This window comes from Macrosteles quadrilineatus, unplaced genomic scaffold, assembly GCF_028750875.1.
Source record: "Macrosteles quadrilineatus isolate MER2022 unplaced genomic scaffold, UCM_ALF_1.0 Scaffold_3__2_contigs__length_128488019, whole genome shotgun sequence".
Taxonomy (NCBI): domain Eukaryota; kingdom Metazoa; phylum Arthropoda; class Insecta; order Hemiptera; family Cicadellidae; genus Macrosteles; species Macrosteles quadrilineatus.
Genome location: NW_026542596.1, coordinates 121,041,963 through 121,114,051, shown reverse-complemented (window position 1 = coordinate 121,114,051; position 72,089 = coordinate 121,041,963). Strand labels below are relative to the sequence as shown.

Here is a 72,089-nt window from a genome sequence, read left to right as displayed (position 1 = left end):
GCAACACAATTGCCGACGCAGATCAGATATAGATGAGTTACCGGGTAGTCACCTCTCTGATCATTTCACCGTCTGGCCACTGTAGATAGTATAGACACACGATTTATAAGTCTGTCATAAGTAAAAAAAAAAACTCACATGACCAATCATTAGGTGTAGAAAGTCTTCAAGGGGGCAAAAAGTTGACATTTGGCAAATTTGTATGCAAGGTCAAATGTCTGGTAGATTACGTGATAAACGAATATTAGGTGTTGATAACGAAAGTATTGAATTTTCTTACAGATTTACATTAATTATTGTCGGACAGCCTCATTTAATTAAGATAACTAAATACTATATGATAATATTACCTGATATTGTAAGAGGATACGACGATCTTTTGAGACACTGGATTTGCCCTTCATTCTACTTTCTACCATAGAACATGTGCAAATGTAATCTATGATTGTGTATAGGCCTATTGGAAGATGCAGCTTGCTGCGAAGTTAATAAATTACAGGATAAAGAGAAGGTTTATCTCTGTACTAGCTGTACCCACGGGCTTTGCCCCGTTTAACTTCATAAGTATTCGCATGGCTCAATCACGTCCCGGTTGAAGTTCGTTCGCTACGCTCACTCACCTTTAGGTTGGAGCTCGTTCGCTGCGCTCACTTGTTTTCAGGTTAGCTCGTTCGCTACGCTAACTCACCTCCAGGTTGATGTTCGTTCGCTACGCTCACTCACCTTTTGATTGCAAATTAGCTGTTGTCATAAATTTTAAAAAGTCATCCCTTTTATTGTTTATGATACTTTGATAAAGGTTTTTATGTTTTAATATTTAACATTGGAGAATTTAAACGTTGTTAAGTGCACAGGTGTGCTGCGATTGGGGTTTAATACATTTGGACTTATTCAAAAGTAAAATAGTTTTCTGTGCTGCACTCTGTAGAAACACTGTGGCACTATTTCAAATCATGACTAATGCTAATACAGAATGTTGTAATTATTCAAACCTACAAAACAGTTGGTAAAAGTAAACATCTGCTTTTAAATTATATTTATTTGTAAACATTGTAGATCAAAAAGTCTGACATTGGCCCACTTAAAACCCTCTGGGGAAGAGCCCTTTTGATAGATCTGCACCAAACTTCACTCGAACCATCCTTGAAAGATGCTTAATAATGCCTGAAAGTTTCATTACAATCTGTCGAGCGGTTTCGAAGTCCATAACGTATATACATACACACACACATACATAGTTCCTCTTTTATAGATATAGATTGAGCAAGTATGGATAGTGGATGAGTGAATGTGAATGTGGATGTGAAGTGCTAAAGCAAACATCTGATGAGTAAACCTAGAGTCTTAGACTTTTACATAAGGAAAAAACGGTATAGGGCCTACCTTAAACAAAATATTCCTGTTGCAGGAAACCTGCACATTAATGGAATCCCCTAATTGTGAATTGAATTTCATTCATAGAGGGTAGAAAAATGGAAAGATACCATCTATTTTGAGATGTCTCTAGAAAAGACTTACGTCAATAACATCATTTGGCATTTTAGCTCATCACAAATCATCCTAATGTGAAATCGACGTTTTGCGACGAGCCGAGTGAACCTCTCTACGGAAATTTCGCACGATCGTTCATCCTCCAATATTATTGAAGCTATTGATTAGCCCGACTCCGTTATCCACAGCGCGGCGCGGGGTTCAAATTACGTCTAGATGTGTGCATCTACATCCGACACCGACGCTTTCGTTGAACAGACCAAAGATGAATCACGCCCTCGGGCTGGAGCCGACCTATCCGATACTGGCTATACATGCATGGGCATCGGACAAGCTTTAGTAGCGTTTTGGGAACAATGTGTGGTTTTCTCAGAACTGTGTATCATAATCACTAGGAGCAAGCTTACTGTTTGTTGTACGTCAGTCACATGGGTTGTTCTCACTCTAGAATGAAAAAAACTCTTGAAAACGCCTCTAGAATCTTAACCTAATATCTGCAATGCCGATGGACTTGCAGATCCCCTTGATGAAAGCGCCCCAAGGAATCGTCTGTACCTTTTGTCAACTTACCAGCAAACAACTGTATCTCTAGTTGATGATAGGCTAAAGTGTAAGGCTAAAATGTAAATTTGAATATAAGTCGACAGAAATAAATTTGTCTTATGAACAAATTCCACAAAATCTCATATTTTATTTGCTTTTTTTATCTAGTTAGTCATTAGTTTACACTTAAACAACCTAACCTAGCCTAACCATTGCACATGGTAAAAGATTGGTGACCCTCTTCTTAAAAATATGCTAGTGAATTTCCATGTTAGTAATTTTGTTAATACTTTGTTAGCTATTATCTTACTTAACTAAACTAACATTATCCTAACTCAACCTAACCACTACAGCACAATGAACGATTTTCTGTCCTCTTCCTTAAAAGGTGCTAGTGGATTTCAATCTTAGTGACCTCTATATTGATGAGAAATGTCTGCCAATTCAGTTTCTCCGTATTTTGCCAGTACACTCCTTACCCATGTGGTCAGAGAGACGCCATACAGCTAATATGGCAGTGACAGAATAAACGTTTGCTGACTGTAGATTTACTGTTGTCGGTGCCTTTGTTTGGTGGTTTATTAAATCATCGAGGGGCAGAGGAGACCAGAAGACCCCGTTATTGCTCGTGAAGCCTCTGGGGAAGCGGTGCCCACGCCGCGTCTAGAACCATTTACAACCGTTCTGTTCTGATCAGTAGTATGTCTTCGGCAACTACAGCCAGTACAGCTATAGAAGACCGATACTCACGCTATGCAGTTACAGAGGCGGACTCAGGATGAGACAAGGGGGGCTAAGGGGGTCTGGGGGGCTGATTCACCTCCCAGCAACAAGGGGTTGGAGACCGAAAAAGGAGGATATTATCCCCCGGATAAGCAGTTGCAAAGTATTTCCTCTTATTTGTTTTAGCCATCACTAAGTTCCGTTATCGTGCAATGTTGAAAGAAAAAACGCGAGTGGTTGTGTGGTTTGGAAAGCCTTTCTACAACCCCCGAACTTTGGGAACTAATTTTCCCTATGATACTGCAAATTGTCACTCGTACCAGGCTTATTGTCGATTTCTATTCATATTCCTTTGTAATTTTAAACACCATTACAAGTAACCTCTTTAAAAGACCTTTATATTTTGATACGACAAATAATGGATGATAATCCAAGCTAGATTACTGGGATAGATTAGTATACATGCGCATAATTTTTTAACAAATATCTTTAGCTGGTCCTAACCACTCGGATCATTACTGGGGTATTATATGTTTTGCTTTTTCACCCACAGTTACTACATCAAGGATTTTGTGATACGTCAGTGACATTTTAGGTCAACGTGAGAATAATGTTTTGTAGATGTGCCGGGAATTGAATTCGTCACTCCCGCGCCGAAATCCGAGACGCCAACCACTATGCTATACAAACATCCAGTTACTATTTACGCGGATTACGCGTATTCAGCTATATTTAAGCTCTCTGGTGCAAAGAATTCCGTTTATAGATTTTTGTCTCCCCGTCATCCACACCGTTTGTTTGACCGCATTATTTGTGGTTTGCTGCGCGTCAAACGTGAAAATATGAGGACTGATAGCTCTTCATTAGCGGTTGGTGGCTCCTCGCTCGACCGGTTACAACTAAACGGTTACGTAAGGAAATTACATTCTGTACAATTGTACGAGGAAAACCAACTCTTGTGTCCTTTCATTTATCACATGATTCCATACGTTGGTCCCTGATAAAACCGCATTTAGATAAAAATGAACAACAAACCACACCGTGTGATAGAAGAAGCTGTATACATCGGGTGTTCATAAAGTCTGGCAACACCTTAATATTTTACACTCTAGGTTTACGACATCAATGTAGTTACAGACGTGTTGGTAATTTAAACCGTATTTTTCCGATTTGGGGGACGTCCTGTGTAGGAAATCTAAAACATCTTAAATGTAAGCTCATGCCGAATTATACCTCATTTTAATAGTATTTATTAGAGAAACACGTTGCTGGAAACCCGACTGAAAAAGGGCAATTTGTTTGAAAATATCAGTTTCTCAAAGATTGTAAACTTTTAACGTAGCGCAGATTAGAGACAAAAGTGAATAGTCAACCGTGTTGGTTATGGTAGTGGAGCTGGAGTGTAAAGGGAGGGAAATATCACCAATAGTAGGTTTAATTGTTGAAAAAACGCGATAATAATTTTTTTATACTAAGGCGCCTGACTTTTTGAACAGCCTGTATACTTATACATACTTTTTTCTCGCCGGGGCCTTGTATTAGAGGCCATCCTGCGTACCTCTGTTTATCACTTGCACGTGTAGTGTTGACCATTGTCACTTCGCCACCGTTATCTTTTGTCATCGGATCACTCATTATTTCAATGAATACTTAACAGTGTCAATGCTAAACGGTTGCGACGCGACGGCGCTCATTGTACATGCACGGTTGTTGTATTGTACGATTGGACACAGAAGGTATGCCAGAGATCACCTTTGATTGATTCAGATAGTTTATGTATCACAATTAAACATGCAATGTTTGAAAACTAAAGTGTAACGCGATGAAAGGTTATATTTACAGAATATGTATATTGCTTCCTTATTCTTCCCAAAGTTAAGTAAGACAAAATTCCTTGGTAATTTTACCAATGCAACCAGTGAAGATTTAAATTACACACAGGTAATTTGTCCTTTTTTTGTATGTTGTCCTTTCGAATATTTTGCATTTATATGTAAAAAAAAGATTTAGTCGGTGTGGCAATGTAAAACTGTTGATTTAAAAAGATACTTCGTGAGATAAAGTTTTTATCAAAATGTTGAAATACTTACGTGTTTTAACCTGTAATGACGATTTATACAGGTTTTTTTACACAAAGCTGAGATAGACATATAAAACTTTACTTTGAGTATTTGGCGATTAAATGATTGTCATTGCAAAATTAATTTAGGATTTGATAGTACTACTGCTGGAGTGCATTTGAATCCCTATGAAGAATTTTTATTTTTAAGTTAATTTTATTTTTAAGCTTATTTTCAAGCTAATCTCAACATTATTTGTAAAGAATTTACTTTTGCTTTAGGATAGGCGTATTTGATAAAAATTTAGTTTATTCCTCATGATTATATTTTTTCCCCATTTATTATTTACCAAAAAAAAAATTGTTTTGGTTTGTACGTAGTGTGTAAAATAACTTAAATACTTTATATTACAAGACAACAGTTTCACAACTCCTCTGTCCCTCTTCAAATCTACACAAGGTCCACTAAATAAAGAAACTACTCTAGAAAAAAGAGGGTTAAAATTAAATTTTTATTTTTATTTTTATTTTTAAATATTTATTTTTAAATTATTTTTACGGGTCATTTTCAGGACCCTAGGGAGGGTTGAAAGGTAAGTAGGCCGTGGATAACGGAGCAGGAAGTACCTCTGCTAAACGTGCCAAGGTCATTACGATAAGATAGAGATAAAGTGCACGACACCTCCACCTGCGTGCCATTCCATGCTGAACAATCATTGTGATGCGTCTGTATTTGAATAGGCCTTTGACTATGGATACGGCCGTGTAGGCATCCATTTCCATGTGTAACATTACTTCAAGACATCCTGTAACACATATAGGCTGTTTTGATCCGGGTTTGATGTTCGGTAATTTTTTTGCAAAATTTAGATAGGAAGTAGTTTGGTTGATACTATAGAGAATCCACGCGCGCCATAAGTGGCTCATCCCAACTTTATCAACACGGCCAACTACTGTTTTCTATCACGCAAACTTTTTAAGCAAGCCAAACTTTAAAACTCTTTCATGTAACATAAATCGAAAATAAAGAGAGAAAATTGAATTTCGACAGTAACACAGTCTGTGTGAGTGGCTCATTTAACTCGGTTCTAATTTGAATACAAAACATTCTACCGCTGTGGGATGTCAACTACAGTTTTTACAAGTCAATAGTAACTTAGAGAGCGATGATTTACAGTGATGTTTCTCTACGTGTGTGTCTATCGAACACCGGGTGTACGACTAAATTTAGAAATTGTTAATGATTGAAATCAGGTGAGTCTTGCCATTTTTTGGTGGAAAAACTCGGTACAGAGAAGATTCGGTGAATCATTAACATGTTAGAACTTATACACTATAAAAACATATATAGGTAAAATATGTCTAGTAGTCGCCTGTATTAAAACATTCATTTTAAAGTCTATAAGTTTCAGCGTTTAAATGTGCCCAACCCAAGTAATCGCAATACTACCATAAAATATGTCTTTTTTTATTATTCCTTAGATTTTCAAACTCCTGCTGAAGTTGAATTACAGCCTGAGCAATGGGAGTGAGGCTTGTCCGTTACTGGTTTTTGTTATCCAAAGCGCTATTTCAAGAATAGTTTTGTAAACACGCAAAATGCTCAACGCGTTTATGTATAATTATAATCTGCAATACTTCTCACAGCCAACAATTCATTTGGTGCAGTCTCGAACCCCGACTTTGCCGCATTCCCAGGTATCGCACGGCTCATTATTATGCTTCTTCGTGTACCCGTTTGTTTCTGCCATAACGATCAGGTTGCAATTGGAATGGGTCGTTTCTAACACGCTCGACTAGGTGGTATTTCAATTTACCGGTCTGCTTTGAGAAGTGGCACTATCGTGTTGCTGCGCTGGCCGAGTTAATGTCTCTAGGTATATATACTTCCAATGCATATCCTTAGTTTAGCAGCGACTTTAATTGCTTCCTGGTGCAACGGTTTGATCTATTTTAAAGTAGGTATTGTATCTTAAAATGTAATTAGATTTCATTCATTCATACTAACTATTAACACATTTTTTTACTAATAATGTTGTAAAGTAAAATTTTGTCTGTAGACCAGAAACCAGAAAATATTGGCTCAGTAGTAATATTTTTTTTACGAAACTTGTTTAACTGTGTTTGATTCTGCGGGTTTTGATAATAAACGAACAATTAATCAAATAATACATATTGTTATGACACCATTACCATAAGATGTACTATTAATTAAACTGTGTGACTGTAGAAAACCTTGTTTTGGCCAGTATGTAGTGCATTCTTATTACCGTACTGAATTTGGTAGTGTTATGTTAACAATTACAATCAAGCAAAGGGGAGACGGTTTGAGGATTCCAGGCTCAAAATTTACCTAAAAGTCCTTTGTTTCCTTTGGTTTAGCGTATTCAGAGGGACCCTGGATTAATGAGGGGTCGGCCTGGGACCCTCTGGCCACAGTCGCTCAAATATTTTATGACCTACCCTAGTTTGGATTTCCTTGGGATCCTCTGACCTACAACACAAGCAAAGTACCTGTGTACTCGGTTAATCATTATCCTTAAAAGGAATGTAGGATTTAAGCGCAATCTTTGTCGGTGGTCATGTACTGTCAGATATTATGACAAATACTTTCTAAAAAAAAGTTATCGTACTTAAATCGAGTCACCTTTTGGTTTTATTATTTTACAACCTCACTTGTTCTCCCGAAGCCATTTTTCGATTTACATTATCAACTGCTTATATTTTTAACATAACATGCTTAGGTTTTAGCCCGGGACAGCTTTACATATGACCCAGTGGGTGGTGGCAAAAAAAAACATAGCAAAGTCAACAAAGTAATTTATGATTGGCAGGATTCGACTCTAGGACCTCAGGGACCAAACCTAGCTCTCTGCCAACTACAAGCAAATATATACACTGTACAACAATGAGTGGCTAACCTCAATCTGGTTAGTTTAGGAGGTGTAATGAGGTTTTCGCGCGGTTTTGTGAGAACCGGCGAGGCGATTCGCGGTTATCTGCAGATCGCTCTCAAGGCGGAGGTGACAGCGGTTGGTTGTTAGACCGACTCGCCGACAATTAAAAGCGGAAAGTGCAGCAAACCGAGACTCTGTTTAGTTTCCGGCGTCCGAGGTGTCATCCTCGAGGAATTTAAGGATTTTTTAAGCAAATTCTGCCCGGGGGCGATGAACTAGTGTAGAGTAGTATTCACTATGTTCAGTTTTGACTGAGTTTTCGTATAATTATTTTGGAAAATGCATTAGCAATATGTCAATGGTCGTTCGTTCTTCCATCTCGTTTTCACAACTGTTGAAAGCGATCTTTGTTTTGCCATAGGTCTAGTTTCCTGAAGATCAACATGGATTAGGATCCACAGAAACCAAATTCACCGTTCGTTAAAATTGAAATGTCAGTACCGGTATAAATAGTGTCGTCCGTTGTACTGTATCTCTCGAATAAAAATCGTCCAATTCCTAAGTAATTTAGATCGAACGTTTTAAGCAATTCCTTCTGAAATGGTTTTGCGAAACAACTTGATCCGGCTGAGGAAATGGGGGTTTACATCTGGGCTTTCCCCAAAACATTTTTCTGTTTCCGAAAACAGATTTTAGCCTGAAAATTATCGTAAAAAAGAAGAGATGTTGTACTATCGATATATTAAAGGTGATAAACATGTAGATTCCTTTTTGCACCTATAATGTACATTTTTTAATTTACCTTCATAATTAGTATTCGGGAAAATTCATTATTTTCTGAAATGCTTTAACTATCTAACAAAAGTCCACCTTCTTCCGAAGGTTGCTACAGTAGTTCAAGCTCAAGAAGACTCAATTCTGGACCCCGCTCCCATATTTCGTTTGCTCATCGATTATGCTTTCTAGCAACAGGTTTTTGTAATTTGCTAAGGCCCAGTAACATAACAAAATAATGTTTCTTTTCTCTATATTTAAATTGTGGTATACATTAGTTCAAGTTGATAGATGAAATAAACTCAAAGAGTAAATCAAAGTCTACTAACACTACAAAACCTGTCCGAAATCAGAGAAATCGCCGCTTAAGGTGTGGAAAGTTTGAAACGTTTAATTACACATCCGCTATTGAATTCGATTGAAATGATACAGTCGAGAATTTCGGGCGCCACGAACCGGAACAGATCCGTGTGGCGATGATTGTCGTTGAAACTCATACGGTTGCTAACGCCGAGGCCGCCAGCGAGGGAGGCTGGCCTCACGACGCAGTAACTCCTGGTATCACTGAGGATCACCTCCCACGAGAGGCTGCCGTGCCATATGGTGTCGTCCCCGTGGGTGGGTAGTAATGAGGAGGTCAAGTTATTTGGCAGAAACACAGGACACGGGTATCTTGAGGTTGCTACTGTTGGTGTTCCACAAGGGTCCAATTTAGGTCCGATTTTCTTTTTGTTGAACACCATTCGTCTTACATAGGCTATTTTATACTCGACCTGGCTTTACAAGGGTGCTTTTAATTTCATATGTGTCTTGTAGCTTTTCGAGATAGCTACTATGGGAGTCCCACAAGAGTTCAATTTAGGACCGATTTTCTGTTTGTTGAACACCATACGTCTTACGTTGTTTTCTACTCTACCTGGCCCTAGATTTCGGGTCTAGCTATAAAATATTTAACACTATTGTTTTAATATCCAAGTCCCTGTCAAAATCTATGGCAATATCTCGAGACAATATAAGACTGTCCCCGTAGATTCATAGGAACGCGTGCGAGTAATTTCCATTTACAGCGGGTTCGTGACGACATAAATACGATTCTAACCTCGCCATGTCAGCTCATCTGTTAGATTTTGTAAACTACACTTGCATGAGAACCATAGTGGTGCACGTTTTTCTGAATAAACTTTCACGTTTGTGTTGGGTAAAAATTAATTACTTAATTACTATCGAGTAAGTTCATATACTTAATTGGATTTTGCCAACCGCTAAATATAGAACATAACCAAGTTTCTATTATAATCATCAGCGTTTTCAGAGAATATACAGTATATTTACATTTTTAAACAAACTGTTTTAACTATTTTATATTGACTGTTAGAACATGTTACAATTGAAAGTGTTTGACAAACGTAAAAAGATTAAACGTAATTTTTATAAATGAACATTTAGGAGGTAGTTAACGGTTAAAATCAAGTTCCCTGTTGAAAATTGCTTTACAATAAAATGCGCGATTTGATCTCGGGTTGTTATAAAGTGATACTGCATTAGCAAATACAGTAATTGTTGACTCAGGGTATTATGTACGTGACGACTTGACTTGAGAATTTACACTCAATCAAGAATCTATAACCAAACATACTCTCGGTTGAAAGTAGTCAGGTTTTGTGCAAATATCCGCTGTTCCCAGACCCAGAGTGTGGCGTGCGGACCACGGTGGCATGTCTGTTTATCTACACTGCAACGCTGCCCTTTAACCCGCTCTAACGTGTGGGAATTGTGCGCATTTCCCTGCGATATCCCAACTTGAAAATTAGAAATACTCGACACCGTTATGCTGTGGCCCGCCTGGCCGAGCCTCCTACGCTCGATGGCATTTAGATACGCCGGGGCCGCGTTATGGGGTGGCTAGATCCCAATTTGAATTCCGAATAATTATACCGTCGATACAATGAAGTGCGATCGTAAAAATTCCTAGATTAAAACCGTCCTATTCCAAATCGTGACGTTGATGTGAAATTTAAATCGGAAATGTCGCCGGGCGGTAAAGGACTTCGTGTTGACGTTTGGGTGAATATGGATGAAGAGTTTGGGTGGACGTTGCGAAAGAAGGAGGGGATACGGCTAAATGTTAAAATTTTGATAGTTTTGTCGTTATAACGTACGGCACAACTATCACAATTTAACATTCATTAAAAGGTTCTATTTTACGATATGAGGTATTTTGGTATCCAATATAAACAAATTGAGCATAATGGGAAATGTAAACATTATGATCGTTTGGTATACCTGAGCCAGAACAGAAAATTATTTGATGGTAATATTCTGCCGTTTTTCCTATGCCAATTGATAAGATTTAAATCAATTCAAAACACATTGCATTTCAGTAGTCATGTTTTCCTGTGGCTATAGTATGTAAACTATACTTGTTGCCATCGATGCTTGTTGCTGCCTTTACCTTAATGAAGCTTCAATCAATATTTTTAAAATACTTATGTTGTCAGCATCGTATTCGTATAAAAGGTTGCCTCACTTTATATCCATCTTAACTCTACAGCCTGATTAGGATTCAACGATAGTTTCACTGTCATTAGGAATAGAGGTAAATTAAAACTATTGTGTCCTTGTTTTGTTCCCCTTCTAAAGATACACTGTACACAACACTTAGACATCGTAATGTTCCTCTAAAAATTCATTTCGTACTTCATAATATTTCCTCTAGAGAAACAGGTCTGTTTTTACAATGTCAATCAACTTTAAACACCTGACACGTCATATAGAAGGCATCTAGTAGTTTCAGGAGACTACTGCAACAATGTTAGCTCTTGCAGCAGACTGTCACTCTGCGATGCGAGATGATAGTCACTTTTACACCTCCCCTGACCACGGGCCAAAGCTATGTGGGTCGACTTCCTTCACGTAGGCAACGTCATGTCACGTCGCGGACCGGTCCAGTTGGGGCCAGCTGCCGTGTCGTCCTAATGTGACGGCCCTAAACCTTGCATAATGACGTGTGAGAAACTAGTCAAACTGTCGTCCTAAACCTTGTAAAATGACGTGTGAGAAACTAGTCAAACTGTCGTCCTAAACCTTGCACAATGACGTGTGAGAAACTAGAAGAACTGTCGTCCTAAACCTTATAAAATGACGTGTGAGAAACTAGACAAACTGTCGTCCTAAACCTTAGGTAATGCCGTGTGAGAAACTAGACAAATAGTCGTCCTAAACCTTGGGTAATGCCGTGTGAGAAACTAGACAAATAGTCGTCCTAAACCTTGCATAATGACGTGTGAGAAACTTGACAAACTGTCGTCCTAAACCTTGCATAATGAAGTGTGAGAAACTAGACAAACTGTCGTGCTAAACCTTGTAAAATGACGTGTGAGAAACTAGACAAACTGTCGTCATAAACCTTGCATAATGACGTGTGAGAAACTAGACAAACCGTCTTCATAAACCTTGCATAATGAAGTGTGAGAAACTAGACAAACTGTCGTGCTAAACCTTGTAAAATGACGTGTGAGAAACTAGACAAACTGTCGTCCTAAACCTTGCATAATGTCGTGTGAGAAACTAGACAAACTGTCGTCATAAACCTTGCATAATGACGTGTGAGAAACTAGACAAACTGTTGTCCTAAACCTTGCATAATGACGTGTGAGAAACTAGACAAACTGTTGTCCTAAACCTTGCATAATGACGTGTGAGAAACTAGACGAACTGTGAATCTTTTATTGCAAACAGAAAGAGTAAGACGAGTCATGAGTAAGGAAGAAATAATGGTACCTAAACTATATTTTGATGTTAGTAAAATTTGTCAAGAGTTGAAATGGTATAACAAAGAAGTAAAGGAACTATTGAATGAAATGGTTACTGCTCAAAATCGATACCTTACAACGCATACATATATGTTTAAAACGAAAGATTCTGAAAATTTTGTTGAACAAGTACACTGTTAGAAAATATCCAGATGCACTACAGTCAACATTGTTCCACCCGCCGTTAACATTGCAGCTGTTATCTATTCTCATTTGTAGCGTATCATGAGCCATCTACACGTGTAGGTAGCCAGAAATGGTTGCTATGAGGCAGTTCTGTGTGTGTGTGTGTTTGCAGTAGCACTGTTGTACCAGTGCCCAGGCCAGAGGGCAGCCTAGGTCAGCATAGATGCACTGTGCTGAATGCATTTGCTGCAGAACGGTACTTGACTCCCGGAACCGCATGTTGCGCTGGAGAGAACGCACGCACAACAGATATGAATAAACATGGTTCAACTTCTGTAGTGGATTTTGCGTATCAGTCTTTGTTTTAATCCATCTGAAATGTCACTGCGTAGTTGAATGTCCAGCCGATTTGTAATGTTTTTGAATTTCTAATAGCCATTTGTAGAGGAAAAGTTTGGACACAATCTTAGATATTTCTAGTGATTGTGCACCATGAAAGGACATGCAATTATAATGTTTGCCAAGAGCACAGCTTTTCTAACTGGTATTTGGATAAAGCAGTAAATAGTGAAATTTAAACCCGTTTTGGGTGGAAGCTCAATTTCAAAGTTTTTTTATACAATAAGAACAACACAAACTGGAGACCTAAATTTAGAAACAAATACGGCCGATTGAAAAATTAATTTGCAGTCCTAAATCCATGAAACATATGAAATAGCTGTAATTTAGTAGCCTACTATATAGAGATATAAACATATATATCTCGCTGTCTTTCTCCTTCAATAAGACTTTTAACAACAAGCGTTCTCTTAGCTGTATTTATAAAGGAAAACGATCTTACCTTTTTAGAGAGTTTGAAAAAGATTAATGAAAAACATACAATCGTACTTACTTTTGTATCCCTAGGGTTGGGTTTTATACTAAACAGCATACCTATCGCAGAGCTAAAATAGTGTGATTATATTTCGCCTTTACAAAATTTCTTAATTTAATTAACATTTGAAATGTCTTTTTATACAACAATGTCTAAACAATACGACGAATAGTTCCTCGACAACACATTATGAACCATGTGGTGCTCTAACGGAAGACATGATCTGCATGCTCTAACCAAACATGTTTAAGTTGTAATGGATTTCCAACCACGTAAACTATTAGACTACTTAATCTTATTGAAATGCTTGTGCGCGCTACGAACCGTGAGGCGCCTTCTTGCAAGTATATATATAGTCTTGTCTACAAGGATTAACTGTTTTAAAACTATAACTCCGTTCTTGGAGTCTTGCCGTGTTGAAATTAGTTTCAATTTGTTTTAAGATCATCTAAGTTAATTTAAACTTTTTTTAAGAGGTGAATAAACTAGAATACGAATACAGAATTTATATCTTGGCAATTTGGATGAGTCATGATCTGATACAAATTTAAAATAAGAAACTAGCATTTACCAGTTAATATTGAACTCTTCAAGGAAAGCGGGTTTTCGATTAAAAGTCCTAGGCTCGACCCTGACTTTAGGAATCTGCAGAACAAATTAAGACGAATAGTGAGCTAAGTTCATCCCGTCTGGAGCTGTTAATAGTTCATTGACAATAAGCTTCAAGTACTCTGCTTTACAGTGTTTATGCTAACATTTATTCCTTTTTATGTAGTTAAACATTTTGTCCCGCCATTTATGTACCTGTATTCCTCTACGCCTTTCCATTTTAATCACAAATTCGTGAAAATATACATTTTGATGATAAAGCTTAACTTACTGTCCTAAAGGTCTTGCTTGCCAATACACAACTTAACCCATACCTAGAATGTTATCGTGTTTACGTGCGATGCACATCCTGGTATATAAGGTATGGGAACCAGGCCGCTAGCCTGATTGTATGTAATCTTGCGTTTATTCAATCACAATGAACCCGCACAATAATAATTTTTTACCTGGAATTTCCATTAACAGAATGGGAGTTTCGAAACAATTCCATTTTTTAAAATCATTTTTAAAAATCAGATTGTTTACCAGTTTGTTGAAAGATTTCGACATCGGAAACTCATTATATGTAATTGGTTTATGTGGTATAACTGTGCAATTGAATGATATTAATTCAAATAACGAATTGCATAGTTCCTTACATAACCTGAGCTTAACAAGTGGTAACAATGCTTGAAAGATAAGGGATGAATAGGATACATTTTATAAAAAAAAACAATATGTGCTATGATTTTAAAATTGTTCAAATCAAAACCAATAGAACGAAAAATAAGTGTTTTAAGTGTTAATCGGTTCAAGTAGTCCTGTCAAAGAGTTTTAAAACAGTTCTGAAACATACATGAACATATTTATGTGGCCCTGAGTACATCTTAATGTTGCTGAGCTTTTAGTGAAGATGAGAAATCCGAAGATAGTTTATCTTAGTGATATTCTCTTGTTGAAGAATATTTCACCCTGCGTGAGTGAACCAGTATTATTCGTATTTTGTTATTGTATGTTTGACATAAAATTCCTAAACTGTGTGTGTCTTGAGCTTAGTTGTTTGGGCCTCGGACCTAACCGACTACTAGTTAACTTAACAAATATTTTAGGGGTTTTGAAAAGTGTTCTCGAGGTTGATTCGTCAGGGAGCGTGCGAATCAAAGTAGACTATTATAATATTTGATATGTGTACTAAAGTAAGTTATAAACAAAGACTGTTTTTGTTAAAATATAGTGCCAATAATCCCACATTTAAGATTAAATGAGTGCCAAATATTAATCACTTAAACTCGAAATAATCCGAAGCCATACAATTGTTTAAGATGTATTTAGACTTCAACTCAAAGTGTTGTAAATTTACAAATTACTCGATTAAGTAGTTAGTTAGAGTCAAAGTGGTAATCGAATAGTCGATAATGTGGCTGAGGTTGGTAACCTGTGACTTTGACCTCGGGGTGGTAATGCGAGCTGGTAATGGTAATGGTAATGCAGGAATGTCCCCTATACTGGTCACAGTATACGCTATACGCTACAATATACGCTATACCTGTAACGCCGTATTAGGAAGGGTCTCGAGGCAGCGACGATGTAGCGAGATCTAGAGCGGAACAACTCGTGCTGAATATTTCACTTATATTGGCTTGTGCCGATCTATCAAAACTACCTGTGAAATCCCATCCTTACAATCCTCGCCATTCTAAACCTGAGCCGACTCGACCCACGGACTCAAGCCGATCTCCATCACATTACATCAATAACTAAGTTGCAAACGCCACTGGCCGTATATTTACAAAAATATGAGTGAAAGAAGATTGTATAGGAGGTAGGTGCCTTGTGTAGATTTATTATTGATTAAGATTAGCGGTTTCTTCAATCAAGACCACGTATTTTTGCGGACCAAGTTTTGATATATCAAAAAGCTACTGCCTTTTCTTGGGATCGAACCAGTGATCTTCTGTTTGGCAAGCAAGCGCTTCGTCCACTCAGCCAACCAGCTGTATTAGTTCAGTGAAGGTCTTAAAATCTAGGGAGGTGTACAGTACTGTACATAATGCGATTTAAAGAAATGAACTACACTGTAAAGTTCTACATCAGTAGCAATTTTGATCAAAGAATCAATAATTCTTAATGATACATTATTGTAACCTCCTCAAATGTTGCTAGATACACTGGGAGTCGAACTAGACCCTCTCTAATAATGTATGCCCGTACACCAAAGTCTTCCACTAAGTTCCCTCTGAATTAGTTAAAAGCAACTTTTGGTTTTCAACTAAACACCTTCCACTAGTTTCTCAAATTTGTTCAGAGCAACATTTAGTTGTACACTTTTGGTTGTCAACTTTTGGTAGTCAACTTTGGTGTAAACGCGGAGCAACACACCCGTCCCGTATTTATTTTGAGTTTTGCACTAATCTTTGCAAATTATCATTCACTACAATTTGTAATGATAAGCTCATTCTTTCGTTTTGTTGCGGGGAACGGTAATGGAAGCAAGCGGTAAAGCTAGCAAACGGTTTCTGCTTATTTTTATCGCATAACTCAGAGTTCTTCATCATCATTTCAGATTGACAGTTGTTTTGATATAATGTGGATTTATATCGGTGTCGAGAAAAATTCATCACGTAGGACCGCTTAAAACACTATCTTGATATTAACATTTGAACTCATCGTTTACATTTCAAACTCAATTTGCCAAATAATTCTCATGAGGTGGATATTTTTATTTAGTATGGGTGTAATGTCTGTTGAACCCATCTGTAGTAAATTAAATGATCCAATTCCACACCAAATTCAGAATAAATAGAACCTATTAAGCTCATTACTTGACTAGACTAGAGTGGTTATAGTGCTCGCCTAGTAATCAAAAGGTCGCCGGTTCGATTTTGAGTAGTAGCTCCCTGATGGTTCGCAACTGGACCCAGCTGTCCATGATCATTGGGCTTTCAATAGGTCCTGGTAAATGAAACAGCTGGTCTTAGTCGGTAACAAAGCTACAAAAGGCACCCCACTTCATTCTACACTCATATTTGGGTCGAAATACACACCTAGGGGGCGTCCCCATCTCAATTGGTAATAAGAGAATATAATTTACATTGGTTCTCTGTTATGGATACTAACTGGTTTTTCTCATTTATAGTAAACAAATTATTAGTCCCAACATGTATTTTACATGTGACATTTTACAGTGTCGTCAGATATTATAAAGTTACGTGTATGTATTTGATTTATTTTAGTAAACTTACATCGATAATCTCATTTTTTACTCTGAGAGTCTTCAATGTCGGTAAAGCATTCCAGGATGTCAGTCTCTGGTCCTGTGGGAACAGCGGGAGTGTGGCAGGTCAACAGCTGTTGCCGCCCACACCTGCGGGATACACGGGATAACCACAGTCATATTGTGACCTCTACCACTCTTTACATTATACACTATACACTATACACAGGTCTGGACTAATTGGTATAGTGATGTGAACGCCGCCCGGAGGTCTGACACCCTGACCTAATGGCGACTATGGGAAACATACAGCGGGTATTGCTCATTACTGGGTGGCAAAACAGAAGTTTCATCCAAATTCCAAATCAGTCTTCAGGTTAAGAAAATCTTGGACCCCCTTAAAGATTAATGTACAGTACAAACCAAAGTGGCCAGTGGTGGTCGATCATTATTCTATCCATTTTAAAATTTTGTTCGCCTTTTTTGTAAATTTGACTGTTCCAAGAACTTGCTGTTTTATTGCCCGGAAATATCTATAGCCTACTCACTAGCCATTGCACCTTAAAAATCTAATTTCCAAGACCATTTAGTGAGTGAAAACCTGAAACATTTTCTGCATGTGATTCTCCTCTTGGTCAAGAAATATTAGTTTAAATTTCATGTTCAATAGTCAAAGATGAGTCGTAAATATTGTTGGGTTATGCATTTCTTTACATTTTTGATTGTTTATAGAAACTAAATAATACGTGTATGAAAACGCTTAGCTAAGTATATAATAGGCATTATTTAGTTTTTTTCCTATTCATACACCACATGCATTTTGCATAGGCACTAGGCACCCTAGTTTGAATCTCGTTTAGGAGCGATTTGTTTTTATATTGAGAACCAATCCCATCGTTCTTATCGCTAAGTCAGCTCTACACTTATAAGCATCAAAGTCCAAAATAGTAACTATTATAACACTAAGCAATCATAGAAACCGTTCAAACTCTTCAACATAAACAATGAAGCAATATCCGTTAAAAAACTTAAAAACATGTAATTTCCCAAAATCTAATTTATATATTTACACCTGTTTCATCATAATGCTTGGTTAAGGTTAGTGTGAGCTTCTCGTCTGTTTTATATTCAAATCTTGTTCCGCACCATTATGTCGTCAGATTCTTAACTAATAATTCGCAGTGTAATATCAAATTACAGGAAGCAAAACTGCGCCTAATCACAGCATCTAAGCTGAAGTAATCACTTTAAATTAGTAATTTTCATATTATAATTTTAAATTGCGCTGTTTTGTGCCAAGGGATTCGACTACTTTTTCGTCTCACTTTTTTCTGCGTCACCTTTTTGTACCTTATTACTCCTTCCTTCGCCGCTTCACATTTATACCAATTAAAATTTGCAATTAAAGTTTAATTCTCTGTCGTAAGTTTAGTGTCGGGTAAATCTATATGGTAAACAACTCATTACAGCAATCAACAAGCAGTCATTAACCGAGCGAATCTCTTTGAAATGTAATTAATTTGTCTAGTAACGCAGTGATTGCAAATTCTTAGCGGGGTGCAAATACTTATAATATCATTTAAACAAAACGATACGATTGCTTTTTTAAGATAATTGTATTGAAAACAAGAAACAAGATTGTTATACCTGGAATTAACTGCGGGAATTGACATTCGAATTTCGCTATTGGCAACACTTACTTATCTTCGAGGATTGTGGGATCACAAACAATTACATCAGTGCATCTTAAACCTGACATTGGTTCTAAGGTGTGCTACTCTCTTTCAGAAATTAACTATATACATTATGTTTTTTTCAACTCAACTCAAATTACTAGGACCTAGAGGCGATGTTTAATAGGCCCAACTATGTCATATTTTGGCATCACTGATTTCTTTACTTCATTGCCAATCAGCTGATATGAATGATTGCATTGTTGTCTACAAGGTTAAGCTTACTGGAAATTTATTTAAGACTCAAATAGTGTTTTTGCAATTTCAAAGAGTATTGGAGAAGAGTACCTACATTAAAATTAAATCAGTGGTTTCCTGCCAAAGAAAGGTTAGAAATAATGTTTCCAGGTATGATTCCAGTCTTAAATAAATTAAATATTCGTAGACTCGATATACATTTATGGAATCCAGATTTGTAGAAAACAAAAATAGTTTTTTGGTAGACATGCGATGCATGCTGTTTGAGCTTTCGAAAACACCATGTTGGGTATTATTCACAATTAATTCCCTGTAACACTAAACCGTGTAGAAAGCAATGCAACAATGCATACCAGCTGATCGGCAATGAAGCAAAGGATACAGGGCTACCAACTTATGACCTTAGTTTGTCATTAAAACACGAAAATAACAACCAACAATCACCGCAGCGTTACTAAACTGTTACAAAATAATGTTGAAAGAATCCCTAATTTGGAACAGGAAACAACGTGTAGGCTTAAATAACCTGTGGTTCATGCATCATAATGTATTCGTACGATGACCCAGAAGGCAAATGATGAGGAAGCTGTCATTAGAGCCGTGTGTAATTTAGATAGTGGCTGGATCCTCCTCCATTCAACTGAGTCGTACAACAGGTTCACTGGTTCATTACAACTGTAAGGCCAAGTATCGGTCAAGACCGGTGTTTGTTGTCGTCGGTCCATATTCGTTCAACCTGAGTCGAAGATCTATTGAGTCGGTGAACGAGTTGAGCCAGTACAGTAGTTCTAAACTGTAACATTTATGTAGGCTACTGTAAAAGTGTTTATTTGGTCTACACTTTGAAACTACAAGCCACTAAAATATATCTTAGCTTCACTTTGCAAATTTTAATTGTTCATAAAATGTGGCCTAACAATATGAAGCTTCTATCGACTCGGCTTTGACCGTACAATGTTAAAATATTGTTTGAACGGTTGCTGCCTGAGCACAACATATAACCAGGCTGTTGTGCGTGTGATGATGCTATACCGGTATGGCCAGAGTGCCCAGTGGCTATTCTCCTCATTCTACGGTAAGGTCAGTTGTAACTGATGACCCTGTCCCGCCCTCTGGTGTGAATATGCTACTTTTTATCTTCTGACTTAGCATCTTGTTTCGACTCATCTTTCGTGTTAATCTCGCCATTGTTTTTTCGTTGGGTGGGGTAAAATCTGTAAAGTCTGGGGAAGGGGGTGGGCTTTATGTATTGTTACTTTGTAGCTCTCTATCAATACACTGTACACGGTATATGTAGGTTGCTGGATAGTTTGTTTGGGGCGAGAACTGTAAGTTTCAGAAGATAAAATGTACGCTTCATTCCTTTTAGTATATCAGTAAAACGCAATTTGGTGACGAGTAAAGCAAAATATTGAATACACTCAAAGAAACATAGAACATTAAAATCTAGATAAAAAGAATAATGACAATAAAATGTGTAACTGTGACAAAATTTTAGCAAAGACATTAGGTCAGACTAGATTAACAGATCATTAGAGAAGAGATCGTCTATATGGTAGTCTGCTACCGAGGAGTAGAATTAGTTCTTTAAAAGATTATACGCAGGTTTCTCAACTCTATAAAATGGCGACTTTCTTACAGCTAAAAAGAGTTTAGTGTACAGCGTGAGTCGACGGTAAACATGACCTAGGGCTTTGAAAGCTTTACACTTGAAGTTTCAAGGTTGTGTATATCTAGTGAGGTGGTCACAGTGAGCATTTCGATGAGCAAAGGAATTGATATTTTGTTTTAGACGAAATAGAGAAGTTAATTAAGATGGTATGTTTAAGACTTTCAATTTCTGAAAACTTACTTTACACGATTGACGATCAAATTGTCAAGGAGTCTTGTCGCCTTGTTTTGCCAGCGGAAAACATTTTTGGATGACATGAATGTCCCCCAGTTGGATCACATAGCTGAAAGTAGTATGAAGGAGGCCGTAGTAGACAGCTAACATTGAAGGCGTCTTATTAGACGCAAGGTGTGAGGTGGCAGCAGAGATGGCTCGGATGCCTCGGACACCTTCTCCACCTCATCATCGTCCGTCACCGACTTGTCGACCCTAATCCAGGAGCAAGGTCGTCCCGTTAACATGTGGCAATTAGTATACAAGACTTTCTGCTTGGCGACCTCCATACAAGATGGACGTGTGTCCAGTGCCATTCCTCAGTGCCCACGTATCGCGCATCTGGACTGGAATGGAACTTCGATAATGTAATGGAGACCGCGAATGCTGCATCGAGAGCGATTGGCAGAAAAAGGTCGGTAAATAAAGTTCAATAAAAATAATGAAACACGATTTATTGATGAATGGGTGAAGGTGAAAGGTGGTTCAACTTTTAAACATCAAGAATATGGTTTCAAAGGTTATTTAAAGGTTAGTGTTGGAAAATTAGGTAAAAATTGGGTAGGGCTATATATATTTTATTCCTAGAATAATACTTAATTCTATTGAAACGTTTTATTTTATATTTTAAGCGTTTAGTTTTGCATACAATTCAGACACCTATTTGAATATTAACTTGGAAGACACAATACGTTTATTCTTGGGAACAAATTCTCCTTCCTGATTTTTGTGGCGTAGTTTCAATTCAACAAAACAGCTCAAGCGTTTAATATAAATCGCTTCACATTAGTTTTTGCTCAATAATAGTTAGCAACAACACCGTAAACCATTGAATGGCAAGTCTTGACAATTGTTACCAAGAAGGCCCACAGAGAGGTTCTCTATGTGAGTCGCCGCTTCTGTCCACTCGTCTCAACGCTGGATTCCCCTTGGTCAGTTTCCGAGTATAAAAATCGTAAACGTTTCTCGATAACAATTGAGATACAATCGTTCCTTTCTACTGGTTTTTTCCGTCTAATCGATTCAGTTTTGTTTCTTCAGTTGGCTCAACACAATGTTATTGTTGGACGTTAAAAAAATTATCTTAAGCGCCTTACAGTGTTTTTTAATCACACTACTAATGATTTATCGAGTCTAATATTAGTACATTGCTGTGTTCGGTAAATGGTATGACATATTGAGTAAAATCTTTGGACAAGGTTCATTGTTTGAGCCTATATCAGAAAATGCGCCCATCATGCGTACATCGATGCAGCAATGTGTATTAGGACAGTTAGTTTGGCACCTGTTTATAAGAAAAACTTAAAAATACCGCGAAAGAACGTAACCATTCTGTTTTATATCTTCAAAAACCTCATGCTTACCCTACCATGCCCTGTAAATCTAATAAATTCATCGATCAGTTTTTTTAGAACGTGGCTACATAAATTCTATTTGACACCTTCAACAAACTTATTTAGAAGTTAGTAATTGGCTCTATTTACATCACATCAATTCCTGTCCTCCTAGACAAACTTACTTGGAAATTTAAGTGGATGCAGAATTAATTAAATACCCTTTTATAGCTTAATTAGTCGTGCCATTTCGAACAATAATCAAAGTCCATAGATTGTCTAAAGCTAACCAAAGATTCAAATCATTTCTCGATTGCTACCATGTGAAAATTCAACGACCAAACCTAGACAGAATCCGGCCATATTTTCTAGCGGACCTCCAAGTTTCGCCGGTGAAGTTCCATCTCCACCCCCGCATCGCCCTGATGGGTCGCCCCTTTGCTCCATATGGTATCTATTACGTCCAACTGTACATGATGTCCCGCGATACACAACTGTGGTCTCGACATGACCATAAACCTGTCTCATGCCCAGCCTCAAGCTTCTCGCGCTCGTGACTTCCCGGACCTTGGTATCGAGTTTTACTTCCCTTGTCACATTCCAAACTAGCCAGACGTCTGCCATAGATGGTACGTGGTTTTGTTTATTCGATCATTTAGATGTGTTTTATCATTGACTTTGATACTGAAGTAGACATACCATCTATATGGGCCAGCTGTATCGATGAGCTATCCAAAATGCTACTCAAACAGTGTGCCTCTGTTTAAAATTTTCTAATTAAGCTCTGGTTCCTGTTAGTTGATGTGGCATAAAATCAGGCATTTACTGCTTCGAAGTGATAGTATTTGTCCCTTCTTGAGGCTATCAGTGTCACCGATGGAAAAATGTTGCACCTGTTATTATATTATATATTATCTTAAAATTGTACAACGCCGACACGTCAAGTTGCATATTTTAAGGCTAAGATGACAGACAAGTGTTGAAATGATGAGATGATAGCTTTTGTTACTGAGCAAGACCAGTGGTCTTCAGCCAAGATTGGTTTTCAAAAGCCCAAAAATCCATGACAGCTGCGTCTAGTTACGAACCATCAAAAAGTTACCGAATTTACTCAGGCTTGGACTGGCAAACCTTCTGTCATTATAACATTCACCTTAACATTGTCACGTCATTCTTTTGTTAGTCATCCATCCATCCATTAGTTTACCAGGTTATTTGATAGCCCAATGGCAAATAAAACCAGTTAAGTTGTACATTCACAACTTTTAGTGGTGTTACCCTAATGAAAACAACAACCACAACAGTTATGTTATATATTTTTTTACTTCCGACCCAATCAAACCGGGCGCATTGCAGGAACAGTTATCGTCAGTGCGGGCCTGTAGGTGTCGGTATGCGCGCCGCCTAGAATTATCATAGGCAAACGGGATCATGCGCCTGATATGGTAGTTAGCCACTGCAAACAAAGCGATATGCTAAACCCTTATGGCCACATTTCCATCCAATGTGTTGCTGGCATTAATAACGACCAGTGTCCGCGGTACCGTAGCTCGTGCCTTCTGTGCAGAGACACCGGCGGTCGAAAAGTAAGTAGGTCTATAAGAATCTTGAGTCCAAATTGAGCTAATAATCTTCTAAACAAAGTGTAAGGAAGGCATTCGTACCAACGTCGTATCGAAAAGAGTAGAAAACATAAAGATATAGGTTACCAATGTAAATAGTGCAGACATTTTAACGAGATGTTGAAGAATATGATGTTCTGCGTGCGTACCGAGCAGAGAAGAAGAATCTTGGTGTAATTAACTAACTAAAACTAACTAAAATTAAATCTTGAAGGAAGGAAAGCTTATGAAAAACCAAAACAGGGAATGTGGGACCAGGTAAAGTCATACATGTAGATTGTCTAGAGGGTTGAGCCAGAGAAAATGATGCTCATGACATGTCGAAGTAAAAGAGTTTTGTCGGTGTGGCTATTGCCTTTGATATAGGTGGCACTCGGAGTAGGCGAGTTGCATTTTTTATAGAGTTCAGCATAATCCCCCTTTAATTATGTCACATCTTGTGGATTCAGTTTTCAGTTTGGCTAAGTCGGTAACTAAGTGGACTTCGAAACAGGATAGATTTACCTTCGGTTTACATTCCGATGCTGCAACTAATAACTCTTCAGCATTGATATTTTACACCACCTCGGTTAGTTAGCTCGATTGGTTAACCCGTTGGAGGGTAAATGCAGAGTTAATCAAGATCACCAAACATACAAAGTATAAACATTACAAATATTATAAGCCTACTAGGCTTAATGCGGATCTAAGATAGAGTTCATACTTTTCTCTAGGATTAGGATTAAGGCTTGTAACCTTAAAACTTTGTATCTCTTGATTCTTTACTTTACCCAGTAATATTCAACAAAATAAAACGAAGAAATTAGAAGAGATTTTGCAAATTTTTCAATCCAAACATTTAAGAGGTTTTTAGGACAGTTAATTGGATACTCCATTTTTATTAAAAATCAATTACGTGTAACAAGTGTGAACCCTAAAGCAGCTGGAAAATTAAATATGTCATACTAATCTGGTGTACTTATTAGGCCTATCTCATTTCGCAAGACGCTTGAAATATAACTATTTATTAAACGTAGTTATGTTGTTTCTTCAAATTCTAAACTTTGATGAGAACTGTTTCAATCATCGTAAATAGCCTGTGTATAGTACACGTGGAGCTTGGCTAATCAATGCCCAACGTAATCTGTCTTGACAGTTTCGAATTAAACGATTATTAAAATGTCAAACAATAATCTTCTCATTCTTCTCCAACAAGCTAAATAAAGCCAAACAAGCCAGAACAAATATTGCCATTCCATGAGGCACGAGCCGTTTATCATTTATGTAAATGACCGCATAGGCTACGTATCTTCATCGCATCTGCCGAGGTGTTTACCCGTTTTGACACATACGGATGGAGATTGTTGGTAAATACAAATGATCCTCAGCCAGATGAAGATACGGTAGAGGTGTTGGAGCAGTTTGCAGATACAACCTAACTGTTACGGTTTAATGCGATCCTGTGAGAGATATCTTCGGCGGAGTTGTCTGTAAATCTTCGCTGTGGCTGTTGATTTATCTAATGTCTCGTTCACACCACAGAGATTGGTAGTTATCGTGTAAAGTTACAGGAAATGTGAAATAGTTTGTAATGTAAAGACGTGTTAACGGATAATTATGTTACATTAGTATAAATGTATTGTGTAAATACCTGTTTTGTTTTAGGTTATATTTCAGAAGTTTTAATTTTTAGTTTTGAGGTTCTTGGATACGCTAATTTGTGTACGAATCCAGTATCAATATTTAAAAATGCAATAGAAGTTGTTCAGAGGAATGTTCAACGGGATTTCAAAAAAACATAGTACATACAGTATTATCAGTTAAAGTAGTAAACCTAACTAAAAGAGTACCCAAACTGCTTTAGTGCATAAAAACTTAACGATTAATTGACGATGGTAACTAATACAGACTTGTTATTAAATTACTGTGTATATTTTCCAATCCTAATGAAACCAACACATATCAAAGTACCTGTTTAATTTTTACCAATGTTCAGAAGAGCTGATGGATTCCTGAAATTCCTTAAGAATTGTGTGTCATGGCAATGACAACGCTGTGAATGTAATAGCGTGAGAACATTTGGTCACATTTCTTGGCAATTCATAGTTGGCGACTCTACTACCTTTCTTGGATTCATTTAGGAACTTGAAATTTTAAGTGTATCCTTATGTTTACTGAGTCCTAGCAGCCAAATTCCCCAATCAATTTTAGATCATTCTAAAATATTAGACAGTTCCGTAACTAAACTTAAGACTCTCAGATATTCAGCAAATCAGCTGATTTGTAAAGACACATGGACAAAGTAGGTTTGCATGGGTAAAGTGGACGAAAAGAGACGAGTATTTTTTCCCTCCAAAAAATTCGGGGCTCGTGGTTCCCCGGGGCAGTCCCGCCATCAGGACACCCTCCATCACAGCAAATATTCCAAATTAGCGGCGCATGCTCCGTTGGTGGTTTTGATCATAGTTAGATATGGATTTATGACTATCTGCGTTGCCGAATTGCTTCATATCGTGGGTTATTAAAAGTCCAGCTAGAGCGGTTAGATTCTGTGTCGGAATCGGAGATAAATTGCTGGCCGCATAGTATTTATATTGCCTCTGCTTCTCAGTTAATCATTGGCATCTGCTCTAGCATCTAGGAGCTACATCGAATTATGACGTAAGTAGGCATATGTTTAAACCAAGTATGGATGAAAGATGATTAACACATGCGTCGTGTCGTAATTCTATGACTACTCGATTAAATTAGAGATTATTTGTCGTTTCACTCTGTTGTATAACTCGTTTTTTTCTGTAAAACTTATTCTTTGTTCATTTAGTGTAACAAAATATAATTTATTGGACTCTTACGCCTATTAGTTATTTTAATTGGAAACTGAATTATCTGTAAAGTATCACATAGGGCAAATGCGCAAAAATAAGCTTTTTGTCAGTGGCAATTACTGAAGCTCCGTAAACACCAACATCAAGTATTCACAACTTCAAAATAGATTCGATTCAATGGCACTTCTGTGTTGCATAATACATTGATTATTTGGCAATAAAATATCCGAGTAGAGGATCTAAAACCTATTGATGATTCGCGGGGTTTGTTTATGTACCTTCAGAAGTAATTTGAACTATACAGAATTCCCTTCCTCTATAGAAGACCCCACCTGCAATCCACTAACACGATTAAATAAAAACTTAATACTCCCCCCCCCCTCCTCCTCCCTTGATAGTGTAAGTGTGCGACGGCGGCTCAATGGATCAGTGTTTCGCACGGTTGTAGTCTGAAGAACAAGATCATTACACGAGGAATGTAGTGAAGAGTCCTCCTTAATAACCGCTAGTGAAATGGGTCACTTGATATCTTCATAACACTACGCGGCTCGGTCAAGTACCGTAGGTGTTACCATTTCTTGTGTTCCCACACGTCCGTCGAAACCTGTTGGAGGTTTGAGAAGTTCTTTTACAACTTAAGAACGCGGAATGCCATCTAGAGCTGTTTGAGAATTCAACTAGGAATTTTTGGACTCCCTTTATTGCAGTAGAGATTTTTATTTTGGGCAAAATAATTAGGTTAATGTGCGTGTTACAGAGTAGTTGCGTTTTAATGTATTCGCAGTGATTAAGGTGTACAAGTCACGATAGCAATAACAAAAATTAAGGATTGAAAACACTAGAAATATCAACGGATCAAAATGGAATAGGATAAATCTCTCACACAACTTTTTAGAAGAAAAATGGACCAAGTAAGAAGCCTTGTGGAACTCCGTTTCAAATCGTATTTTAGATCGGTTTAGTCACATAAACTACATTACTTCTATGGTACTACTGCACTAAATTCTTGCTAGCAGTTCATAAACATGTTCTGCAAGCCAGAGATTACCCGGACCTCCATGGGAGGGATTCCCTTAAGCGGTCTTGATAGTCTATAAATATTATCCCATTATACAAAGTAATGACCAATTAGGTGACACATAAAATTAATGCACCTTAAACAAACAAGCCCTCGTCATATAATCATAAGGCCATCACATCACTTTACGACGGCCCCTCACAGGGTTATAGCTTATTACTTTATGCACCATGGTCAGCCCGTTTATCCTTCGATAAATAGTGTTTCAGTAAAATGGGTTAGTATAAGTTAACGTTAGGTATTGGTTAATTATTCGTAAGTGTTTGAGCGAGGACCTCTGTTATAAACGCTAAAAATGGGGTTATATCAACACCACTCACTTTAGTAACAGCGTAAGTCGGGCTTAGCTTAACACTAAAGAATAGTTATTCATTTTCGTTACGATTATTCAGGATTGTAATTCACGTACCTCCGCGCTATTAATCCTTAAAGTCTCTCTTGGCGGTTAACATGGGCATTTGTGTCAAAGTCGCACCGTCAAATAAAATACTCTTCATATTTGTGCTGTGGGCGTCGTCAATTTACGGTGACACAAAAACATGTATAAGACACACACACACGTACTGTTCATCGTCCGGTGTGTTAGGAGACTCACGACATGGCATAAAGCACAGTAGTTCAGTAAAGCTGATCAAGCAAAACAGCTGTGTTGGAAACTTATACAAATTCTATCAACAGAAATATGTAGCATATTTATTTAGCAAAATAAATATAGCCAACCAATCAGAGCTAAATGTTGTAAAACTGTTTCAGTAAATGTTCCTGTGTGTAGTATGTTTTAAAAAGTCTTAACATAAGTCAATTAAGTCTAATTTTTCTCATAATGTACTATGAAGACCCGGTTATCAACCAGGAAAGGACGTCAAAGGACAATCACCAACAATGTGATTCATAGTTCGCAACTCCCTGTAGATTCCCATGACAACCTCTATCGTCCTCTACGCAAAATTACATCAGCCCACCTCAGGGTGAATGGCACTGCGTAATGCAACTGAATCACAGTTTTGCTGGACGCAATAATTAGGGTTTCTCAAGTGTAGCAATCAGTCATAAGTTTAGAAGGCAGTAACGAGGCGGTGGCCATATACTTGTAATGACTATGGCTCTAGACAATAAACGTGGCCGTAAACGAGGACCAGACGTTAACCCGAGTGTGACATGACTGGGGGTGACCTCAACACTACTTCCTGGATACGGTGCAGCGGGGAAAGGTACGTGTGTCAGGTACTCGGTATCAGGTTCTTGGTATCAGGTCCTTAGAAACAGGTACTTGGTATCAGGTACTCGGTATCAGGTACTCTGTGCCAGGTACTCGGTATCCGGTACCCGTTATCAGGTGCTCGGTATTCAGGTGGTCGGGATCATGCACGTGGTATTAGGTACCCGGTATCAGGTACTTGGTATTCAGGTACTCGGTTTTTGGTAATCGGTATCAGGTAGTCTATATCAGGTACTCGGTATCGGGTATTTGGTATTGGGTATTCGGGATCATGTACGTGGTATTAGGTACCCGGTATCAGGTACTTGGTTTTTAGGTACTCGGTTTTTGGTAATCGGTATCAGGTACTTGGTATTCAGGTACTCGGTATCGGGTATCGGGTATTTGGTATTGGGTATTCGGTAAAAGGTACTCTGTATAAGGTACTCAGTATCAGGTACTCGGTATCAGGTATTTTTTGTACTTGGTAGCAGGTACATGGTATCATAGAAGGCATCTCAGTAAGATTTTGATGACTAGCAGTCAAGCAAACAATAGTGGCAGTGCCTTTTCAGTCTGACGTGACACTTTGTGACAGCTGGTTTGTAACTGAGTAGATCATGACGTGTCTGTTTGAGCTGAGTACTATCCTCGTGTAGTATGGCAAGTTTGCGGACAGTTATCTTGTAGCTACGTTGCAAACCGATCAAAAGTCTGAGTCTCGCTAAAACATGTATGGAGGGATAGAACATTGCATGTTTTATGTAGAACATGTACTATGCTATGCTATTATTTGAAATGCGTATAACTTAAACGTTAAATTTACAAATTAAATCAAATAGGATCCATGCGTAACATGATTTTATTTTTAACTTCGAAGATTAATATTCAGCTTTGTTTGGAAAAAATACAATTATTTCAACAAATATTTATAAATCGAGCCATTATACAAGATCGCCCCATTATAAATCTTCACTAATCCAACGAGAGAGCATCTACAACAGGTAGATTGCCGCGGCGAGGATCTTCCTCACGATGGAACTCTAATTAGAGATACTGCAGATGTATATTAAACGTAGCGCGCACCGTTACAGCTGACCCTGCGCTTGTCAAATTACGGACTGATAAGACATGCGCGGTGGCAGTCCAGCGGCGCAGTGATCCGTGGACCGTTATGCGCATGCGTAACTCCTTCGCTACTTGACACGACGTGTAGCAAGTGGTAATGATAGAGCAACGCTTATAGACATTTGTAAAACTGGGTTTTGTGTTTGTGTTTCACCGCCATTGGGATATTTCAACCATGTTTCAAGGGAATGGTTTTGTTACTATTTAACGTTGGCATATTGATAGATGCAACGATAAATTGATGTTTCGATGACAAATGGCATCAGTAGCCGAAAACTATGTGAAATAAAAATGACTCTCACCAAATATAAATCGTCTTTTGAGGTTACATGTGTGTGGTCTAAGGCATTAACCGCTAATGGAGTTGATCACTAGTTGACGAACGTGAATTTAGCAACGTCTTTTGATTTAAAATAACTTTTATTAACCAGTCGTTTTGGTAAAATATTTATTGCATTGTTTGATTACCTACGTCATGCCATCAGAAGTAGTGTCTGTGTCTAACTTAGCTATGAACCAATTTAAAGACTACACTTACAAGAAAATGGTATTAGAAGAATTAATCCTTCCGATAAGTCATCTAGAAACCATTAAGTGCTGTAATTGCTCCGTCTGCGACTATGAGCAAACATATGCAACGACTTATAAGGCGGGTGGAGTGAGATAGAGGTAATGCACGTACAAGCTCATTTATAAATACGAATTTATATGGGAAAAGCTATTAGAGTACCTTGTCTCAGCCGTAGAGGGAATCTGCTCTTCTGCTGTAACGAACATATCCGTAATTTACATGCTGTACTTAGTTGCTTTTCATATTTTGCCGCAAACTTTCCTCCCTAGCCAATAGAATATATATCTTTGTAAGTTTATTGTGAGACGTAAGGATATTTCAAGAGTTCTCAGGCACTTCATACTAGTAAAAGAAACCCTGAGTTTTTAAGAACTGTTTACAAAATTGTAACTAAGACGAACTATCTCTCAATTCAGAAGGCAATTATTTTTTCATTTTTGTAAGTTATGGTTGTTCATAATTTATAAGTACACCACCAAAAGGCCCTTAAACCATTAAACCCTAACAATTTGAATAGAACACAAAAAAAAATTATCATTGGAGTTTAATAAGGGATTTTATCAGAGAATAAGGCAGTATTTCAAGACCGCTTCTTAAGATTTTAGAGATAGTTTCCAAGTTACTTTCAATTTTAAAATGTTTAAGTACGAATATTCCAATAAATAAGAGTGATTTATCTAAGCTACCGCTCACGACCAACGATTTAAAATCGTCAACAGCGATACAAAAGTTAAATATAGTAGAACCCCTCATTATTTGGCCACCACGGGACCAAGCCACTGGCCGGATGACGAAGGTCCGATGACTCAACCTACTATAAAAAAGACAATTTCAAACCTGATAATAACGTGTAATCAATATATGAAGTCAAAAGTCTCTTTCAAGTCTGTCCAGGAACTATTTTTAGAAAAAAAAACACACGTTTAAAAAAATATATTTATAGGTTAAAGTTAAACCTAAATCCAGGTTAAATCCAGGTTTTTGTTGGTTTGCTTGAGGTTAAAGTTGTTCATAAATGAACTTATAAAGATTATGATTCCAGACAACAAAAACTAGTAAATAAAGTTAGAGGTAAAAATGACAATAAATGTGCCTAGGACAGTAAATTATTAAGACCTAAATAGTGCACAAATCTTTACTCAACTTTCTTATCCATATTTTTCTTACGAAATAAAACAATGAATGTACTGCACTAACCCCGCTTTGGAAATAATCAACTAACTGTTCACAGGTTGGGCCTTCTAGCTCAACTGAGTACTGTAGCATTAAAATGTAAACAAACAGTTTGTGAGCTGAAGTTGTGAAGACTAGTGCTTGCTTCTTCACGTCTGTAAGCTGTGATAAAATTTTTAAATATTGGCCTCTTGGAAGGGGCCGGATAAACCAAGGACTGGAAAACCGAGGCCGGATATCAAGGGGTTTGCTTGCTGTGTACAACTATGCACTTCAAAATACACCCGGATATAACATCGCTGATTATATCGTAATAATTATTTGCTCTACATATTTCTTAACGTCCCAGTGTTTCCTGAACTACCTGAACTACAAATCACAACAAAAACGTTAACAAGCGGTTGTGCGAGAAACAGAATGGCGACAAAATTAATTGGATTCATCCACATTTTATTTGTTCAATAAATAACCAAGCGATAAAATATTTTGCGCAACTAAGAGTTATGATCTATCCAGTGAGTCTACTAATCTATAGTATATTAATTGAACGGAAGTTAGTCGATGGAGGTAATTATCTTGCCAGAGAAGGAGGTCTGAAGCAACCGGACTTGCTATCCAGTGTATGTGTTTGTGTGTGTGTGCGTGTGTTGGCGTGTGTGAGTGTAGGCTAGCTACTTGTCCCCGACCGCGGTCAACTAACTAACCATATTTATTACGCACTCACACACTCACTCGTTCGTAAACCGCTTTTCGTGGCAATTTCTATGCAAATTTCTGCCGTATTTTTAACACGCAATGGATTACGCTTTAGCACTTTCTCGATTTATTTATTCCGTTTTAAAACGACCGTACGTCGCCATCATTCACATTATGAATACCACGGTCGGGACAGATTTATGCAGTTTCAGCTGACTTTAGTTATAAATCAACTGTTCATATTCCTCCACGGTCGCAATCAGTTCTCTATGTGAAAGGGGATTTTCATTAAGAGGAAACGAGTATATACCTGTCATAAGAAACCTGTGAACTAATGGAATTTTCAATTAACAGAGAGTATTTGGATTTGAGTGCAATCGAAATGAACGATTACCATTTTTTATTGTAAATGACTGAAAACTAAATTAGTATTACAGTACTTAAAAATGGACAACGCTATGAAAAAGAATATAATTAAATATTTTGTAATGATTATGATTTCTTAAACACATTATGACTTGATCAAATTGTATACCAAGTTCATAAAGATATTTTACATAGTTCTTGAGATATAAATTAAAACAAACCAAAAACTAAATGGCGAATATCTCACTAACGTTTTTGGAAAAATGTTATTCTTGATTTTCTTTTCATTTTGACCCAATAAACTCTCTGTACTTACGGAACAACTTTTATAGTATGGTATGATGAGGTTATGTGAAACTATTTGTGGATTAGCTGTAAGATTCTTAATTTCACTTGAGTAAACGGTTTCAAACGTTTATGTTTTGTAAAAACGAAATTATTGTGATTTTAGTTGCCCTTAAAGGAACAACATCGTCGGGCCTCGTTCCCAGCTACCACAGAATTAAAAGAATTAAATTTTAATTCTGTGGTCGCTGCTGGCTCCCTTATCAATGGGGTCTTTGAATGACAAATACGCTTCCAAATTCCTACACTGGTAAGAGTCCTAATATTAGCTGACCGTCCCGTAGTATGAGAAGTACCGGTATTCCCTTGTCACCTGTTGATGTATGTTCCAGCACACCCTGACTGGCCACAGTGGCAAGGTGATGGCAGCCAAGTTCCTCGGGGAGTCTACCAAGGTTGTCACTGGCAGTCACGACCGAACACTCAAGATATGGGACCTGCGCAGCAAGCAGTGTAAGCACTACCACTACTTACCAGTAGTTCTAATGTGCTCTCAGTGCACACAATAATAAGCTGCGGACGTAGAATTGCAATATTTCGGTTTGTGGTTTTAGTGTGCTTTTAGGTTTGCTTCCCCAGTGATAAGCAACTGTAATGTATTTGCAATCGGTTAGGTAGAATAAAGTGCTAGAGGATGAGAATCGTAAGTAGTTTTCACAGATTACACATTTAATGGGATATTAATGGCGGTTCAGAAAAGTATTTAAATGTTATGAAAATAACAAGATATAAACATAGACTAACCAACACAAGTAGACTTCTCATCCCATTGTAAATTTTGAAGCTAGTTTTTCGTGTCTAGTTCATGACACTGGGCGCTAGTGTCGACAAGATTTTGTTTCTATTATTTTAGAGTTAATTTCTTGATTTGTGCTTTACTGTTTGTTTATTTACTAGGTGATGAGTTTTTTTTATGATTAGATCATATTATTTAGTTAAACAAGGTTTTAAATGACTGAAATAACTAAGGGAGTATGTTTTATCTATGACTAGCAGAGTACCCGTACTTCGTACGGGGTTGGCATATAAGTTTAAATTGCGTATTGCAGTTATACTCAAGCTTTGCGTTTGCAATGGGGGAGGACAAAGTTTGATAAAATTTGCTTCTTCAAATTGACGGTATACTATGGTATTACACATCTACCATAGCCATAATGTTCTACCTCTTCACCTAAACAATAAAGAAAAATAAAGTATTACAAATTTAAAAAATCACAAATTATTCATGACATTAAACACATAAACATAACTGTAAACAATCCTACTTTGACAGTTCTCATTGCGTATCACAGTTGTTTGTTGCTGCTTAGTTCAAATTAGCTGTTTTTCATAAATGAAAATAAACGGTATCAGCATTCTGACACATACTTTCTCCCATAAGTTTGTCAACAACCTTTATCATGTGTAAGCGGTGAGAGTAAATATACGGAAATGGGATTTGTAAGATTTTCTTCAGAATTTAAAGGACTATAACATGCTAAATTTTTATCAAAATCGTTCGAGCCAATATTGGGAAAATATGATTTTCCGTTATTTTATGGGGTTTTTATGGGGAAATAACATAATTTACAATAACTTTTGAACCGTAATTTTTACAGAGATGGGATTTGTACCATTTTGTTCAGAATATAAAGGACTATAACATACTAAATTTTTATCGAAATCGTTCAGGCCATTTTTGGGAAAATCTTTTTTTTCCGTCATTTTATGGGGTTTTATGGGAAAATACCCATTAAAAATAAAAATTTCTAAGAAATGAGAAAAACTATCAAAATTGTAAGGATCATAACATACTATTTTAAATAAAAACGGATTTTTTTGTCTAAAATCCTATTTTTCGTTATTTTATGGGATTTTTATGGGAAAATAACATAATTTACCATAACTTTTGATCCGTAATTTTTACAGAAATGGGATTTGTACCATTTTGTTCAGAATTTAAAGGGCTACAACATACTAAATTTTTATCAAAATCGTTCGGGTCATTTTTGAGAATATCCGATTTTTCCGGTTTTTTATGGGTTTTTATGGGAAAATCCCCATTAAAAATCAAAATTTCAAAAAAATGAAAAAAACGCCTGGAGATACCATGGATTAGAACCTACATACCAAATTTCATCGAAATCGGACCACAGATGTAGTCTCTAGCTCTGTACACATCCAGACACACAGACACACAGACACACAGACACACGGACACACACACACACACACACACAGACATCACTTCGAAAACCACTTTTTTGGGTCCAGGGGGACCCAAAACGAATATATCCACTCAAAACTCAAACTCGAAAATTTTGACGAAAACAATACTTTCTCCATATACTATGGTATAGGGGGAGAAAGTAAAAAATATAGTGCTGCACCCTGTTGGTAAATGTTATAACTTTTTAATGCTTTTGTATATCATTTGAACCACCTTTTTTAGTTGAAACAGCTGACTAAATTCTTTAATTCCCTTTAAATATGAATACTCATAAGGTTAACATGGGAAACTACAGAGCTACCGGGGCGGAGCCCGAAGTGATTTTTGAGATAAGAATATGGCTATATGTTAATCGGGAATGTGAGCTATCATCATGCAAAATTTCAGCCCAATCCATCCAGTGGTTTATGCGTGATTGACCTTCAAACACACAAACAAACGAACAAACAAACACACAAACTTTCACATTTATATCAATATCAATCAATATTACTAATATAATATTAGTAAGATAAGATAAGATATAAGGCTGAGGTTCAGCTACCTTTTTTTGCATTATGAATTAATTATAGGAATTTTAAAATTTATAGAAACAAAAATATTATTTAATCCAGTTATCTTTTAATGTTTTATTTTACAGTTTCCATTAAATACAAACATTTTGTTTAGAAAGATACGATTAAAAATAATAAGACAAATTTATACATCTGAGAAATTAGAAAAAAACTCAATTATTTATGAATTTAAATCAATATGTTGGAATTGTATGTCAACCTCATTAATTTATACAGTACAATGTTTATTTTCTTTCATAATTTTTAGCAGAAGATGCAGTCATTCCAAGTATTCCGTATTGCCTGAACTGAAGTCAACGCAACTCTACAGGCACACGTGTAGTGTTGTTGCGCGTGAACAGTTGAAGGAGCAGATGTATTTGTTCGTCAATGTTTTGTGTAATGGACGATTACGTTTTGGAATGACATTTTTGTTATAAAAAAAGTGTTTACTTAATAATTATTTTGCCGTGACGACTTTTGAGGTTGCAGGGTGCAATGTTGTTTAATGTTTTACAACTATCGTTGCACAGTATATAATCGATTCTCGTATTCACAAACTGGTTCAGTGTAAGGACCATAGATGTATAAATAAGAATTGTAACACTACAATGTTTTAAAAATTACAAAGGCTTTTTTTCATTTCATCCTTTATGCATGCCGGTAACGTAATATAGTTTAAATAACTATAACTCAATTTAAAATACACCGTTTTCAGGACAAATATCAGTTTTAATGGTACAGTACTCCCTAAGCTAAAACCAGAAAAACTAAACCGTATTGCACCCTTTTTCATCATTACTCTATGTTTATTTTTTTTAATAAGTCTATTCTGTATCTTTGATTCTTTACTTTAGGTTGAATCTATTTACTTTTTATAGCAAAGCTTAGTATTATTTCCTTTTTCAGGCTTATTTGATGGTGTCGGTGATCTCAACTCTGAGCTGCATGTAAATGTCCGAATAAAACATCCCAAACACTCCTTGCCCTTGGGATGATTTTTTTCATTTGTTAAGTATTCATAGTTTAGAGATTTTATTACAACCTTATGAAAGCAATTTGTCTAATCGCTTGTGTAAAACAAATGTTCAGATTTCTGATTCATTGTTTGTGTGTGACAGGTACCCAGACCAACTTTGTGGGCTCGAGCTGCAATGACCTGGTGACCTCTGATGGCGCTGGCACAACCATCATCAGTGGACACTTTGACAAGAGCATCAGGTTCTGGGACATGCGCTCTGAAAACTCGGTTAACAAGATCGAGGTCAACGGAAAAGTTACTTCTCTCGATCTCTCAAGAGGTATTTATGTAAATCTCGTATCCTTATAACTGTGTGTTAAATAAAATTTGTGAGTTGTTTAGCCCCCGGAAAACTATGGTTTACAATAACTGCACATGTTAATCTTCGGTTGCAACTAGTTGGTAGCACATAATAGTGGCAACTAGTTCAGCGTCGGGCCTACAAGGAGTCAAAGTCGTCAATACAATTCTCCCTCACTACCCACACAGTGTTCTGAAAATATATAATTACAAACCTATTCAGCCTTTCTTTTTGATATTTTATAGTGTTTAGTTAGAGCTCTGTTGCTAGTTTAGTAACCTAAAACAGGGTGGCAATTAAGTCTTAGGACAACTTTATAACTTTGAAACGGAAAGAGATATCACAACCAAATTTGGCATATATTACTGGTAATATTAAGCTACTTTTTGTTTACATGGTGATTGGATGTCACCTATGGGGAATGGCCCATGGTTTAAAATCTTAAGGGTATGCAAAGGTTGATATGTAAATTAATTCTTGTCTAAAAACAATGCCGCAAACCGGACCTCAAACCGTATTTTCAACTTACTCCCTATGGGCCATCCCGTAGGTGACATCCGATCACCATGTACCCAAAAAAGTAGCTTACCATTACCAGTAATGAAATGCCAAATTTTGTTGTGATATCTATTTTTTTTTGTTATAAAATCGTCCGAAGACGTATGTGCCACCTTGTATATTTGCCTTGAAACAGCGTTGTGGCTGTTACTAGTTTACCTACACTCATCCTTCACTCATATTTGGGTTAAAATATGCACATAGTGGCGTCCCCATATTAAATAATTGATAATTGATAATTGATAATTGTTTTATATTCTGCTCTATGTACGATAATATGTTGCATTGTTCACAGACTCCAAGTACTTGTTGAGCTGTGTCCGAGATGACACTTTGCGAGTGTTGGACCTCAGGATGAATCAGATCGTTGGCACGTTCAGGTAACTTCATTATACAACACAAGACGCACTACAATAATGTTGACAAATACTGATTCTTTTGTGGAAATTGTATATTTTTTCACTAGTAACAAGAGTGGCGTTATAAGGGTGCGCTCATGGTTTATGTGTGAGGCACTGATCACAGAAACACCAAATTTGAAGGGTGAGATGAAGCTTCTAGGGTGGCAAGCAAGTTGCATGTGTGAGGGCTAACGGAGAAGAGTTCGACATACACTTTTGTTACAGTGCAAGCTAAGGAGGATACTTTACACTACAAAGAAAAAAAAAATCATTATGTTTATTTTTGTTTACATTTAAGTTGTAGATTAAAACCTCTTGTGATTAATGGTACAAAAATTGAATAAAATAATCAAAATCCATTAGAGCACTAGTGAACTAATGGAAAGCTATTTAAAGGCGAGATAGGTGAACTGAAAACAATAGAATTTGATTTTAAAAAATCAAACTACGTTTTATGCTATGGCTGAAAAATGTTCAATATACTATGTTTGTTTAGCCACGATGGGTTCAAAGTTGGTTGCGATTGGGCGAGGGCAGTGTTCAGCTCGGAGGGACAGTATGTAGCCGTGGGTTCTGCTGATGGCTCAGTCTTCATCTGGGAGGTCGCTACACAGAAGGTCGAACAAATACTGAGAGACTGCCACTCGTAAGTACTTGAAAAAATACAAGGTCACTTAAGTAAGAGGACTGTCACTCTTAAGTATTAGAGTAAACAAATGTTATGGACCTTTATTCGTATCAGACTATGCACATAGTTAAACTATTCTCAGGTGCATCATAGAGTATTACCTCCGTTCTAACCTCCTCATTTACGACACTGCAGAAGGCCCACCAATGATGAGTGACACTTCCGGTGCTACTCAAGGTTCCATACTTGGCCCAGACCTATGGAACACCACCTACCTCCTGATGTCTGAGATACCCAAGGAAACCGTTTTAGTTGTGTACGCCAATGACATTGCAGCTTTGATAGTTGCGCGTAGGGGTGGGCTGGCCTAGCTGAAACGAATCAGTCATGTGTACAATCAGCATGCAGAGTAAATCATGGTCCCTCGCTTCCTCTTAGAAAAACTGATATCATAATTCTGAAAAAGAAGCAGACCATCAAGCCTTTACCACCAAGAAGTCCCTTAAATCATAGTGGACAGTAAGCTCAGATCTTCTATACGGCATGGACAAGACCGCCATGATGGTAAATGGTCAATGTCAGATGTCCTTGTTTCAGTTGAAGAAGCATGTTATGTCTGTGGTATCGTACGTACTTGTGCACAGTGTGGTTGTGATGCCACACAGAAGGTATAGGCCTACAGGATGCGGCTCATGTGTGTGCAACGTCAGGCAGCACTCAGGGCAGCATCTTCTTAACGAAGATTGTTTAAACCCGCCATCCTGGTAGTTATTGGAGTCATCCCTGTCAAACTTTCGGTAGTGGAGGGGAAGGGAGGAGCACACCCGCACCTACTGGTTGTGGCAGGATAGCTGGATTCAGGACACGGGGCACTGGACCAGGCAATTAGTTCAGGAAATCTGACATTGGTTCAATCAGCGGTACAGAGAACCACACCTAGTACACAGCTCACAGCTGTTTCCAGCCATCCTTGTTCAGGATAGGCGGTGTCACCTGATTACATCTACTGCCTGGGTGCTCCCCACGATATGGAACATACTTTCTCGGCTGCTCCGTGTTGAGAAAGGCCCCGCCTGTAGGCTCAACACCATGCAATACTGCTGTCAGTGGACACAGTCATTCCGTTGATGATGGAAGGTTGATAATTGGACACGTGTATGACACAGTTTGTTTAAGGTTTCCCCACGCCAAGAAGCTCAACCTAGACCGTGTTGCAATCTAGATCTTGAAAGAGGAGAGTTCTAATGCCACAAATAGTGCCCTTGAAACTTTAGATCATATTTTTACCTGAACTAAAGAAATGTGACAAATAATCCTGGGTTTGTGTTCAACAGAGTAGAGGGGGTTTTTGGTAGCCTGATCGATTCAGGAGTCTCACACTACAGACTGGCCACCTAAGTGTATAAAAGCCTTTTCTTCCTCGCTCTGAAAAAATAAACCCACTTGGAAACTATGTCTATTACATGTTCTTACCTATTAAATGTACAATTAAGAATTTCAACTTTCTTGGAAGGTCAGATTATATATAACACAAGCACCTTGTAAAATGTAATGAGCTGGCTACAACACAAGCAGGTCCTAAACTGTATGATTTTCACTCATCAGAAAAGCGAGCTCTGCAAGTACAGTAGACTATTTAAGAAAATTAAGAATTCCAATGTTAAAGAAACACTTTTCTTGTAACTGATTAAGCAGTTTCTTAGCATATTTCTGGTTTGCAGGAGTCCAGTAACCGCAGTCGCCTGGCATCCTTATGGAAACTCCCTGGCCAGTGTGGACAGGTCAAGACGAGCAGTAGTGTGGTCGGACTAGAGGAACAGCTGATCGTCAACTAGTAAAGATGACAAATCAAATCAGCTGTTCAATCATAATTACAGCTGACAAACCGGGGACTGGTTTGTCTTATCATTCTATTGTTTCGTACTGGTAAGCTGAAGGAGAAAATATTTAAAAACTGTTGAGAAATGTGTTGCAACATTGTTACTGTATGTTTTACACGCAGACATTACACTTCATGCGAGAGGTTTCACTGAGCACTTCACAGATTTTAATAATTATCTTAATTTATTTTCATCCTTAAAACTGATGATGTGGACCACATGGTTGTTAAATAGCTTATGGAAGTTTCACATTTAGATCTGTATTGTTCAGTAACAATATGGTTTTGTTTAGCTTTTGACTGTTGAAGGAAATATTTGTGTGACAGCAATATGAGTTGAAACTCAGTAATTTTTAATATTAGGTCTTTAAAGTTTACATATTTTAATTTCAGATGAAACACTATTGTGTGTCATAACATAAGAACATCTTGAAAGTCTAATGAACTAGTGTGCAAAATAATTACCTCCATCACAGTCAACAAAAAAGCCGTCTTCAAAGCATAATTAGGTTTTATCATAGATAAATCATCTCCCTCAGTAGATTTCTCATACTTATGGAACAGCTGAGGTCGCGGTTTGCTTACATTTTCTTTCTTGTTATTTCAGTAATTTAAAATCTTGTTTAACCAAATAATATGATCTAATCAAAAACAATAACTCATCCCCTAGTTATATAACCAAACAGTAAATCACAAATCAAGGAACTAACTCTTACATAATAGACACAAAATTTTGTCGACACTAGCGCCCAGTGTCACCGTACATGAACTAGACATGATAAACAAGCTTCAAAATTTACAATGGGATGAAAAGTTTACTTTTGTTAGTCTATGGTTTTATGCCCTTGTCTGATTGCTGCTGATGACTATAGGGAAAATAAAACTATATAGATTTAGAACACAACTCCACAACTTCAAAAATATTTTTAACTTCATCGTTTTTACTAAATGAAGGGTCAAAAATTACATAGCATTTATCATCACCTCAGTTATAAATGTTATCCCATTGAATTATTTCTGATATATAATCCACTTCTAAACACTTGTCCAAATTAAAACACTGATACTGTGATATCACCTAGCGTAGGACTAGTAGGGAAAGATAATTTAAGTCTCAGTACTTTCTCATAAAACTTTGTAACTTAGTAGAATCATCACCTTACATTGCATATATTACTTACTATTTAGCTTCCTGAAACCTTCAGAACCTTCCAAAACTTTGAAACTAATTAACAACTCTTCTTTTTATCTGTATTCCATAAATCTGTTTTTGTAAGAAGTTAATTTATCTTTCATGGTTGATTACTTTAAATTGCTTTCGCATGTACAAATAGTGAGATTAACTCATACATCTGACAAAAAGGTTTTTTGATAAAAAATACAATCAAAAATTTTGTTGTATGACTATTCAATTGTGATGAATTTTATTTTTAAATGTCATAAAAAGTAAATGATAAAATACTGTGGTTTCTTGCTGAATTTTACTCTGTTGATAGAAGGATAGAAATAATGTTAACATAGCATCTGCAAATAAAATTCCACGATTCACTTTAAAGGTGCCTTATAAAAAATAAGGTAAATAACCCTTTATATTTCAAAAAGTATTAGTTAAAAACAGAAATAAATAGTTTAAATACTTAGCTAGGGAGAGTAGTAAGGACAATATGATTAAAAAAATAGTCCATTTGAAATTGGTATTTGTTTTGTTTTGTATTAAAATATCAAATTGTTATTAAAAAAAGCTCAACTGATCCAAGTAACTTAGGTAGTAATTTTGTAACTATGAATACGTTCTAACTCTTCTTTAAGATATCTAAAGGATATATGATTGATATGTTTCATTCACTCTTGACCTTATTATGGTATACAATATACTTGTAAAATTACGTAAATAGATGTAAATGTGAATTGAACAAGAAAAATTATGTATTTCCTAATTTTTTTTCTGCAGAAGTTAGTATAAAAGTATTCACGGGTCACAATATTTTATGAACTGTTATGAGTCAAACTAGTTTTTGGAATAGTTTTTTAAGGTAGTGTACTGTTCGTAAGAAGTGTAATATTGGTAAATTAAAATACTCTAACTACTCACATTTAATAAAATCACATTAGATGTAGATAATACTTTACAAAAAGACAAATTTATACAGTATGTTGTTAATTTGTGTCTGCGGTTTAAATAAAGAAATAGGAGCTATATTTTTAAGCCATGTACTATTAAAAAATTGTTAATAAAACAGACCAAAAATATGTAAATGCCTTGTATAAGTATGTTTTTATCAAGTAAGATTTAGTTTACTAATTAAAATAGGCCTACAAATTATTATTAATCACAAAATTTAAAATAATTTTATTTAATGACAACATTTTTTAGTTTCACTGTAAAAATAAATCAATACTAATTATTGTTGTTTCACTAAGCTTTCACTGAAAAAAATATTGATACAAAAAATCTTACTGAAAAATAGCACAATAACAACTATTGTGAAGTTTTTAATGTTTGGATTAATAATTATTGTAATACAATTTACTTTTATATGTTAGGATAGTATAGGCAGAATTATACAGTAAGCTCTAGCTTTAATATGTTTTATACAAAATTTACTATTTTTATAAAGCAAAATATACATTACCATTGTTAATATAGTTTGATTAAAGCTTTTCTCATAACTCATACTTGTTGGTACTGATTGAAATGGGTTGTGGAATCATTATAGTTTCATGTTGTTTAAATAATCTTCTTAACATATCCTAAACGTTTTTAAAAGCATCTATGGGTGGTAATAAAGTGACTTACAGAATATAGTTTATGTGAACAATATTTTTAGAATTTCTAAACACCCTTGTAATGCATTTTTAAAGTTTTTTTTTCCAGATATATCACTAAGGTGGTTTTGACAGTTATGCCGTCTTAATCTCAAAAGAAGAACCTAATTATTTCCACATAAAAAATAAGTCATTTATCAGTATTGTTATTCAGTTTTAGTTGAAGTTCATGTTTTAGGTGTAAACAAATCAAATTGAATCAAACTACTATAGAACAGGTGACATTGTCAAATTATTTTTGTGTTGTACATTAATCTTTTACCATAATACCCTAACGATTTTCCTTTTTTCTATAAATTTTATCCTTTTAAGAACGATGTTTTTAGAATTGTTACTAACTAAGGTTAATAAGTAATACATTTGGTATTAAATCCCACACAATTTAAAGCTCGACATATTTACATTTGAATTTGAATCTATTTATTGCCATTTGTAAACATTATATTGAAATACACAACGTCAAAGATCACAAGAATTACAGTAATATGCCGCATAAAAGGAAAGTGTAAAATTTTCTTGTCAGACTAATACATAGCCTATAACAGAATAAAACATAAGAAAACATTTAGCAAAAAACAATATTTAAAGGTCAGTAATTTATGATAACCTTTTTTATGACCTCTTATGTTAGTAATATCACTCAATATTTTTGACATTGCTAATGTTTTGTATTAAATTTGTTTTTTTCTTATTTAAATGTGACCAATATGCTTTTGTGTTAAATACGTATGTGTTTCGTAGACACACATGATTTCTCAACCCATTTTTTAAAAATATATGAGCTCGCAAAGTGCTATATCGTACAAAATGTGTATGAGAACTTGTTATAAACTTGTAGTAGAGTGTTTACTAATTTAATATTACCTACCGATCTATTTTATAATACTCAAAGACTAATATTCCACTGCTGTGTATATAATAGTGCTTATTTAAAACTCTCAATTTTGGGAGTAAGAAAAGAGTTCCATTAGATTTGAATAAATGTTTTTGTTACTTGAGTGGTGTTAATGATGTAATATGTTGTAAATAAATTTGTTTTATATAACTGAAATGGTAAAACATTGTTCCCAAATCCAAAATTCACATGCTAATGGACCCCCTCTAATTCGGATATTTTTAACTGGATGTCTGTCTAACCGCACAGGATCGGCAGGAAGTGGGTGTTACTGGGACTTTTCTTGTGGGAAATATTTAAGACCATTAATAACTTGTCTAAATACAATTGTCTCCCAAATTTAACCCTTTGCGGTCGAATGGCGAGTATAGGTTGCTGCGCGCCATTTTCTCAACTCCTCGAATGGTGATATATCAATCTATACCACATACTCACCAAATAAAGAAAGAAAAATTCCAACACAAAGGTTTAAGACAAATATTTGGGTTAGATTTAGAGGGATTCAGGAGCTATACAGGAGGGATTAAAATGCTTTAAATTGTCAGAATAACATTAATGTATTAACAACAATTTGGAGGTTAAAAAAGTAATTCTTTAAATTTGTGATGTATTTCTTACAGTCGGTAGTATTTTATATTTTATTATATTCTAATGATTAAAACAAAATGTAAATCTTTAATTCATAAAAACATGTTACAAACCATTTTCAGTGAAACTGAGATTCAATCACTTTTGTGTCAACAGCAACTCATACCTGAAGGGCTTGCAAAAGAGAAGAGACAGTTCAATAGTCATGATAGAGGCACGCTTTGGGGCAACAAATGTCAATTTTCTCAATCCTCTTCCTCTCCTGATAGAAGATAAACTGCCTTTATTATGTTTTCCAGTTTGTAATATGACTAGAGTCTTTCTTTACAAAGTTCCTTCTGAAGTAAAAACAACTTATAGTATTTTTGTATTCTGAATACCGGTAGCTCATACTATTGGCTTCTGTTGGAACTAGTTTTGGTTCAAATTGGAACCATCATCTGACATCACAAGGAAGGCAACATATCTTATTCTAAAGACACAATATTTCACACATATTCAAAAATGAACACTCAACACGCTTAACTAGAATAATTTGCAACATGACCAGCAGGAAGAAATTTGACAGCACCAATATGAGCTGAAGTTGCCACCGTAACCAATGGGTTACCAATAATATTGGTAAGCCTCTTAGGTTTCCAAAAAAATAGTTTTGGTATGAGTGATAAGGTATAATTAACTAGCCAGAAGTTGCCATCAGTTGAGTCCTGTGAGGCTGGTATCATTAATACTCAACTTTGTCCATTAGGACTAATCTACTCGGCAAACACCTTCTCCTATTGATCTTTCTCTTTGTATGTTAACAGGTTGAGTTATAATACAATGTATGGGTCTCAATCATTTGTTTATTAACTAGAAAGGAGAAATAGTTTTGAAACTATGTAAATCATCTACTTAACAGTCTATGCCACAAGCAAGAGTAGGTGTTTAAGATGCGACCATGATAAATCTCCACCCCCCCCCCCCCCCTAACCTAGGATTCCTTAACGTTTAAGTGCTATTCAAAAACTCAATCAAACAACCAATTTTGGCTTAGATAAGCTTTCCTTAGGGTATGATATATAAATAAAAAAATCTGTGAGTTTGATTACTCAAAACAACAGTTTTCATCATTCCATCGAGGGAAGCTAATGAATTCGTTTGCGGACACATGTTGCCAATAATATTCTTTTGGATTAATTCATAATCATTTCAGTCACGTGGTCGATTTATCCAATCAGTGAAAGCAAATCGTGCTGGATTACTGTCCCAATAACGTAGGCAATTCTGGCCCAAACCCGCTCACATGTACACCACGTGTATGTGGGTTTTACGTAATTACGACACTAAATTCATCTATCAGGAGGATTCGTATAATATGTACTTTTTTTGCATTATGTATTTATCATTTTATTAGTTTTTATTGCCAGTAAAACAAACTATACTTTCTTGAATTAATACACAAAGTGTGTTTTCCTCACAGAGTTTTAGGGTATAAAATTCCTTTAAAAAAATCCAATAGTCAATGGTATAATGGTGAGGGGTGATCTGCTTGACTTAACATATGTTACACAACATAACATATGTGTAACATATGTGTGTTATAAAGGTTATATTAGTCACCAACCTTATGTAACTTAAAATGGTTTTAATAAACAAATATGCCAATGCATTTCATTCTAAATTGGTGGTAAAATGGCTCAAAGCAACCTCGAAAAACAAAATGGATTATCATCATACTTGAGACTAACTGTGTCTGCTTTGAAGATCTTCTGCGGAAATTCTTTTGATTACCTCTTTAATTGATGAGGATTCTTATCCTCTTGGAACTTGCACCTTTTAGTTTATTTATCTTGTATGAATTGTTTTTCCCATAAATTAATGAACTAACATATTGATTAAGGTATCCCATTAACATTGCCACCACATTTATGACAACAGAGATTAAATAATGTAATATGAATTGTTAATAACACTTGTCCTCTTTCAGCTGGATAATGTATTGAAATAGAAATGTACCACACAGCTTTACTTACTCAATCAACAAATACATCTCACAGTACAAGCTTGGCGTCCCCATCTCAATTGAACGATACATTTTGTATAATTTTATTTCAAATTAGCTTTAAAGCTAGAAAACATATGAAGAGCATTCCTCTCTTTGAAAAACTCTTCTTTTACCACATTGAACAAAATGTCCTTTTATTTCTTAGAGGTATCATCATCGAACATATTTTCTTTTCTCACAAAGACGTGTTTGATGAGTCTCCCTTGAACAAACTTCATAGCTAATTTTATTTAATTAAAGTCCTCAACTTCATTACTATCGGCTTTTAGTGTCAATAGAGTCAGACTGTCTACCGTCCGTTTCCGCTTTATAGAGCCAAGCTCCTTTGACTCAAACAAGTGAAAAGGATGATGAAGTTTGCAATCAGACAAATTAAGTTTAAACAAAAAGTGTTTTTAAACAGTGAGCTTTTTTACCCAAAGGGTTTTAAGTTTTTTTTCATAGTTTGAATACTCAATTACCAAATATTTCACACAACCATCAGTAAGTTATGGTGATTATTGGTATTATAAACCTTATACACTCTTTTCATTGTTATTGTAGGTATTTATTTTTTATTGAAACTAATCAGTGTACCACCTTTGTACGATAATAGAAAATGTGAAAAGCGAATATGGAAAAAAATACCAAATAACTGTTTTTATAAAACAAATATTTTGAATATATTGTCTACAGGATTTATTTTGTTTTACAATTATCGTATAAATGTATTATTTTGATACAGTGACATATTTGATAAAGGTTAATGGTAAAAAGGATACCATTAAATTATTTGTACGTTAAACGTAATGTTTTAAACTTACTTTTAAGTTCATTTAAGATATTCAAGTTAGAAAACAGTAATGTCTTGTATCTTGTCATAAATAACCCTACAAATTGTGTTAGTTTTTAAAGTCAAAATTTACCAAACTGATACAAAATACCTTGATTGGAGGAAGACATAGTTGTTCAAAACATGGGAGTGAAATGACTGTCAAAGATGTTGTGCTCTACTGATGATCAGCAAACTGGATTGGATATGTCTAGTCACATACTAATTAGCAATTAGCTGCAGATTAAGATGAACCTTTCGCCTTTATGTGTACTCTTATGCCCAATTCACACAGAACGGACGTCAGGCGGGGACGTGGCATGGACGAAGCACAGTTGTGGCAGAGACGTGGGGTGTACAATGCACACAGAAGGGACGGTACAGTGGCGAGAAAACTTGTATATAGACTAGAAGCTATGGTTTTCTCTTATTTCTGTTAGTTGTTTATGTCAACTAAATTAGTTATTTCTGTTGACTGTGTCGATTAGTTAGTTTGTACGACTGTGATCGTACAAACAAGGGCATTTTTATACTTCCACACAAAATCTGTGATTGAATTTAATGTTGTCTCAGATTGTGGAAAGAACAAAATACAACTCGCAATTACTCTAAACACAAAACAACAAAAAAGGTTGGTAAGTACAATATTTGCAGTCCGAACAACGGGTGCGCTACGGACATGCCACTTCCGATACGCCACGCGACGTGGCGGTGGTGGGATGGCCGCATCACATCACAGTTGTGTTCATTGACCAATTTGTTTACATGGAGAGGCAAGGAAGAAAGATATGCCCTTGCCTCGTCCGTGCCACGTCTCTGCCCGACGTCCGTTCTGTGTGAATTGGGCAGAATTAATCAGAAATAATCTTTTATAGATTTTTTATGCCATTATATATTAGAAATAAAAAATACCTACTTTGAAATGTGAAAAAAAAATTGTATTGAAGTTTCAGGGTTTATAAGACGACTCCTTGGATCTCATAAAGCCTAACGCCCAAGGTGGAAAACCAAAGGAGGTTCCAGGATGTAACACTCCTCCAAAATTGTCAAAACCACCAGGAGTTTGAAAGGAATGGGATCCAAACATGAATCCAGGAATTCCAGAAGTTCCGTACGAGCCAAACAGGGAGCCAAATGATCCTGGTTTAAGAGGTTTGTTTGGTTTGTGGCTCCCTGAAGTTCCAGAAGCAATCAAACTAGATGATAAATCCCCAAGTTGAGGTGTTAGCCCTGGAGGTTTAGATGTTCCTCCAGGCTTGCCTGGGTTTGGTTTGGACGCAGTTGGTTTACCTTGATCTGTCGGAGGTTTAGGTTTGGGTTTTGCACTAGGTTTGGACCCTTCTGTGTAAGTATAAGCTGAAACCACTGTTGCGGTCTCATGTCCCACCCTTGTATATTTGGGAACTTCTGTTGTAGGGCTTGCATCACCCTTGATCTGATCTTTCTTGGATGATGTTTCTTGTCCCTCATGCAAGCCAGGTTGAAACTTGTCTGTGTGAGCTTCAGATGTGACCATTGGATTGTAATCCTTCACAGTTGTATGATCAGCTGCTTGATTGTCCCCTTGGATAGTGAATAGACCAATCGGAGACTGATTTAAATGTTCATCTTGAAGTTGATCAGGTGGACGAGCAAAACTTTGCTGAATGACCTAAGAAATATAATTAACTTGTTAATGGGTTTAACTCCTTGATTTAGGAAATAATTTATATTAAATGCTTCGTTAAGCTACAAATATAAAATTAGGTTAATGGTGATGTGTAATAAATGATTCCATGTTTGATCAAGTTAAGTATTATTCATTTTTTTATATGGGCTTCAACTTAACTAAATGATTAGTTTGGCCAGCCATATAACGTATGACGTGGCACTTAGGCTATTTCCCATAGGAAACTGTACACATAACTGAAAAAACCATTTCCCAAATGATTTGAAGTACATAATTTTTGTGAAGTACCGTAGCTTTATGCTCCATAATCCGTCCCAAATACTACGTATCACTATGCATTTTCTATCGATCGTCCATTGATACTTCCACTAGGGTCGAATAGAGACTCATCTCCTAACTCCTCGACTGAGGAGATACTTTAATGACTTACAACACGCACTCATGACTTCACCATTGTGAGTGCTGGTATTTAACTAACTATGAAAAATCGCGTGGCGACCGAAAATCAATCACTCTAAGCAAAACGGCCACCGTATCAGCGATAGTAGCTGAGCGATAATCGCTGTGCGACTATCGATACAGTCGCTCCAAGCAAAATAGGCCTTTACTAAAAACGTCTAAAATTAAAAAATACAGTAAACTAAATAAAGAAAACACTATACAGTACCACCAATATGAATGGAAACAGCATGGTAGACAACATCATGTTGAAGCTTGACTCATTTAGCTACATATATATTATTTGTGACGAATATTGAATGTCATAAGTCAATTTAAATATTTAAATATCGTGATGGTTTCTTGCTTAACTATAGTCTAGTTATGCACGCTTCAAGTTGACAGCTTCAACACCAAACATTAGCATAACTTACACGGTTCTGGCGTGTCATGCAATCACGACAAACAACTTGAGAGCAAACTTGAATTTAATTTATAGTTTTGTAATGGGTTTCCAAGTTTAATGCAAGTTATAACTAGTACAGAGTGTGCGAAATGAGTCCCCAGTAGGAATTAATATTAGGAAGTTTAAATTAAAGTCTTTGTCTTTTGATTATAAAGATTTGTATACTTTATATTTACAAATATTGTACACCAACTTATAATATAATATTGAAAAAAGGGTGGTTGATTAAGCTGTTGCGGCGCGTAGTGTACCTATGTTATGGAATGGTAAAAATAACGAACACAAACACAATTTATGATTACGCAATAAAAACTGATAAATATATTTAATAGTTTTGACTGTATAGTGGATTGAAAGTAAATGAAAGACTGGGAAGGTCGTCGTCCTGTAATCCACCTACTAGGAGGTCACGAATTGTGGATATTTATAGGCATACACTGTGGATGTGATACTCCCTGGTGTGGATTAACGTCCGCACTAGTGAGTACTACAACTACCCGCAGTGCTATCCTGATAATTAGCCCAATTCGTTAATTACAAGGAAAAAATGTGGTTCGCAATCTGTAGGCCCCTTAGTTGCCATTGGCTGTATGGGCTATTAATTAACAGCTGTGTCTAAGGAATAGGTCGGTTGTAGTCACTAACAAGACTTTCAAGATCGCTTGGACTAAAATACTCAACTAGTGGCGTCCCCATTTTAAATCATTGATATAATTGATAATTGATTTGAAACAATATGATGTAATACGAGATGTAATATACCTGCCTCTCACGTTTTTTGGGTGTTCAAAAAAGGTCGGGACATAACTTACGTAGTGATTTCTTGGGTCAAAATAAGGAGAAAAACAAGAATAAAACTTTTTACAAAATCGCTTCGCTAACCAGATATTTGCCATTTTGTATTTTTTACATAAACAGTTTTTTTGATTGTTTCAACCGACCTTTATGGCACTTGTATACATGTTAATGTATAGTATAAGAGACTTATATTGAAAAAAATTACCTTGATCCAATTTAAAATTTGAAAATTGCGGCCGTTTTTATTTATACAGTTAAGTTATTGCAGTATTTTGGTTACGTCATTTTTCAGGCCAATGTAACAAGATCCTTGAGTAGATTTAATAAGATAATAAGATATTTAATAAGACATAATAATATGTTTGGTCAATTAGCAGAGAAAGATCAGAAAACTAAAAAATACATACAAACAAGCTTCATCTATGAACATGATCACAATGAATACAATGTCATAGACTACGGGGACTGCAGTAGGCCTACCGTACTACATAGTCATATTTACAAGGACTCATTGTGGCATATGTTGGCACATCTCTGTCTATTCAGTCTACCATTCAAGCCACATTATAGTTATAATTGCAGAACATCTCGTTAAAACACATGCTATTGCTCAAGTATCAGAACACGCTGCGCGTCTTATTGTAACTGTACGTCATTATAAAACGCTGATGAAGACTTGTTCCGAGTGTCGAGCAAGTGTTCATTGTTGGGTATGCACATCTCACAGTGTATCATTGTTGGGTATGCGCGTCTCACAATGTATCATTGTTGGGTATGCACATCTCACAGTGTATCATTGTTGGGTATGCGCGTTCACAGTGTATCATTGTTGGGTATGCACGTCTCACAGTGTATCATTGTTCTTTAGCTTTAAAATGAATCCTCAACAGCCATGCTACCTTTTTCCTAGCTCGAGATATTTCGTGGGGACCGATTCGCTTACGAAATTAAATAAATTAATATTACAGTACCCCACAAATGCGAATTAGTTGAACAATTTTGTGAACGAAATAAACAGGAAAAGATAGTTTGTATGGACAAAACTAATTTATGCTAATGATAATTAAATCATACATTTCCGTAATACCTAAATCAATATTTGATTGAAAATGAATTAATGCAATCCTATGTAATCCGATAGCTAGAGCCTAATATATGGATCGACATTAATATGAGGAGACTTTGCGAAATAACATTTGGGATTATTTTGAATACAAACTTTGACTATTAAAGTAAACAAATAACTGTTTAGAATAAAATGTTCCCGAATATATTTTGTTATTCGGAATAAGGAATATAAAATTGTATATACAATATTTCAAAGTCATTAATGGTTTATTTTTGTTTTGATATTTGAAAAGTATTGTTTTGGAATTTCTAACTTAGAAAACGGCACATTATGGGTAGAAAAATTTGTATCCAACTGATCAAATAAGAATAATTGATGAGTTGTTTTTATAGCATAATTATTTATTTATTTATTACATGCATGGCAAATGCCATTTTACAAAAGTGTTGAGTTCACATTGAAATTGAATTGTATTAATATTACCTCCGTTATTAATGGCCATGGGAGGAAGTAATAATGAATAAAAATATGTATTATGTGCTCAAACTACCGGGGATTTACCTTTAGTATTAGTATTCATTAGGGTGTGAAAGCGAGATTCAATGTACCTATTAATTTTAAACCATAGCTTCTTCAGTTTTCCCTTAAATGCCTACCGTAAAATATAAAAAATCGTTTTTATTCTAACTACTAGGTGGGGATCACAATTTTATATACCAAGTTGTATGAATGACTGTTAAATAACTTTTAAATATCAGGAAACCTTCAAACAACTGAAGGAGATAAACTGTTACTGTATTGATCTAATCATCTTAATCATCTTAATATTGATTGACAAAATAAATTGATAACAGGTACCTTACAATACTTCCAAAAGTTGTTTATATAAACTATTAAATTCCATTGGAATACATTCATTTATTTAAAAAAAAAATACAATAGCTACAGGTATATAACCCAAAACAGCTATAATGACAAATAATACATATTAATACATACAAGCATTGACTATTGGATCATGAAGTTGTATTGATAGTCAAGGATACAAGTAAAAAAATGGAAAAATACAAAATTTGCACATAAAAAGAAAAATATACAAACAGTGACGTATAGTTAAAAAGAGTAAATACACGTGAATAAAAATGGACAAAGCTTTTGAAAATATTATTTAATTATTTAATCATTCTGAATTATTAACTGCATTTTTTTTCAACATTTGTAAACTGATAACAACTAAATGTTTAAAAATATAAATTTCACGATTCCCTATACTAGCTGCTATTCAACCAAATTTTTTGTGATTCACACAGATAGTACACAATGCTCCAGTATATTTGAACAATTGGTAAGCTACAGACGGGCGTAGCTTCGTTTGCACTCAACATAATGAGCAACAGCTGATTAGGCCTACATCAATGTCCATTGTTACATGTCGTGTTGTTTGAAGACAACAATGGTAAACCACTAACGAATGTTCGTAGCATATGCCAAATATTAGTTGAAATATCGGCACCTAAGAGAGGTAATTTCTTTTGTAAGTTTCAGTGCATTGAAGACCAGCCTACACGTTGTCAATGGCATTCAAACTGTTTACAGTTCTACTGATTTTCCTATTGGTAAGCCTTACGATTTGTTATTACTTTCCATCAACACAAAGTAATTTTTTGGGTTAATGGGTACAATATAAAGTAGGCCTTCACTAAGGGGTCTTCTGGTTAGACAATTCATGATTTAGTCCTCCTAAGGTTATTGGAAATCTTACTTTAAACTCATACTTACGAGCTGTTGGGAGTTAACATATTAAGTAAAGTCGCTTTGGTAGTTTCATTGTTCTAACTCTTTGATTTTAGCGAATTTCCCCTATAGGGAGTAAGCTATTACTGCAGTACTCATGGTAAGACCTGGACCCGGGACCGATTTAAATTTTCGTTTTGAGGTCCCTAGAGGCCAAAAACACAATCCGTTCACGAGTATATGTGTCCGTTAGCGCGATAACGCCGATAACTCGAGCAAAAATGATCCGATTTTGAAGAAATTTGGTACAAACGTGTAAACCTACGTTTAATCAAACGAGTTCGTGAACCAGCACAATCGGACCATGGGAACGGGGGTTTATGGGGGGTTTTCCACATTTTGACCCTAAAAACAAAAAACTGCAATTTCTTTTTAAACCATTTTGTAGAGCTAAAAAAAGATAAAAAATGGATAGGCTATGCCTAATGGTTACGGAGAAAACTAAAAAGTAGTATAATTTAAAATTCCTATTTTATTCTTTGGAGAAAATGAAAACTGTTGTAGTTTACTTGTTTATGGATATATGTATATTGATAAAATTTGGCAAATTTATTTATTTCGTCCTATAGGATTGTCGTGCGGTCAAAAACACTTTTAACCTTCCCCGTAGCAGCAAACCTAAGCACTCGTTAAATCCAATGTTATTTGAATTTGGAATAAATACATCTGGAAATATTTTAGTAAAAATGTAAGCAGACAAGTTGAAATTCGCTTAGTCTGCAGGTTTGCTGCGGCGGGGGTATTTTACATTTATGGTATGATAGCAAAAAAGGTATTAATTATATAAACCCTTACAGGTATCGGAGGCAATTTCTCTGCCGGAAAAAGCGAGGATCAGATCAATAAAAGTAAGAAAAGTCGAGCCTGAAGAACCTCCCCTTGAAATTCCACCTAATTACCCCAGAGAAATGGACGAGTTTGCGGAAGCCCAGGCTGACTACCCATCTGGTGGAATGAGACCGAGGAGTGGCAATTTATAACAATGCATTTGAAAACAATCAAACAGTTTGAATAGTTTGCTATCCAACATGAATTAGTGACATTATTGTTTTTTATTTATTTCTAACTAAACAATCCGGCTTATTGAATGGTTACTGTAACTCCAAAGATTTTCCAAACCGGTTTGACTCGAATAATCATTAAAGTTATCATGGTTGTTTGATCTTGTATTTATTTTATAAAATGTTAACCTCATTCTTATTTCATGTTGGAGAAACATTCTTGTGATGTATAGAGCAACTTCCTAAAGTTTCATCACGGTCGGATGGCCGGGTTGGTCTACAAAACTACAAACGACATACATCGGATATTACATTATTCCAGCATTTCATATAGTCTATTGCATTTAAAATATATGCAAAAGTCTAATTCATTAACCACACGGCACCAATTAACAAATATCCATACCTATAAACATATACAATTAAATAGCAGAACGAATCATACCATTAATTTACATAACATGTTTTAAATTTTACTTTCATATGTTTTGTTGGTAAACATAGCTAACTAAAATTCTTTTTCAAAATCCCTGACCTGGGTACCTCTAAGACAATCCCATGGCTAAGCCCTGAAAGTGATCACGAAAATGATGGCATATATACCTACTCTATCAAATTCTACACGCAGGTACATTTCGTGGTCATCGGTCCAGCTTGGTCTGAGTTTATCACTGCCAAATATACATACAAACAAATATACAAACCAAAATCCTCTTTTATACTTATAGATATTCTATTGTACAAATTTATCATGTGGAACAACAGAACTAAGAATATTAAAAATAAAAACATGTTGGTTCATTAACAAAATTAAAAACAATACCATCAATTACATAATATATCTACAAAACAAAGAAGTATGAAATAAGAAGAACAAAACAAACTGAAATACAAGTGGCACTGGAGAGAAGAAGAAACATCATTATTCGGTCAGTTTTATTTAGTCAGTGGCAGTGATAAGACGGTGCTGGCCAGAATGTACAGTTAAAATCAGTTTTATAAATTTCTTATTCAAATCTAATTATTTAACATGGCAAGTTTTAACTATTCTGATTGTGACAGCGTTTTAAAGAATCTATTGACATACACAATGTGTACATTGATGATGTTATGACCTGACGAAGTTCTAAGGAACGAAACTCGTCGTCATGCCAACAAATGTGGTTGGATAAGGTAATTATTTCATTTAATCAATCAATATCTGCATGTATTTTCAAGGACACACTAACGATTACATAGAAATCTTACCTACTAATATTATAAATGTGAAAGTTTGTGTGTTTGTTTGTTTGTTTGAAGTTCAATCACGCATTAACTACTGGACGGATTGGGCTGAAATTTGGCATGATGATAGCTCACATTCCCGATTAACATATAGGCATATTCTTATCTCAAAAATCCTTTCGGGCTCCGCCCGAGTGGCTCTGTAGTTCCCCATGTTAACCTTATGAGTATTCATATTTAAAGGGAATAAAAGAATTTAGTCAGCTGTTTCAAATACTAGGTGGCGTTCGCCGAGGCATCCACAAAATTTAGCGGAGTCATCAAGGGTTCATATTATATTGTTTTTGTCATACTGCAGTAAAAACAGTTGTTTTTAAATAATTTTTAAGCTTTAACATTTTAATTTTAAACTAGCTGTACCCGCGGGCTTTGCCCCGTTTAACTTCATATGTGAGCTCGTTCGCATGGCTCAATCACGTCCTGGTTGAAGTTCGTTCGCTACGCTCACTCACCTTTAGGTTGGAGCTCGTTCGCTACGCTACCTCGCCTCCGGGTTGAAGTTTGTTCGCTACGCTCACTCACCTTTTGGTTTCAAATTAGCTGTTGTCAAATATAAAAAAAATAATAGCGCTGCACTCTGTTGGTAATCCTTGTAACTTTAATGCTATTGAACATCATAGAACAGAACCAACTTGTTTAATTGAAACAGCTGTTATGATTCATTAATTCCATTTAAATATGAGTACTCATTAGGTTAACATGGGAAACTCCAGAGCCACTGGGGCGGAGCCCGAGAGTCTGATCAGAATAAAAACCACTTAGTTTTCCTATTTAATGCCTAAAGAATCAGTGTACCAAATTTCAGCCTCCTAGGTAAGTGGGAAGTGGGAGAATTAGTGATGAGTGAGTGAGTGAGTCAGTCAGTCAGTCAGTCAGTCAGTCAGTCAGTGAGGGCTTTGCCTTTTATATATATAGATTTTTAAATTTTTTTTGCATTGCGGGTCAAAAGTATCATTTTTACTCTTTAGTGAGTAAAAATCGTTTTTAGCCTCTATGGAGTAAAAATCAGCTGTTGTCAAATCAGTTGTAAATATCTATTGTAAGTGATTGCATGTATCGAAATATGTATCGATTCGTGCTTCGTAATCATTTTAACCTACAGTCTACAGTCTCTTCCCATAGCATTTTAGCATTGCAGATACATTAATCCATTCCCACACTCAACACTGCTCACCTTTACAACTTCCTTCACCACCCCCTACGTCGTGGACCTGTTTCCCTCTCTTCCCATAGCGTTTTAGGATTGCAGATACATTAATGTAATTACCAAAGACAGTTCCCACACTCTGCACTGCAAGCCTTACTAAATTACCTTTTTGTTTTATGTTGCCTTGAAGTTCTTGATGTTATTAAATTCCTGATGTGCATTTCGCCACAACAACTTCAACGCAACATAAAAACAAAAATGTAATTTATTAAAAATGTTCTTGAAACTGGGTTATATTACAAATTAAGCCTTACTACCTCCTTCACCATTTCCTACGTCATAGACCTGTTTCCTTCCCTTCTCATAGAATTTAAGAATTATATACATTTATCTAGATGCCCAAACGGTTCCCCCACTCTGCACTGCCAGCCTTTACTACTTCCTTAACCACTTCCTACGTCGTGGGGCCTGTTTCCTTCCCTTCTCATAGCATTTAAGGATTGAAGATACAATAATATAACTGCCACAGACGGTTGTTACACTGTACTCATACTTTACAACGTTCTAAGGCACATCCATTATTGGATTGCAAATACCTTAATCTACTGGTCATAAACGGATACCACACTCCTACAGCTCGCCTTTACTACTTCCTTCACCACTTCCTACGTCACGGACCTGTTTCCCTCCCTTTCATTGGCATTTTAGGATTGCAGATACCTTAATCTAATCGTCATAAACTGTTCCCACACTCCGAACAATTCGCCTTTACTACTTCCTTCTCCACTTCCTACGTCGTGGGGCCTGTTTCCTTCCCTTCTCATAGCATTTAAGGATTGAAGATACAATAATATAACTGCCACAGACGGTTGTCACACTATACTCATACTTTACAACTTTCTAAGGCACATCCATTATTGGATTGCAAATACCTTAATCTACTGGTCATAAACGGATACCACACTCCTACAACTCGCCTTTACTACTTCCTTCTCCACTTCCTACGTCACTGACCTGTTTCCCTCCCTTTCCAAAGCATTATTGGATTGCAAATACCCTAATCTATTGGTCATAAACAGTTTCCACACTCCGGACAGGTCGCTTTGACTACTTCCTTCTCCACTTCCTACGTCACCGACCTGTTTCCCTCCATTTCCAAAAGCATTTTTGGATTGTAGATACCTTAATCTAATCGTCATAAACAGTTTCCACACTCCGGACAGGTCGCTTTGACTACTTCCTTTACTACTTCCTACGTCGCGGACCTGTTTTCCTCCCTTTCCAATACAATTTTAGGATTGCAAATATACCTTAACCTTATGGCCATAAACATATCCCATACCCCGAACAGCTCGCCTTTACTACTTCCTTCACCACTTTCTACGTCGCGTACCTGTTTCCTTCCCTTCCAATAGCATTTTAGGATTGCAGATACCTTAATCTAATAGTCATAAACAGTTCCCACACTCCAGACAGCTCGCCTTGACAACTTCCTTCACCACTTCTTACGTCGCGGACCCGTTTTCCTCCCTTCACAAAGAATTTTAGGAATGCAGATACCTAAATCTAATCGTCATAAACAGTTTCCACACTCCAGACTGCTCACCTTTACTACTTCCTTCGCCACTTCCTACGTCACCGACCTCAAGCTAGTGTCGTCATTTGATTATATTTTTAATCCATACCGTTTCTGTTCCTTTTTTATTAAATAAATGTAATATAATGTGTATGTAATTCTACAAAGGAACCCTGAATAAAGAATATCTGTGGATTAATCCTATCAGCTATTTCTTTATCTGCTGCATTTAAAAGTCAACAGCTGATCATATGTCTTTGTTTATGTGTCAAATACTGCTTCCATAAGGATTACATTGAAACTTTGAGACCCAGTGGGGCGGATTCCTGTGAGACTTTTTTAACGCCATATAGATGTTGGCACTCACCGATATGGTCTTTATCACCATGCAAAATTTGAAAACGATTGATTCAGCCATCTAGGAGGAGTTTGCGTATTACGAAATGCATAAGAGTCGACGTATAAGAGCTTCGCTCGAAAAAGGTTTGTTCTATGACATGCAAAAGCATTAAAAAGTTATAAGATTTACCAACAGGGTGCAGCACTATTATTTTTTGCATTTATGAAAATAGCTAGTTTAATTTAAACCAAGCAGAAACAAAAAAACTGTGATACACAATGAGAACTGCCAAAGAAGGATTGATTACAGTTATATTTATGTTTTTAATTTCAATTTGTGATATTTTGCGAATTTTTAATACCTAATTTATTTTTAGTGGTAGAACATTATGGCTATGGTGTAGATGTGTAATACTATAGTATACCTTAAATTTAAAGCAGCAAATGTTATCAAACTGTGTCCTTCCCCTTTGCATTGAGTATAACTGCAATAAACATTTTAAATACTTATATGCCAACCCCATACGAAGGACGGGTACTCTGCTAGTGTTTTAATATATTATTGGTACTTACTTAATCAGCTGTTTCACCCCTCCAAGGTCAATGTCACCACACAGGCGTCTGTTAAGTTGAGCCGTGTCCGTCGTCGTGCGTGCCATGACCGGTCGCGCATTCTTTTATGTTAACATTATTTATGTTCATGTTCTTGTGTGATAAATGTCATATTTTTTTGTATTACGATGAAAATGTGTCCAAATAATTTGTAATGTTTGGAAATCAGTTAATTCGAAACTAGTCCTGAGACTAAACTTGAACTGGGGACGCAAATTATGATGTGTAGGCCAAACTTATTTATTCTCTCATAAACCAATCCTGGCGGCAATTATAAAAGTCAAGTAACTTTTAGCCTCTTTGTAACTCCCATTACAGTGTATTATTTATTGCAACAATCAAATGAATATGAGTGATGAAGTAACACAGAGCACCATGATTTGAATTGAACAATCAGTTAAGCGTCGTTTGTTTTATTTTACTCTACGTTAGACAACTGTCTTGGTTTGGCTGTTGTTGAAATGGTTCTAAGTTTCAAGTTGTTCACAAATAGAATTTTAGTACTCAGTTTCGTCCTTCTATTGGTAAGTTAACTTCTTGTTACTACTACTCAATTTTCGCCTAATATCACATACTACTATCATAGAATAGTTACACCCGACTGACACAGTGGTCTTGAGCATATTTTCCTATAGATTAAGGCAAAAACTACGGAAAAGATAAATTAGTGGAAAGGATTTAACTTCCATAATATTTACTCTGCTTGTGAGTGCATTCCACTATAGGGATTTCAAATTAGAACACGAGTAAATAGTGCAAGAGTTTTTTATTAAAATCTTTACATTTTATTTTAAAAATAAACTTCAATCTATTATACTATTCAAGTGATACAATCAAAATTTATGCAAACGGTCGAGGCCATTTACCAAATAAAATAAAAATATAGACATATGGTACATCAAAATAAAGCTTAGAGTTTCTAACTTTGCGGAAAATTATTGTAACGAATTTCTTATGCGCTCAGCCCCTCAGTCCGATTTCCGAAGGGCTACGTCTGACATGCTTCCAAAATTTAAATGGTTTAATTTATTTAATGAAACAGCTGGTCAATGCAAGAAACTGGTGACTCGAAAAAGATGTTTTTGATGCTTTATATACATTGAGGAAATTATGTGCTTTATTTAATAAGAGGGTTAGGCTTGGTTAGAAAGGTTGTATACGTTTTGTAGAGAATTGCTCAAAGTTTCATTTGTAATTTATATATTAAGCTACAAGTAAAGAGGCTTGATAAAAATTTAAGAATTACGGTAAACCATCTCATTCATGAAGCATCAATATGAAGCATCTCTATAGACCATGGTGGCCTATTGTCTGAGGTAAAACACATCAGCACCACTTATACACTTTAATGGCTGTCTAGGTAACATTTTCTTATTGTTGCAAAGCACGGGTATATCAGCTCGTATATAAAAAAAGAATATTCAAGATTTATTTTTGATAAAAATAAGCATCCCCTGATTAGTAAAATAAATATAATTAATTTCAAAATTCATTCTGTTTCATCTTATCTGATTTCCATGGCAAGAGAAACACAATGACCTATTGAATTTTATACTACAAAGTAAAACTTACTTAGTGAATATTTCAGGTGACCGGATCATTTTCCCTGCCGTACCGACAGTACAGACGACAAAAGGCGAAGATAATCAAAGTGACTACAAGAACTAGTAGAGACAAAGATCCAGCCTTTGACCCGGCAGCCTTTAACCCTGAGGGCAACGATGAATTTGCAGAGTACAAAGCTCACTACCCTCCTGGAGCCATGGTCCCTAGGGAAGATAACCTCTAAAGTGTCTTTGTAACTTTTCATACTTTCGTAGATAAAATAAAATGGTTACTTCCAATCCAATAAGTATCAGTAGTTTAAATATTACAAACGGGTTAGTTAGGCATTGTTAATTTAAATTTTAATCACACTACACATGTTTCGAACTTATTTCAACTCATCATGCTTTACGCTATCCCAACAAATGTCATTTTTGAATGATTTGAATGATCTTTGTTTAGATTACACTACCACACATTACACAATTTGGCATTTTTAAATTTACCTAAATACAAAATATACAAAAATACGCTCCAGTCGATGAAAATTTTTACACCAGATAATTCTAAGTACTCGTAAATGGAATACGACCATGTCAAATTTACTCAATTTAAAATTAATTGGAAACTATGGCTAATGCATCATTTCTGTTATCATTATTGTTACTTTCAAGTAAGTACGTGAAAGTACTAGGTATTCCCATAATTATTCAGGAACAGATGTAAAGGAAAATCTAACAATTTGATAAGCAGCCAAGCGCTGAAGGCAACACTTGTCAATTTCCTCGCTCTGGCAGAAAGTAAATGAAACGGGGACTTTAATAACTTGGCTCTCGATCAGCATTCTTAGCAAGTTCCCTTTAAGAGTTCTCATTGTACAAGCGAGGTTTACAAAAATACTTGTCCTCGTTCAGTCAAAATTAAAAACCTAAAAGAGGCTAAGGATTGAATTTATACGTGACATCCTTGTTAAACATTTCGTTATACTATATAATAAAGTATAAAACGTGTACAGTACTATAAAACAATAGGATGTTAATTTTAGTCACATTTTAATTCATAAACTTAAAGATCTATCGATTGCATAACATATTTTTAAAAATAAAATGTTATGTCCTTCTAAAAATATTCCTCGCAATAGTTTTGTTTAATGCTGTAAAAATGTAAAAAAATATAGCTAAACCAGAAAATCATTCAAAATGCATCAAACTTCGATTTTGTGGTTTCTAGAAACGGTATGAATGTTGGATAACTTTATGTTATGTAGAATCGGTAAGCTCTTTCTAGCTCACCTGGTTTTAAGCTTGATAAAAGTCACAGAATACTCAAATTATTCCCATGATTTTAAAGAGTATTACTATATTACTAGGATTGTACTTGCTATTTTGGAACCTATTTGAATAGATGTTGATTTGAAAATTATTATCAAGTAAAAACTATCTTAAGTTTTAGGCCTTGCAATATACAGTTGTTTAATGAAAACCTAATACCCTAAGCAGGGTAAACCCTAAATTGTTGCTAATAGTTTAAAGAACTACCATTGTAGTTTTAACGCCAGTGATATGTAATACACATTGATAAATAGGTGCGTCTAATGGTTTGTGAATATTCAAAAACTGTTATTAAATTGAATGAAAGTGATACTTATTCACGAAAAATTGTAGTTTTCAGTTTCATCGTCGTTGACAGACAAATGGCATCACATAGTCTTCACTGGATAGAAACTTTCAAACCAGGGAAATAAACCTTCCACAGATATTTGAGATATGAGAAATCATCTGAACCATATTCAAAGTCTGCTTTTCATTTCAGCTCAGCTTAGAACCTTATCCAGAAATGATTCAAGTTTTAGAAGAACATTCACATGAAGTATTCCCTGCCTTAGATAAATGTAAAATTTTATTACAAATTCAATCACATCATTGATAGTACCTATTACAATAAGTTGTGAAGACTATATTTTAACACTAAATATTTAAATATTAATAATTGCATTCTTATCTTTCACCAATGGCATTATAATTGAAGCCAAAGTTAGTTTTCTACAAGCGCTTTTAAGGGAAAGTGGTACAAACCCATTAAAGTTTTGTGGATGTTCCGGGAATTGAACCCGTCCCTCCCCCACCGAATCTCGAGACGATAACCATTTGGTTTGCAACACACCCCAAAAGTATTGTTATTATAAATTATGTAACACTCAATGTTAAATTTACTAGCAATGTGTTTAATTTGTAATAAACAAATATTTGTTTTACACCTAAAGATATAGAGAAATTAAAATTTACTTAGTGAATACGCAATTTAGAAGCATTTACAGACATTCCATTACCTTAAGATGTGTAGAGTTCTTTTTTACTTTAACACCTTAAACATCGAATGGGGGATGCTTGTTAGCTGCTGATACAATTACTTGGATTGAAACGTATTTTCAATAACGTTTTAGTAGATTAAGCAACCTTCTTAAAACTAATGCAGATTACAAAGTAATCACATAGTATGACAAGCTGGTATTCAGCGTGATTTGATGTAGCCGATATTCAGGAAATTTATTTACAGTACTATGGATTTCTGTGAAATCTATTTTTAGTCAGTTACTAAAAGCTCTTAGAGTAAATCAAAGCTATGAAGCAAAGTCAACACAACTAATTGGTTTATATCTGTATTTGATTTTATACTTATAATTTTTGAAAAAAACATTTAACCATCCCAAGAAAAATCTACACTAGATTGAGACAGAAAATATAGGGCTCATATAACTCCTTGTATATCTTCATAGTTATTGGAACTGCTATGTAAGCAGTAAATGCTATGCGTATTATTGTCTCACGAACCCTTGAATTTAGCTTTTGTAACTATTATTACCTATGCTAAAACCATCTCTTGGATTATTTAGAGTGCAAATGTGTAGTTTTCAAAACATTTTGATTCTATTATTTTTACATTGATTTTTAATTTACGTATTTCTAAGAGTAGATTTATCAGTATAATTAATTGGTTTTGATCATCTGTAGGCCAAGCACAAAACTATAAGATGCGTCTATTAGTCCAGGATCTCAAGGGGGTTGAGCTTGCATGAAAAGGGTGACGCAATTTTATTTCTGATTGTTGTTATAGGCACTATAGTGATCACGAAAACGCATGTTGTCGCCCCCAGCGTGGTCGACATCCCGGGGGGAGGAGGGGGGCAATATGGCGCGGGGGGCGCCGTTTACTAAAACGCCTATAACTCGAGAACTATTCTAGGTAGAACATCGCAATGAACGTCAATTTACTCATAAAATTATGATCTTTAAAAATGTTAATGTAGTGAAATTCGTATCTTTGTTGGTTTTTTAGTTATTTTAAATTGAAGCTAAAATCGCTGTTTTTTTTTTTTTTTAAACAACCTAAATTACAAGTTCCAAGAGTCACTGTTAATGCAAACATAGCTCATAATTTGGCATCCCTGTTTTCTTTACTTCATTGCCGATCAGCTGATATGCATTGTTTGATTAATTAATTAACTATAAAGGTTTAGTCTTTGAATTTTTATTGTGAATAAAACTCAAAATGTACAACCATTACATTTTGGTCATGTTTGAAGCTTTTTTTAAAAAGCTCTAAGAGTATGTATTGTAGAAGAATACATAGTTATTTTATTAGGTACCGGTACTGAAATGACGCATGGAGCCTTGATTTCAAACTTTTCATGGCAAAACCCAATGATTTACTTTTAAAAAGTAAATACCGGTTAAAAATTGTATGAGACTGGATTTGCAACATTTATTAAGTTGCGAAACACTACGTTGAATATTATCGTAGATTAAAAATACTTCTTAATGGTAAATTTGTTATCCTTGTAGATCATCCGGTGCTAGAAGTGTGTGCATTAAATACAATTTGTTTCTTGTTATTTCAGTTATTTTAAAACTTATGAAACGAAATAAATCAATATACCATACACAACAGCTCGTCCCTATTTCATGTAACCAAAAAGAAAAGCAGTCATAAAATCAACCGTAAAACAATAGAAATACAATTTTATGTACACTAGCGCCCAGTGTCGCCAACATGAACTAGATATGAACTAAGTTTTAGAATTAACAATGAGATGAGAAGTCTACTTGTGTTCGTTAGTCTATGATATTATTCACAATAAAGTTCCATAACACTAAACCGTGTTGGAAATAATGCAGCAATGCATATCAGCTGATTGACAAAATAAATGAAGAGTCAGACGCAATAGTCTAAGACCAGTAGCATAGAACTAGGCCTGACCTGGGCAAAATTAATAACAAAGCAAATCCAACTGGAATGTGTTAGGCATGCATCCCTTAACATTTTATAAAAATTCCCAACTTTTTCCACTGTAGCTAAATCCGCCATCTTGTAAAATGGCGGACAATCTATAAAACACTGCAAGGTTCCACTTAAAAACTTATTGTTCTCAAACCATTCCATCCAGAAAAGTCTAATTAGTCTTAGATTCTTTGCCATAATATTATCTACAAGAATATACCATATTATATAATAGTAATATGACTTTAATAGTGAAAAAACAAATTAAATTTTAAATTATGTTAAACAATTTAGACATGTTTTTACTATTTTTGGGGTTTTGCCATAATTATTGAGGAAATGCAGATTTTACCTTTTAGCAAACATGTAGGGCTTTAAGTTCCGCTTCATTTCCATACATAATAAAACAATGTTTGAGCAATATTGACTTAAACTTCGTGTCAAAGTACAATCTCATGTAACGCACCTGTGGGACAAAAATGTATAGCAAATTAAGTATTTTCTGTTATTGCTAAGCAATGTCTTCAAATTATTTATACTTACATGAATAGTTTCAAACTATGCCTCTTAACGTTTTCCGAGAGTAATTAAATTTTTCCACTTTTACAAAGTCCACTACCTTAGAAAATGGATGGCGCGAATCCCCCAAAGTACCCATGAACTTTTGTGAAAACTACAAGTCACAATAATAATAATATAATATATAATATAATATAATAATATCCTTATATATCCACATGTATAATACGTGAAGGCGATTTCTACGAAACGCTACTCCTCCGTTAATAAAGGACAGGTTTTTACAAACGATGTGTCAAAATTAAGTATTTTTGTGTAGCGCCCCTTTTCACCAGTTAGTAAAACCAGGAGTAAATAGGCTTTGGCCCACATTCTATCAAAATCCCAATGTATATCTTATGAAGAAGATTTACTAACGCAGCTGTATAATAAAGCTTACTTCAGTATTGGAATTTGTCAATTGTAAATATATTTTGCGTCAGGGAACACATGATTGTTGAATGTTTTAAGTTGTATTGAACCTTTCCCAACCGGTTTTCAACATTTCCATTGGTATGTTATGGGATGAACGGTGTGAAGCAAGAGAACTTAGTAACAAATTGGATAGTAATTGAAAAACAAACAGTAAAACGTTAGCTGAAACGTCAAACTGTTTATTTAGTGATAATAAATTTCATGTTAAGTGATTAATGACCAGGTGTAGAACACAACTCTGGTAATCGTCAGTTTATAGTAGGTTATGCAAGATATTCCGCCAACCAGAGAGGAGTATTTCATAGCCCCTCCTCTAAGTGTTACACCTACCGGACACGTGTATCAGCTGATGTGATGGCGCCAGCTGTTGCTGTACTAGCAATTAAATTGTCAACTGTTCATAACAACTAATATAATTTACGAGTTGTACTTCTGTGCCAACGAATGGACCCTCTAGCATAGTTTTGAGAAATTATTGATTGCGGGGTTACTGTTAAAGCTGGAATTCCTTGACAGGGGGTATGTCAGTTAGTTGTCTCAGCCTTATCAATAACATAAAGTTGTCAATATAATCTTTCTACGGAATGTTAGGTGTAGTGGAATACGAAGTGAAGTTGGCTTTTATTCTTGTACTGTTAGGGGCCTCCTCGTTTATATGGTCGTGCGGCTTCATAGGCAACAAATAATGCAAATAACATAGCAATGGGACATTTCCAAAAAGCAAAAATACTGTAAATTGGCTGTTACGTATATATTGACATTTACATATTGTTAATCAACGTATCTTATAAAGGATTATGTGATATAGTTTAAAAGGAATATGACCTTTCTGTCATGACAGTAGCTGCTTAAATAGTATTTTCTCTTTGTACCATATTTTACAGCCAAAATGTCGTGTTATTTTCAATCATGTTACCATACCTGTGCGCCGAAGTCCTTAATACCTTATTTGTAAAGACCTTATTTGCAGGATCAAATAATTTGTCAAGATGGGTACCATTTTAGACAAAGTTTCTATGTTTGGATTTTATTAGACACGATAAGAGCAGATATCCTACTAATATTATAAATGAGAAAGTTTGGATGTATGGATGGATGTATGGATGTATGGATGTATGTTTGTGACAAGTGAACGCGAAAAATACTGGTCGGATTGGGCTGAAATTTGGCATGATGATAGCTCACATTCCCGATTAACATATAGGCATATTCTTATTTCAAAAATCCTATCGGGCTCCGCCCCAGTGGCTCTGGAGTTTCCCATGTTAACCTTATGAGAAATGGAATTATCGAATCTTAACAGCTGTTTCAATTAAACAAGTTGGTTCTGTTCTATGATGTTCAATAGCATTAAAGTTACAAGGATTACCAATAGGGTGCAGCACTATTATTTCTTTTACATTTATGACAACAGCTAATTTGCAACGAAAAGGTGAGTGAGCGTAGCGAACGAACTTCAACCTGGAGGCGAGTTAGCGTAGCGAACGAGCTAACCTGAAGGCAAGTGAGCGCAGCGAACGAGCTCCAACCTAAAGGTGAGTGAGCGTAGCGAACGAGCTCCATTCTAAAGGTGAGTGAGCGTAGCGAACAAACTTCAACCAGGACGTGATTGAGCCATGCGAACGAGATAATCTTGAAAATTAAGAAGTTAAACGGGGCAAAGCCCGCGGGTTACAGCTAGTTTCTACATAAATATTTGATATGTGTAGAATAATATGATAAGATGTAGGCAAAAGTGGTGAAAAAGGCAGACACCAACCCGTACAATAGATATAAGATAGTTCAATAAGAAATAATTTAAGAATTGCTGTGATTAAAGGATTATCCACTGATTTCGTAATGGAACGTTATATTGCAAATCATGACATGATAAAGAAGAAAATCAATTTTAAAATCAGAAAATAACATTGATTAACTCCCAATAAATGTGTGTTGTTTGAAATATAATTTAATACCCCCGCCGCAGCAAACCTGCAGACTAAGCGAATTTCAACTCGTCTTATTACATTTTTGCTCAAATATTTCCATAAATAAGACATATTTTTATTCCCTATTTAAATAACATTAGATTTAACGAGTGCTTAGGTTTGCTGCTACGGGGAAGGTAAAAAGTGTTTTTTGACTATACGTCAATAGTATAGGATGAAATAAATAAATTTGCCAAATTTTATCAATATATATCCATAAACAAGTAAACTACAACAATTTTCATTTTCTCCATAAGAATAACATGGGAATTTTAAATTACACTATTTTTTAATTTTCTCCGTGACTGTTAGGCATACAACAGCGCTTCAATATACTAAATTATTTATTTTTTTAAGCTCTACAAAACGGTCTAGAAAGAAATTGCAAACTTTTTATTTTTAGGGTCAAAAATGGGAAAACCCCATTTTTACCCAATAAAACCCCCCATAAACCCCCGTTCCCATAGTCCGATCATGCTGGTTCGCGAACTCGTTCGAATAAACGTAGGTTTACACGTTTATACCAAATTTCATCGAAATCGGATCATTTTTGCTCGAGTTATCGCGCTAACGAACACATATATAAATATATATATATATATATAAATAAATAAATATATATATATATATATAAATAAATAAATATATATATAAATAAATAAATAAATAAATATATATATATATATATATATATATATATGAATTTGAACGATTAGTGTTTTTGGCCTCTGGGGACATCAAAATGAAAAAGTAAATCGGTCCCGCGCCCAGGTCTTACTATGAGACCTACGGTAATAGCTACTTCCCTATAGGGAAATTCGCTAAAAATGAACAGCTGTTCCATTAAAAAGTATTATTCACATGGCCAAAATGTAAACAACTCTGTGGAGGGATCTTTAAAGGCTCCGGGTGCAGAGTCCTAAGGGATTTTGATTAGTTTTTCTTTTGATAACTCATCTACAGACCAAGACCCTTCTTTGGACACCTCTACCAAGTTTCTACGCCCAGCCGTCCTCTCAAATTAGTGGGGACAAAGTTTCCAATTAAATATTTAGATTCCCTTATGTTAATCTTATGGGAGAAACTCCAACTTGGATGGCCTGTGGGGCAAAGCCCGAGGATTTTTATTACAGGAATTGGTGAAAGGGGGCGTCTACACAAAAAACACTTTATTTTGACACGTCGTTTGTAAAAATCCGTCCATTAACGGAGGAGTAGTGTTTCGTAGAAATCGCCTTCACGTTTTATATAGGATAAATAAATTAATTTATTCACAAAAAGTGAAAATTTCTTGGACTTCTTCTGTTTCTAATAATTAAAATGACTTTATGATAAAATGGTTTATGACAAAATGGTTTATGACCTACAAACCAACTTTAAAATTAGCTTTATCATTCATTTTTGGGTGTTGAGATTTACATTCCATCTGAACAGACCAGTTGTAGCCAATCTTTCATTTAAAGGACATTTTCTTCGTTGGGATGAGGTAAAAATGCATTTACACACACTAAGATGTTCAATGGCCTCTCAGTAGTGCTGGACTAACGCGGGCTCATTGTCCCCGGACTACCGGCAAAAAAACCTCATCTCCTTGGACACTAGCCTAGAGCTATTAAGCACATTACTTCGGGCTAGGCCTTTTTAACTATGCCACTAGCGCTTTCCCTCTTATCTTCTCCGAAAACTAAGGCCGATCAAGACCGACCTTCTTAGCCCAAAGTATGGCCTTGGTGAACTGTTGGTTTTATTCAAATTCGGACTAGTTTTTATCGGATTAATTATTACTCACATATCTTATTAACTTATTACTATTCGATTATTTAAAAAAAGGTATATGAGTTAACATATCCGACTTTCCTTACACTAAAACAACTTGTGATTGTTTATTGACGAAAATTGAAAAAGGCCAAACGAATTATTGATCAATAATTTGGAAAATTCATCATTTATGTCACTGATAATTTTTTTCCGTTTTCAACCGTAATGGCCCGAGGTACTGATTGTGGTGTAAACAATCATTGTGACTTTATGACTTGTTCGAATAGGTTTTCAATTCGTTAGTGAGATCATAGAGGTTCTTCTGCAGAGGTAATTGTTGAGGGAGGTACATATACAGTTTTACCAAAGGCGACTTCCTGGCAAATCGAAAAAAATAGGCTTAAAAGACTTGGTAACTAATCATCTAATAGAAGCTGGAATAATGGTTTTAAATGTTAATTTCATGCTTAAATTCTTATATCATTGGGTAAATGTCTGCGGAATACCCATTGGCCGCAGATGAACCTAGCCACTTTCTTCTGTAGGCTGCCATCCTTGCCTCCCCTTTCACAACGATGTCAAGAGGTGGGAGCTTTTAGCACTTCTTTGTAGCGGGGGGGCCGTTTGGTGAGGGGGTGCGGGGTTAAGGTATGGAATGGAGGAGGGAAATTCGGGTAATCAGGAGGGAATAAACAGGGTAATGCTAATAGGTTAGGAAAAGGTGTGTCTGGACCATAGTTGGGAAAGTTAGTCAAAAATTCTAACTAGTTAGAAGTTATAAGTTAGTCCCATAAAAAGTAACTGATAGAAGTTATAAGTTAGTTAGTTTAAAAAGTAACTGATAGAAGTTATTAGTTAGTTGAAAAACTAACTGATAGAAAATAAAGTTAGTTTTAGTAGAAATTAGTTGTTCGCTGGGCAGTTGTTTTAAAGTATTTTTTAATGTCACATCTTGGTTACTAATATATACTATAATATGAGTAAAGATTGCGCAAGATATGATTTAAAAAATTGCTCCTACGATTTCCTCCAATTTCAATGCTATTGAAAATTGATTGTATAACACATTTGCATTGTATGATGTCTTACTAACCAAAGGGATAATTACGACTGTTCAAAAACATTAAGTGTTTTACTGCAAAACAATATACACCGACATTGAACTATAAATCTAAAGGATAGGCCAAGGAGATTTGTATTTTTCGACGATGCACCGCACGAATTGATGCGTTATTACACCATCCCGTAATTATAGCTGCAACGTTCCACGATCCCAGTGACTTAATGCAATAACGGTCGTCAGATAACAGATGTTATGTATCATGAGTTTTATATTGATTGAAGCTTATTGTGGACATTTTATAGATTGATCGTCCAAATTAAAAAGTTTTGTAGACTAAATTGA

At 35.7% G+C, this 72,089-nt stretch overlaps 2 protein-coding genes and 1 long non-coding RNA gene across 3 annotated transcripts; 2 read left to right on the top strand and 1 right to left on the bottom strand.

Moving 5' to 3' along the window:
• Window positions 1–21,750: 21,750 nt before the first annotated feature.
• Window positions 21,751–40,739, top strand: LOC128989508 (autophagy-related protein 16-1-like). The gene is made up of 8 exons (XM_054411404.1): window positions 21,751–21,849; window positions 33,565–33,685; window positions 37,117–37,296; window positions 38,171–38,255; window positions 38,773–38,922; window positions 39,047–39,261; window positions 39,502–39,572; window positions 40,626–40,739. The coding sequence occupies exons 1-8, from the start codon at window positions 21,751–21,753 to the stop codon at window positions 40,737–40,739; spliced, it is 1,035 nt and encodes a 344-aa protein (XP_054267379.1).
• Window positions 40,740–48,873: 8,134 nt separating this feature from the next.
• On the bottom strand, window positions 48,874–50,369 carry LOC128990208 (uncharacterized). The gene is made up of 2 exons (XM_054412498.1): window positions 50,287–50,369; window positions 48,874–49,601 (listed from the first exon to the last, which is right to left on the bottom strand). The coding sequence occupies exons 1-2, from the start codon at window positions 50,323–50,325 to the stop codon at window positions 48,900–48,902; spliced, it is 741 nt and encodes a 246-aa protein (XP_054268473.1). The 5' UTR covers window positions 50,326–50,369; the 3' UTR covers window positions 48,874–48,899.
• Window positions 50,370–53,802: 3,433 nt separating this feature from the next.
• LOC128990209 (uncharacterized) lies at window positions 53,803–55,346 on the top strand. Its single transcript, XR_008490504.1, has 2 exons — window positions 53,803–54,006; window positions 54,982–55,346. It is a non-coding gene; the product is annotated as an uncharacterized LOC128990209 (long non-coding RNA).
• Window positions 55,347–72,089: the final 16,743 nt, after the last annotated feature.

What these genes read in the sequence shown, in the direction of transcription:
- LOC128990208 (XM_054412498.1), bottom strand. Translation starts at nt 50,325, where the DNA reads ATGATGTTGTCTACCATGCTGTTTCCATTCATATTGGTG. An exon ending in TGTTTCCATTCATATTGGTG is followed by an intron (nt 49,602 to 50,286) that starts GTACTGTATAGT and finishes TATATTTCTTAG; the next exon opens with GTCATTCAGCAAAGTTTTGC.
- LOC128989508 (XM_054411404.1), top strand. Translation starts at nt 21,751, where the DNA reads ATGGCAAGTCTTGACAATTGTTACCAAGAAGGCCCACAGAGAGGTTCT. An exon ending in TTCTCTCGATCTCTCAAGAG is followed by an intron (nt 37,297 to 38,170) that starts GTATTTATGTAA and finishes CATTGTTCACAG; the next exon opens with ACTCCAAGTACTTGTTGAGC. An exon ending in GTTGTGATGCCACACAGAAG is followed by an intron (nt 39,573 to 40,625) that starts GTATAGGCCTAC and finishes TCTGGTTTGCAG; the next exon opens with GAGTCCAGTAACCGCAGTCG.